This window comes from Hemiscyllium ocellatum, chromosome 16 (assembly GCF_020745735.1).
Source record: "Hemiscyllium ocellatum isolate sHemOce1 chromosome 16, sHemOce1.pat.X.cur, whole genome shotgun sequence".
Lineage (NCBI taxonomy): Eukaryota > Metazoa > Chordata > Chondrichthyes > Orectolobiformes > Hemiscylliidae > Hemiscyllium > Hemiscyllium ocellatum.
Genome location: NC_083416.1, coordinates 53,661,185 through 53,733,273, shown reverse-complemented (window position 1 = coordinate 53,733,273; position 72,089 = coordinate 53,661,185). Strand labels below are relative to the sequence as shown.

At 43.2% G+C, this 72,089-nt stretch overlaps 1 protein-coding gene across 2 annotated transcripts; it reads left to right on the top strand.

Annotated features, from left to right (window-relative positions):
• The first annotated feature begins 34,774 nt into the window (after nucleotides 1–34,774).
• LOC132823217 (uncharacterized) lies at nucleotides 34,775–49,772 on the top strand. Of its 2 annotated transcripts, XM_060836831.1 has the most exons (4): nucleotides 34,775–34,908; nucleotides 37,643–37,682; nucleotides 45,966–46,059; nucleotides 48,713–49,772. In XM_060836831.1, the coding sequence occupies exons 3-4, from the start codon at nucleotides 46,032–46,034 to the stop codon at nucleotides 49,393–49,395; spliced, it is 711 nt and encodes a 236-aa protein (XP_060692814.1). In that variant the 5' UTR covers nucleotides 34,775–34,908; nucleotides 37,643–37,682; nucleotides 45,966–46,031; the 3' UTR covers nucleotides 49,396–49,772. The 2 variants fall into 2 exon arrangements, with proteins under 2 accessions (XP_060692814.1, XP_060692815.1); XM_060836832.1 differs by lacking the exon at nucleotides 37,643–37,682.
• The last annotated feature ends 22,317 nt before the right edge of the window (nucleotides 49,773–72,089 follow it).

The following is a 72,089-nucleotide window of genomic DNA, read 5'->3' as shown; positions in this document are numbered from 1 at the left end:
AGTCAGAGTGCACCATCCTTTTGAGAGGTCCTGGCTGCCTTTAGCACCATGCATGCTTGATTTCCTGTGCCCAAATAGGCTCAGAGCCAAAGGCAGCCTGGGTAGTGTTGACTGCAATCCTGACTCATGATAGTGAGCTGGCAGTGTGACATGAATAAGCTTGTGCAATGCTCAGCACTCATTTCCAGCAAGGGATGACTGGCTTTCTCCAGGAGAAAAGATTTTAATTATGCCTTCAGTGGATTAACAGGTGAGACCTTTTAGAAAGGCAAAGAGTCAATAACTGACCTTTGAGCTCTCTTGTGGTACAGCAGTAATAGAACATAGAACATAGAAAAATACAGCACAGTACAGGCCCTTTGGCCCTCAATGTTGCGTCGATCCAAGCCCACCTAACCTACACTAGCCCACTATCCTCCATATGTCTATCCAATGCCCGTTTAAATGCATATAAAGAGGGAGAGTCCACCACTGCTACTGGCAGGGCATTCCATGAACTCACGACTCGCTGAGTAAAGAATCTACCCCTAACATCTGTCCTATACTGTCATATCTGTCCTATGCTCACTCTCTCGGCGGACCAAGTAACGGCTGTCTGGTGGTGTTTTTGAAGTCGTGGGGTAAGTCCAGTTCGTGTTTTTTTTCAAACAGCTAAAAGTTTTAAAGTTTTTTTAAGCGCCTAGCGGACCCGGAAGCTGGTGCCCCGCTAGGTTACCTGGGTAGGGTTTTTTTCTTATATAAGCGCGCAGGGGAGGAACCCGAGGCACTACAGGGGTAGAGCCTCCCACCCGCCCTCCTCCTCTAACCTAATAATAAGACCCGTTGTGGCAAGCAGGTAAGTGCTGCATTTTGCTTGTTTATTTCTTTAGATTTAGTTTTAAAGCTTACTTTTTAGAGGGATGGCAGTGCAGGCAGTGCAATGTTCCTCGTGCAACATGTATGAGGTGAGGGAAGCCATTAGCGTCCCTGCTGATTACACTTGCAAGAAGTGCATCCATCTCCAGCTCCTCCAAGACCGTGTTAGGGAACTGGAGCTGGAGTTGGATGAACTACGGATCATTCGGGAGGCAGAGGTGGTCATAGATCAGAGCTTTAGGGAAGTAGTTACACCGAAAGTTATAGACAGATGGGTGACAGTGAGGGGAGTGGGAGGAACCAGCCAGTGCAGGGACCCCCTGCGGTCATTCCCCTCAAGAACAAGTATACCGTTTTGGATACTTGTGGGGGGGATGGCTTATCAGAGGTAAGCAATGAGGTTCAGGCCTCTGGCACGGAGCCTGGCCCCGTTGCTCAGAAGGGAAGGGTGGAGAAAGTTAGAGCGATAGTTCTTGGGGACTCAATAGTGAGGGGTACAGATAGGCGGTTTTGTGGGGGCGACAGAGACTCACGATTGGTATGTTGCCTCCCAGGTGCAAGGGTACGTGATGTCTCTGATCGTGTTTTCCGGGTCCTTAAGGGGGAGGGGGAGCAGCCCCAGATCGTGGTCCACGTTGGCACCAACGACATAGGTAGGAAGAGGGGTGAGGATGTCAGGCAGGCTTTCAGGGAGCTAGGTTGGAAGCTCAGAGCTAGAACAAACAGAGTTGTTGTCTCTGGTTTGTTACCCGTGCCACGTGATAGAGAGTCGAGGAATAGGGAGAGAGAGCAGTTAAATGCGTGGCTACAGGCATGGTGCAGGAGGGAGGGATTCTGGTTTCTGGACAACTGGGGTTCTTTCTGGGGAAGGTGGGACCTCTATAAACAGGATGGTCTACACCTGAACCTGAGGGGCACCAGTATCCTTGGGGGGAGGTTTGCTAGTGCTCTTTGGGAGGGTTTAAACTAACTCTGCAGGGGCATGGGAACCTGGACTGTAGCTTCAGGGTACAGGACCTTGAGTGTAGGGAGGTTAGGGACAAGGCATCGATTTCGAAGGAGGGTGCCTGTAAACAGAAAGGTGGCTTGAAGTGTGTATACTTCAATGCCAGAAGTATAAGAAATAAGGTAGGTGAACTTGCAGCGTGGGTTTGTACCTGGGACTTCGATGTTGTGGCCATTACAGAGACGTGGGTAGAACAGGGGCAGGAATGGCTGTTGCAGGTTCCAGGGTTTAAATGTTTTAGTAGGGTCAGACATAGGGGTAAAAGAGGGGGAGGTGTGGCATTGCTTGTCAAGGATAGCATTACAGCGGTGGAAAGGACGATGGAGGAAGATTTGCCATATGAGGTAGTTTGGGCTGAGGTTAGAAATAGGAAAGGTGAGGTCACCCTGTTAGGTGTTTTCTACAGGCCTCCCAATAGTCCGAGAGAAGTAGAGGATAGTATTGCGAGGATGATTCAGGAGAAGAGTGAAAGTAGCAGGGTGGTTGTTATGGGGGACTTTAACTTCCCAGATATTGACTGGGAAAGCTATAGCTCGAGTTCGTTAGATGGGTTGGTGTTTGTCCAATGTGTGCAGGAGGGTTTCCTGACACAATATGTAGACAGGCCAACAAGAGGTGAGGCTATACTGGATTTGGTTCTAGGTAATGAACCAGGCCAGGTGTTAGACTTGGAGGTAGGTGAGCACTTCGGGGACAGTGACCACAACTCGGTGACTTTTACTTTAGTGATGGAGAGGGTTAAGTGTGCACTGCAGGGCAAGAGCTATAGCTGGGGGCAGGGAAATTATGATGCGGTGAGGCATGACTTAGGATGCGTGGATTGGAAAAACAGGCTTCAGGAGAAGAACACTAACGATGTGTGGAGATTGTTCAAGGAACACCTATTGAGTGTCCTTGATAAGTATGTACCAGTCAGGCAGGGAGTAAAGGGTCTTGTGAGGGAGCCGTGGTTTAATAGGGAATTGGAATCCCTTGTGAAAGGGAAGAGGGCGGCCTATGTAAGGATGAGGCGTGAAGGTTCAGTTGGGGCGATTGAGAGTTTTAAGGTTGCCAGGAAGGATCTGAAGAGAGAGCTAAGAGCAGCGAGAAGGGGACATGAAAAGTCCTTAGTTGGTAGGATTAGGGAAAACCCAAAGGCTTTCTATAGGTATGTCAGGAATAAAAGGATGACTAGGGTAGGTATCGGTCCAGTCAAGGATAGTAGTGGGAAGTTGTGCGTGGAGGCGGAGGAGATTGGAGAGACACTAAATCAATACTTTTCGTCAGTATTCACTCAGGAACGGGACTCTGTTGCTGTTGTGAATATTGAGTCACAAGTGATTAGAATGGATGGCCTTGAAGTATGTAGGGAGGAGGTTTTGGGAATACTGGAAAGGATGAAAGTAGACAAGTGTCCTGGGACTGATGGCATTTACCCTAGGATCCTCTGGGAAGCTAGGGAGGAGATAGCAGAGCCATTGGCCTTGATTTTTATGTTGTCATTGTCAACGGGAATAGTACCAGAAGATTGGAGGATAGCAAATGTGGTCCCCTTGTTCAAGAAGGGGAGTAGGGACAGCCTGAGTAACTATAGGCCAGTGAGTCTCACTTCTGTTGTGGGCAAAGTCTTAGAGACAATTGTAAGGGATAAGATTTATGAACATCTGGATAGGAATAATGTGATCAAGGATAGTCAGCATGGTTTTGTGAAGGGCAGGTCGTGCCTCACAAACCTTATTGAGTTCTTTGAGAAGGTGACTAAGGAGATGGATGAGGGTAAAGCAGTAGATGTGGTGTATATGGATTTTAGCAAGGCGTTCGATAAGGTACCCCATGGTAGGCTAATGCAAAAACTACGGAGGTATGGCATTGAGGGTGCATTAGAGGTTTGGATTAGGAATTGGCTGGCTGGAAGGAGACAGAGGGTAGTAGTCGATGCACTAGGTTCATCTTGGAGTGCAGTTACTAGCGGTGTACCACAGGGATCTGTTTTGGGACCGTTGCTGTTTGTCATCTTTATAAATGATCTAGAGGAGGGGCTTGAAAGCTGGGTGAGCAAGTTTGCGGATGACACAAAGGTCGGTGGAGTTGTGGACAGTGAAGAAGGATGTGGCAGGTTACAGCGGGATATAGATAGGTTGCAGAGCTGGGCAGAAAGGTGGCAGATGGAATTCAATGTAGCTAAGTGTGAAGTCATTCACTTTAGTAGGAGTAACAAGAAGATGGATTACTGGGCTAATGGTAGGCTACTTGGTAGTGTGGATGAGCAGAGGGATCTTGGTGTCTATGTACACAGATCTCTGGAAGTTGCCACCCAGGTAAATAGTGCTGTGAAGAAGGCATATGGTGTACTGGGCTTTATTGGTAGAGGAATTGAGTTCCGGAGTCCTGAGGTCATGTTGCAGTTGTATAAGACTCTGGTGCGGCCTCACCTGGAGTATTGTGTGCAGTTTTGGTCGCCATACTATAGGAAGGGTGTGGAGGCATTGGAACGAGTGCAGAAGAGGTTTACCAGGATGTTGCCTGGCATGGTAGGAAGATCGTATGAGGAAAGGCTGAGGCACTTGGGCCTGTTCTCATTGGAGAAAAGAAGGTTTAGGGGAGATTTGATAGAGGTGTATAAGATGATTAGGGGTTTAGATAGGGTAGACACTGAGAACCTTTTACCGCTAATGGAGTCAGCTGTTACTAGGGGACACAGCTTTAAATTAAGGGGTGGTAGGTATAGAACAGATGTTTGGGGTAGATTCTTTATGCAGCGGGTTGTGAGTTCATGGAATGCCCTGCCAGTAGCAGTGGTGAACTCTCCCTCTTTATGGTCATTTAAGCGGGCATTGGATAGGCATATGGAAGTTATTGGGCTAGTGTAGGTTAGGTAGGATTTGGTCAGCGCAACATCGAGGGCCGAAGGGCCTGTACTGCGCTGTATTTTTCTATGTTCTATGTTCTATACCTACCACCCCTTAAGTTAAAGCTATGCCCCCTCATAATAGCTGACTCCATACGTGGAAAAAGGTTCTCATGGTCAACCCTATCTAAACCCCTAATCATCTTTTACACCTCTATCAAGTCATCCCTAAACCTTCTTTTCTCCAATGAAAACAGCCCCAAGTGCCTCAGCCTTTCCTCATACGATCTTCCTACCATACCAGGCAACATCCTGGTAAACCTCCTCTGCACCCGTTCCAGTGCCTCCACATCCTTCCTATAGTATGGTGACCAAAACTGCACACGATACTCCAGATGCGGCCGCATCAGAGTCTTATACAACTGCAACATGACCTCAGGACTCCGGAACTCAATTCCTCTACCAATAAAAGCCAGTACGCCATATGCCTTCTTCACAGCACTATTTACCTGGGTGGCAACTTTCAGAGATCCATGTACATGGACACCAAGATCCCTCTGCTCATCCACACTACCAAGTATCTGATCATTAACCCAGTACCCCATCTTCTTGTTGCTCTTAGCAAAGTGAATCACTTCACACTTAGCAACATTGAACTCCATTTGCCTCCTTTCTGCCCAGCTCTGCAGCTTATCTATATCCCGCTGTAACCTGCTACATCCTTCCTCACTGTCAAAAACTCCACCGACTTTTGTATCATCCGCAAACTTGCTCACCCAACCTTCTAGCCCCTCCTCCAGGTCATTTATAAAAATGACAAACAGGAATGGTCCCAAAACAGATCCTTGTGGAACACCACTGGTAACTGCACTCCAAGATGAACCTTTATCATCAACTACTACCTTCTGTCTTCTTCCAGCCAGCCAATTCCTAATCCAAACCTCCAACTCACCCTCAATGCCAAACCGCTGTATTTTTTGCAGTAGCCTACCATGGGGAACCTTATCAAACGCCTGACTAAAATCCATATACATCACGTCTACCGCTTTACCCTCGTCCACCTCCTTAGTCACCTTCTCAAAGAATTCAATAAGGTTTATGAGGCACGACCTGCCCTTCACAAAACCATAGCTGACTATCCTTGATCACATTATTCCTATCCAGATGTTCATAAATCCTATCCCTTACAATTCTCTCTAAGACTTTGCCCATGACAGAAGTGAGACTCACCGGCCTATAGTTACTAGGGTTATCCCTACTCCCTTCTTGAACAAGGGAACCACATTTGCTATCCTCCAGTCTTCTGGCACTATTCCTGTAGACAACGAGGACATAAAAATCAAGGCCAATGGCTCTGTAATCTCCTCCCTTGCTTCCCAGAGAATCCTAGGATAAATGCCATCAGGCCCAGGGGACTTATCTATTTTCACCCTTTCCAGAATTTCCAACACCTCTTCCCTACATACCTCAAAGCCATCCATCCTAATTACTTGTGACTCAATATTCATGTCCTGTTCCTGAGTAATACTGACGAAAAGTATTCATTCAGTGTCTCCCCAATTTCTTCAGCCTCCACATGCAACTTCCCACTACTATCCTTGACTGGACCTATTCCTACCCTAGTCATTCTTTTATTCCTCACATACCTATAGAAAGCCTTTGGGTTTTCCCTAATCCTACCAACTAAGGACTTTTCATGTCCCCTCCTTGCTGCTCTTAGCTCTCTCTTTAGATCCTTCCTGGCTACCTTATAACTCAATTGCCCCAATTGAACCTTCACGCCTCATCTTTACATAGGCCACCCTCTTCCCTTTAACAAGAGATTTCAATTCCTTATTAAACCACGGCTCCCTCACATGACCCTTTCCTCCCTGCCTGACAGGTACATACTTATCAAGGACACTCAATAGTTACTCCTTGAACAAGCTCCACATATCGATTGCACCCTTCCCTTGAAGCCTACTTTTCCAATCCACGCATTCTAAGTAATGCCTCACCGCATCATAATTTCCCTGCCCCCAGCTATAACTCTTGCCCTGCAGTGCACACTTATCCCTCTCCATCACTAGAGTAAAAGTCACCGAATTGTGGTCACTGTCCCCAAAGTGCTCACCTACCTCCAATTCTAACACCTGGCCTGGTTCGTTACCCAGAACCAAATCCAGTATGGCCTCACCTCTTGTTGGTCTGTCTACATATTGTGTCAGGAAACCCTCCTGTCACATTGGACAAACACCGTCCCATCTAACGTACTCAAACTATAGCTTTCCCAGTCAATATCTGGAAAGTTAAAGTCCTCCGTAACATCCACCCTATTACTTTCACTCTTCTCCTGAATCATCCTCACAATCCTTACTTCTACATCTCTAGGACTATTAGGAGGCCTGTAGAAAACTCCTAACGGGGTGACCTCACCTTTCCTATTTCTAAACTCAGCCCAAACTACCTCAAATGGCGAGTCTTCATCCATCGTCCTTTCTACTGCTGTAATACTATCTTTGACAAGCAATGCCACACCTCCCCTTCTTTTACCCCCACCTCTGACCCTACTAAAACATTTAAACCCTGGAACCTGCAACAGCCAATCCTGTTCCTGTTCTACCCATGTCTCTGTAATAGCCACAACATCGAAATCCCAGGTGCGAACCCACGCTGCAAGTTCACCTACCTTATTTCGTATACTTCTCGCATTGAAGTATACACACTTCAAGCCACCTTCCTGTTTACAGGCACCCTCCTTCGAGATTGATGCCATGTTCCTAACCTCCCTACACTCAAGGTCCTGCACCTTAAAGCTACAGTCTAGGTTCCCATGCCCCTGCAGAGTTAGTTTAAACCCCCCCAAAGAGCACTAGCAAACCTCCCCCCAAGGATACTGGTGCCCCTCAGGTTCAGGTGTAGACCATCCTGCTTATAGAGGTCCCACCTTCCCTAGAAAGAACCCCAGTTATCCAGAAACAGGAATCCCTCCCTCCTGCACCATCCCTGTAGCCATGCATTTAACTGCTCTCTCTCCCTATTCCTCGACTCTCTATCACGTGGCATGGGTAACAAACCAGAGACAACAACTCTGTTTGTTCTAACTCTGAGCTTCCAACCTAGCCCCCTGAAAGCCTGCCTAACATCCTCATCCCTCTTCCTACCTATGTCGTTGGTGCCAATGTGGACCACGACTTCGGGCTGCTCCCTCTCCCCCTTAAGGACCCAGAAAACACGATCAGAGATATCACGTACCCTTGCACCTGGGAGGCAACATACCAAACGTGAGTCTCTCTCGCCCCCACAAAACCACCTATCTGTGCCCCGAACTATCGAGTCCCCAATAACTATTGCTCTGCTCTTCTCCACCCTTCCCTTCTGAGCAACGGGGACAGGCTCTATGCCAGAGGCCTGAACCCCATTGCTTACCTCTGGTAAGTCGCTCCCCCCACAAGTATCCAAAACGGTATACTTGTTCTTGAGGGGATTGGCCGCAAGGGGTCCCTGCACTGGCTGCTTCCTCCCAGTCCCCCTCACTGTCACCCATCTGTCTGCAATCTTTGCAGTTACTACTTCTGTAAAGCTCCGATCTATGACCCCCTCTGCCTCCTGAATGATCCTAAGTTCCTCCAACTCCAGCTCCAGTTCCCTAACATGGTCTTGGAGGAGCTGGAGATGGGTGCACTTCCTGCAAGTGTAATCAGCAGGAACGACCATGGCATCCCTCACCTCAAACATATTGCAAGAGGAACACTGCACTGTCTTCACTGCCATCCCTCTAAAAGTCACCTTTTTAAAAAAAACTAGGTCTAAACAATAGAACAAGCAAAATGCAGCACTTACCTGGTTACCACAACGGGTCTTATTATTAAGTTAGAGGAGGAGGGCGGGTGGGAGGCACTACCCCTGTAGTGCCTCAGGTTCCTCTCCTGCGCGCCTTTATAGGAAAAAACTTACCCAGGTAAGCTTGCGCTACACCAGCTTCCGGGTCTGCTCCGCACTTTTTTTAAAAAAAAACTTTCAAATTTAAACCGTTAAACAAACGTCACTGAGCCTACAAGCAGCCACTGCCAAACAGCCCTTACCTGCTCCGCTGAGCCTAATGTCCCTATCCCTGGAATGGGAGACCCAATTTCAAGTCCCACCTGCTCAAGAGGTATGTAACAACTTCCCCAAACAGGATGACTAGGAAAATAGGTTAGTAAAAAAAGAAATTCAATGGTTGACCTTACTATTTTGGTTGAAAGCAAGAAATCTTTCATTTTGTCTGCATCGACCTGTGCCCAGATATTTAGACGGATTCAGCTGGACATGATTCAGGTCATGTCCAACTCTGTGGTAATGCTCTGCTAGGCAGATATAAGCAATTGCATTAAAAGACCAGTATTGGAATGATAGTTCAAGAGATGCATTTATGTGATAGTAGTTTGCAGTGTTTGTAAATTAATGTAAATTGACAGTTTGTAGTGAATATTGTTCATTTACCCGAATAAACAAATTTGTCTGAATTTATAGCCTGCGCCATAGAGTTCATAATTAATCAGATTGCAATAAATGATACATTTCAGTAAACCAGAGTAGAATGGATCTCATTATTGTTTATCCAGACACCAGACAAGTAAAGGAATACTCCTGTTTCTAAAGGAAGTAAAATGTTTGAAAGAAATGGCCGTGTGACATTAAAACAGAGTAGAATTGTCATAACATTCAAGATAGAACAGTCATTCCTCATTAAATAAAACAGATTAGCTATGAATACTTCAGCAAGGAATACTGTATGACTTCAACTCTCAAAGTCTATTTGATCATGCAATGCTAAAATTAGCTCCATTGTGTTTATAAGCCATCATATTATTTTCCAAAGTGCTTCACAAAGCCATTTAAGAGTGTAAGCATTGGTGCTACATTGAGAAATGGATGAAGTAGTTTACATTTCTTGTCACTCCATTACTCTGCAAGTACTTTTCCAAAAACAGAAACCATCCTGTGGTGTGCTGTGAACTACATTGTGGTATTTCACTGTAATTACTGAGAATCTGGTTCACAAAGGATACCTCACACCCCATTTCAGCAACAGGGACCTTGAGGTGCTAGTGGACAGAATGGTCTAAAGAAGACCGCCAAGGGAGGTCACACCACCAGATCTGACCTGCTTGGACAGGATTTGTGACCCAGGTCAGTGCAATGTTCAGGATGATATTGTGCAGAGAGCAGGACCTTCTCCACTCCCCAACGACAAGTGTCATTTTCTCTCTGCTATCTCACATTCAGACCACCACTCACTCAAACACACAAGGCTTACAGACTGCAACTCTCATTTTTTCATGCAGAAGTCAAACTGAGAGGATTGTGTCTGCATCTGGGCAGGACAAAATCAGCAGGCCTTGGTCCTCTAAGCACAAATGTCCCCGAGAAAACCAGCAAAGACCTTCAGGCCAACTACAGAGCAAGCTTCCTCTGGTCCAGCTGCAGAGGTTGCAACTGCTTTGATAGAGTTACAGGGAGAGAAAGAGAAAAGCTATCCAGGAGATACACGTGATGCCTCAATGTATATAACATTGCATCTTTGTATTTATAAATGTTCACTTGCGCTCTTAAAATACCTGGTCTAGTGTCTTTGTTGCTTTCAAACCTGGTGAATTTGTGCATATGAAAAATGAGCAGCCTTGTCAGACATCCTAGAATGAAAAACACTGTATGGCCAAACATTGCTCACCTCTTACAAGCAACCAACTGCTTAACTGCGATTACCATTAGACATCAGGGATCCTGGATGTTGTTGACAGCAGACAAGGCTTAAATGTGGTCATAACATGGAGTGACACAGTGGCTCAGTGGTTAGCACTGCTGTGTCACAGTGCCAGGGATCTGAGTTTGATTCCACTCTTGGACAACTAAGTGTGGACTTTGCACATCCTCTCCATGTCTGCGTGTGTACCCTCTGGGTGCTATGGCTTCCCCCACAGTCCAAAGATGTGCGGGTTAGGTGGATTGGCCATGCTAAATTCTCTTTAGTGTCCAGGGATGTGCAGGCTAGATGGATTAACCATGGGAAATGCAGGGTTATAGGGATGGGTTGGGTCTGGGTGGGATGCTCTCCGAAGGATCGGTGTGGTCTCAATGGAACATGTGGCCTGCTTCCACATTGTAGGGATTCTGTGAAGACGGTGGAACCTGGCCCTGCATGCTTGCACTCACCTTGGGAGTATAGAACCAATGATGATTCCAGGTATCTTTGAAGCCAATGGTTCATATTATCTTACTTTTCAAGGGGGCACACTGCCACTTAAGGTTGGGAGGTGTGCAATGGGAAGTTTGCCTCTCCACTCTCCCTCATAGCACATGGGTCTGCCAAGAAAAGCTGCACAAAACACTGGTTTCATACAGGTCCAATGCTGTGTACAAGATGCTCAAGAATTTCATAGTAACTTCATAGTCTGTGCAAACTCTGAGAGGTTACAGGCTCACACATGATGGAAGGATCAAAAAGGAGTTGCCTCAGGATTGTTCAAACGTGCAACCTGCCACAAGAGACTTCACCGCACATCACTTGGATAGTTTACACTTTCAGAAGCTTTAAAATTTAAACTTAGGGCAATGTGATTGTCAGTGCCATGTCTGACAGACTGGAAGAGACTACTGCTTCCTCACAAACAGTGGAGGAGAAGATCTGTAAACTGGAGATATTTGAAAGCAGGATCGCCCAAAGATACAATGCACACATTCATATGGCTCAGAAAACATGAATTTCTAATCATAAGTATTTAAGGAGTGCAAAAATAACCAGATCTACATGTACTTCAGACTGAGTAACGGTAGTTTGTTATATAACGAACACAAAGCTGTACAATGCAAACATGTCCAAACCCAACTCATTCAGGCTGGAAGCAGTGTTCAATTAGGTTCTATTCTGCCTCCTGTGCTAGATAGTGCACAGATCTATCAAGGTCTCTTGGATGTCTGGCCTTGTAAATGGCCTGATCCTCATCCTTGGGCTTTGGCCTCAGCAGTTTGCTGCTGATGCTCCCCATTTCCTCTGCAGCAAAGGCATCTATCCTCTGTCAGCTCCAGTTGTGAAAGGTACTGCATGTCACAATGATTCAGCACATACTTTCTGGGCTGTATTGTATGGCCCTGCTTGAGCAGTCCAGGTATCTTAAAGAGGCCAGTGGTCTCTTCCACTTGGAGCAGTGTCAGCCTGAGACTGTCATCAGCTATGTTTGAGCGGGTGGCCATTGTCTCCCTGCAACTATCCCAGAATGGCCAAGTGTGCTTCAAGGGAGGTAGAAATCTCTGAATATTTCAGCTTTTATGCATCAAAATGGCTCTCAGAATATCTGGCCTTTATATTTAGACACCTCCAAATCCTGGCAGCAATGCTCATAATCAAGCTGATGAACTCTGCACTTTCAAGGAACATGTTTGCAGTTTTATAGCAGCCTGCACCAGGTGGAAGTCAGGAGTGTAGGACAATCTATTGCCTTTGCAGCTGGGTTTTCCTTATCGCATAATCTGGAGAAAATGGCATTAGTGAGGCATTAACATAGTCAAAGATAAAGAAATGGTTGAGAGTTGCATAAAGATTCAGGGCTGGTGTAACCTAAATGTCCACCAGGAGGGGATTGTCACTCATTCCTCTGAGCACTGGTCTTGCTCCAACAAATGACACAGTTGGATGGTGATTAGCTGGGACATCTTTTGACTCTACCTGCACTGGGTTTCTGAAAGCTCTGGAAAATGGCAATGAAGTCAGTAGACGAGTTGAGTCCTCATCATTCTCCTCCAGCTCTTTGTGGACCCTTCACTTGCTGTTTGTCCCTCTGAGGGTTGTGCAGTAGCTGCTGGAGTTGTTGGGCTTGCTGACAATACTGTAATTGCTCTCTCTTTCAATGCTATCATCAGAGAAGAGCCAAAGCCACAACAAATCTTCCAACTGCAGGGTTAATCCCAGATGGGAGAACGGATATTCTGTGGGGAATGTGAGAAATATAACAGCATTTCAATGACGGCCTCGTATCGATCATTATGAAGTGTGATGTTATGCCCCGACATTATGTAGCATGGAGGTTTCTCATGAAGTTTAATGTTTTGTCCTGATACGGAAATCTAAGCTATGTGAATATATCTGGATGCAAGTTGCAGAACCAAAGGGCTAATGCTACATTGAGAGAGTGAAATTCCAGCTCTTATTCACCATGATTGCATATTTTTCTGCAAAAATAAATCCTTGAATATCATAGACTATGTTCTTCTATACCTAATCTGCAGGGTGCAAATATGGCAGTTCTGAAGTGCTTTCTTGTATTAGATATAAAATGTGATGCTGAAATGATAACGCAAGGGAGTGATAGCAGGTTCTTTCTGAGGTGCATGATAATCACCTCCATTTTCCATGTTTCCTTTTGAGCTTCTGTCTCTCCATCACAAATAATCTCCAGTATTCCCTTGTTCCCACTCATCCCCTTCATACAAATGCAATAAATGTAAATAATTTACCCCCTGAATCTATGTCCTGTTGACTATGCACTCTTCTTATGTAAGGTCAGAGTTACTGTGACTTGCATTGCTTGCCATTCCCTCCCAGGCACTATAAAATCCCACCCCTCTATCTTGAGTTGTAATCATTCCCTCAGCAGCCCAGTCTAGTGAACCACATCCTCAGACTAAGGCTTCCCTACTTTCTCCAGGACTGGTCCCTTGAGATGCACCCTGTTCATGAGTGTCCAAACTCCAGTACTGACCTTGGCCTACATTTCTGCAGTGACATTTGAGGACAACCTGGATGAACAAGCTCAATCCTTGGACTGAAATTTCCAAAAAACCCTGACTGACGTACCTGTAATCCTCAGACTGGTTACACTTGACCTGCAGGACTGACCTTGGCCCAATCTCTGGATTGGAAGGATCCTGGCAGCACCAAGTGCTTGACTGACCGTGACCAATTCTCTTGATTAGAAAAGGGCCAACTCCTTGACTGATTGTGACATTAGCTCCTGACCGAGCTTGGTCCCAGCTTCATCTCATCAAGGACTGGCCCATTTGATTTTCGGAGATGATGATTTGCTTGAAGTCTATGCAGTGTGTTTGCCTTGTAAGCTGCAGGAACAAGCTGCAGGTGTGACATTGACATAGCACAGTGCCATACAGCAACATTTCCAACCTCTTGACAGTTCAGTGCTTTAAACAGTCATAAGCTGCCTGCCTCTCTGCCTGTGCTGAAAAGAATGCAAGTGACAGATGATGGCAACCTCTGAGTAACTGCTGAGAAAGTAAGCTGAGAGCCATAAGATGCATCATGTGTAGATGAGTGAGATATGTGTGTGTCCCTGTGTGCAAAGAGACCTGACAGGCAGATGGAGTTTAATTCAGATAAATGCGAGCTGCTGCATTTTGGGAAAGCAAATCTTAGCAGGACTTATACACTTAATGGTAAGGTCCTAGGGAGTGTTGCTGATCAAAGAGACCTTGGAATACAAGTTCATAGCTCCTTGAAAGTGGAGTCGCAGGTAGATAGGATAGTGAAGAAGGCGTTTGGTATGCTTTCCTTTATTGGTCAGAGTATTGAGTACAGGTGTTGGGAGGTCATGTTGCAGCTGTACAGGACATTGGTTAGACCACTGTTGGGATATTGCGTGCAATTCTGGTCTCCTTTCTATCGGAAAGATGTTGTGAAACTTGAAAGGGTTCAGAAAAGATTTACAAGGATGTTGCCAGAGTTGGATGATTTGAGCTACAGGAAGAGGCTGAACAGGCTGGGGCTGTTTTCCCTGGAGCGTCGGAGGCTGAGGGGTGACCTTATAGAGGTTTACAAAATTATGAGGGGCATGGATAGGATAAGTAGACAAAGTCTTTTCCCTGGGGTCGGGGAGTCCAGAACTAGAGGGCATAGGTTTAGGGTGAGAGGGGAAAGATATAAAAGAGACCTAAGGGGCAACGTTTTCACACAGAGGGTGGTAAGTGTATGGAATGAGCTGCCAGAGGATGTGGTGGAGGCTGGTACAATTGGAACATTTAAGAGGCATTTGGATGGGTATATGAATAGGAAGGGTTTGGAGGGATATGGGCCAGGTGCTGGCAGGTGGGACTAGATTGGATTGGGATATCTGCTCGGCATGGACGGGTTGGACCGAAGCGTCTGTTTCCATGCTGTACATCTCGATGACTCTATGACTCAAATGTGCAAATCTTAATTATCCCTGTGTTCCACAGTAAAGACCTGAAGAACTGAAGTGGTGTGTAAGTTGGTCCAAAGCTGCCATCATGATGTGGTGACACTGGTAGTTTGGCGATGTCCATTTGCATGGATGAAGAGGGGAAAAGGACAGGGTCTATGGAGCATGTGGGCAAATAATGCTGATGGAGTTTGTGAAGGCCTGGAAAAGGGTGAGATACCTGCCAGGTAATCACTTTGATTTTCACGTCAAGTATTGCTGCCATCTGGTTTCTTTTGGAAAGAGGAGAGAATTGGGACCTGCATATATACAAGGTATGATTAGTTAATAATTAGATACTGATGCATGGAAATAAGGCAGTCACCACTCATTAGTGAGATTCAGAACTCGCCATTTAAATCCCAAGTGGAAAATTATAAATTTTTTTCTCAACATAAAGAATCAAATTTTTCTAGTTTTGTCTTATTTTCCCAACTTTCTTTCTACTGTGCACTTTGCTCAAGGGAACAGAAAATTCTGCTCACAGAAATAATGTGGCTTGAAATCACATAGGAATTGAGGGAAGGAGAGGAGAGAGAGAGAGTGAATTTTGATCAGATTGAAAAATCATTTCAATAAAAGCGGAGAGAGTTGTTAATGTAATAGGACTACATTGAAAAGTTATACACGGAGATTGAAACAAAAGCATGTAAGTAAAACAAAACTATTCTATGAAAAAAAGTGTTCGAACAAGTGCAGGTTCTGAATCTGATTCACACAATACTGACCGCAGCTTTCCTATAAATAAACAAAATGAATTTACACTATTAATGACTTCTTAATCTGATCTTTACTACTGCTATTGTCCTTCAAAATATCTCACGAATCTGTTTAATGAAAGAATGTGTGCTTATTTATCATTAAGGAAAAATATCACTGCAAAGTATAGAGACATCACACGTATACAGTACTGGACTTGGGTAAGGGTTAAAAGATAAAAGCAATCAGTGTGTGAGAAACATGCTCTGCATTTTAATAACATAGCATGTTTTTGTTTTCCCAAATTAATTCTGTGGCCAAGGCACACAGAATTTAAAATGTATAGAAATATTTGCCATCAATTTCAAATAATAATAAAACAGAAACTTACGAAGCATGATGCATGGCTAAATAAATGTTGTTTGAGTGTTTGTAAGGAGAATTGAGGGAGGGATGAGAATGACTATTTTAGAACTTATGAATAACATTACTCAGACTTAGGGAATCAAATACCTTTAGAGTTTGGAATTCAGACTCCAGTATTAAAAACGAGCTGAGCAAACCAGTCATTTTATAAGCCTTTTGAGCATACCTTGTGGAGGCATATGTTTCTCATTCCATCTTTCTTTGCAGTACTACTATTCAAGAGTTCCTATGGCTTTGTACCTTTTCCTATTTTATTTTCAAGATTATGTTTCTTTCTTCCTTTTTCTCATTTTCTATGTTTCTCTATTTTTGCGTCTGCATAGCTCTCTGGGCACAATTTCTGTAGAATTGCTATTGTAAGGTTAGTGAATTTTTTTTTTAAAAAATGACTTTAATGTAGCTAGAGCAAATGGTACTGATATTCAGTTAGGAATGTTTCCACTGAAAATGCACACATTAAGGTTAATACCATTAAACACTCATTTGATCAATAATGATATTATATATCATAAGTTATATTTAAAATATTTTATGCGTTTTGATGAGGATATGGGAACTATTTGTGTGTAAAAATGTTTTCTGAATTTACAATTAAATTGCCTCATTTTAAGTTTACAATTGGGCATCCTTTGTTTGTACAGATGTCATGCTTCACCTCTTTAAAGCTGCCATGCTTGACCCCACTGTCATTGCAAACTATTGTCCCATACTCAACCTCTTTCTCTCTTCAAAGTCCTTGAGTATATTGTCACCTCTCAAACTGTGCCCATCAGTTGTGGGATTCCATGTTTGAAACCTTTCAATCAGTTAATGACCCTATCCCATCACCAAAATAGGTTATATTAAAGTCACAAATGACATCCTCAATTTTCTTGACCTACCTACGAGATTTGATATGGTTGACTAGACCATCCTCTTCTTGTACTTCCAAATGTCACACAGCTTCATGGGATTGTTCTCCCTTGATTCCACTCATATCCACCTAATTGTAAGATGAGTAGCACTTGTGTTGTGTTCTCCAACATATTTCCCTCTGATGTCTCCTGAGGGATCTGTCCATGTCACCCTTGTTTTTCCATTTACGTGCTGCTCTTTGGTAGCATTATTTGAAAGCATAACATTAATTTTTAGATGGACATTAGAATGTTTTGCTTTACTACTTCTCTTGACTCCTTCACAACTGTTAAATTATAAGATTGCTTATCCCACATCCATTATTGGATGAACAGAAATTTTGCTCCATTAAATATTAGGAATCCCAAAACCATTGTCCCCATTCCAAACTCTGTTTCCTCACAACTCACTCCTTTCCACTTCCTGACAATTATCTGAGACTAAATCAGGCTGTTTGCAACCTGGTCATATTTGAAGTGGAGATGACCATATATCTGACCATATATCAACCCTATCACAGTGACAGTCTCTTTCCATCTCTGTGCCATCACCTAACTTTGCCCTGACCTTCCTTCATTTTCTGTTGAAACCCTAATCCGTTGCCCTAATTACCATCAGATTTAATTATTCCAGTGTACTCCTGCATGATCTGCCATATTATGCTCTCAATAAGTTTGAGGTCATCCAAAGCTCTGCTGTTTCTTAATTCACACTGAGTTCCATTTATTAGGAACAAGTTAATAAATTCTGCCCTAGCCCCAGCAAGGCCCATATCCCATGAATAAATAAAAAATAATGTAGCAAATGCTGAACCAATTTAGAAAATAAATGTGCGTGTTCTAACTGCAAGTAAGTGCAGCTGACACTAATTAGGGAAAATTATGACAAATATATAAGAACCAGTTGAGGGTTTTGTGACACACTGGTACTGGCCTACCTCTGGGCCAGAAGGTCCTGGTTTAAGTCCCACCTGCCACTGAAGTGTGTTATGACATCTCTGGACAGGATGAACTTCCTTAGATATTTGCATAAGAATCAGTATCTACTTGAATGGGACTAATCTATGGAAGAGGAAAGTAATTGTACTTATCCTGTACTAGATATTGTGAATAACCAAGATGGCTGACAAACCAGTTCCTGCTTTTCTCTTTGCCTGATGAATGTTTACCACATTGACATGATTCTCAATCATTCCCCTCTGATTGATAACCTAGATTACTTTAGATCACTTACAGCATGGAAACAGGCCCTTCAGCCCAACAAGTCCACACCGACCCGTCGAAGCGCAACCCACCCATTCCCCTACATTTATTCCTTCACCTAACACTACGGGCAATTTAGCATGGCCAATTCACCTAACCTGCGCATCTTTGTGACTGTGGGAGGGAACTGGAGCACCTGGAGGAAACCCACACAGACATGGGGAGAATGTGCAAACTCCACACAGTTAGTCGCCTGAGGTGGGAATTGAACCTGGGTCTCTGGCGCTGTGAGGCAGCAGTGCTAACCACTGTGTCACCGTGCAAACCTATATTGGCTCTTAGTCAAGAAACAGTTTGCTTTAAACATTTTATCATTGTTTCTAAATGCTTCCAGGGCCTTACACATCTCCAGCTCTCTAAGTGTTTAGATACCTGCATTCTTCTCATTTTGCCCTCTAATCATTCTACAATTGGTGACCAAAGTTTAGTTGGCTTGACTCAAGGCTCTAGCAGTCCTTCACTGCATTGCTTCTACTTTTTACTTCATTTTCCTCTATTATTATTATTATGATGATGATGATGAATGTGATGTCTGATATTGTAGGGTTTTTTAAAAAGAAATACGATAAAAGGGCATTTCCTTTTTAAAATTCTGTATGTTGGAAATTAAAGTAAAAATATCTTCAAGATGGAGACCACAGTAGGTCCTGTATGTTAAAGTGGAACATTTCAAAGCCAATTTAACTACATTTCCATTACAAGTCACAAAAAGGAGATTTAGAATACACCTAGCAACACAATGGGCACTGGGCTGTTGCAGAATGAGACACTATCTTTCCCTTCCAAAACTCCACTGCACTGAGGACGCTGGGAACCTGTGTGAGAAAACACATACGTTGCCATGATAGGAGCCAGCAGAACTGCTAGATTTAACTTCAAGTGTAACCTTCTACACTTCAGCAACAAGGAACTCAGATATAGGCCCTAACAGCAAGGCTGAAAATGTGTTGCTGGTTAAAGCACAGCAGGTCAGGCAGCATCCAAGGAACAGGAAATTCAACATTTCGGTCCAGAGCCCTTCATCAGGAATGAGGAGAGGGTGCCAGGCAGGCTAAGATAAAAGGTAGGTAGGAGGGACTTGGGGGAGGGGCGATGGAGATGTGATAGGTGGAAGGAGGTCAAGGTGAGTGCGATAGACTGGAGTGGGGTGTGGGCGGAGAGGTCAGGAAGAAGATTGCAGGTTAGGAATGCGTTACCAGGATTACCAGGCCCAGTGGGTCTAGACCCAGGTAGTAGCCCAGGTTAGTGCTATATCCTTTGGAAGTAATGCTTAGCAGTATAGGACGATGGTCAATGATCTTCAGTGCAATTTTTGATTACTGATTCCTCTTCAGCTTTGAACAGCCAGTTAATTTCTTTCACAATAATTAAACAGAGAACTCACTAAAGGGAAATTCATTGTTTGAAAGTCTCACTCAACCTGTTTAACCCTCTTCCACACCTGGGGAGTTTTGGGATGGGATTGTATAGAGTGTTTTACGTCATGACAACTTTGTCAAACTAGTGAGGAGTTATTTTGAAAATTATATGAATGTATTTAGAGCTATAAATAGAAATTCCATGGTGACAATCAAAGCTGAAAATTTCATCTGCGCTAAAAATAGAATAATAATAACATGTTACTTGTTTGAACAGTTTAAAATAGAATCGCGTTGTGACATATGGGCAGAACATTCCCCTCTCTGAGGTGGCAAGAATGATGCAAGAAATATGACTTAATTGGGCGAGAGTCCAAAAATCAAATTCTCAGTATCAGGAAAAATTTTAATTAAATTCTCACGCTTTGGATGGTGAGTTCAGATCTTGCTGTCTGGTGGCAAGAAACATATTTCCATGTATTTGCATTTCATCACTACCTCAACCTCAGCTTAGTAACATAACACTTCCAAATATCCACTTCACAGCCAAAACATTTGAAGGTGGAAAAAACATGGCAGCATGTTGGCTTAGTGGTTAGCGTTGCTGTGTCACAGTACCAGGCACCCAAGTTTGAATCCAGCTTTGGGTGACTGTCTGTATGGAGTTTGCATGTTCTCCCCATGTTTGTGCAGGTTGCTGTCAGGTGCTCTATTTTGTCCCATAGTGGACTGGCGGATTGGCCATGCTAAATTGCCCCGTAGTGTTCAGGGATATACAAACTAGGTAGGTTAGCCATGGTAAATGCAGGGTTATAGGGATAAGGTAGGAGGGTCCTCTGGTTGGGATGCTCTTTGAAGGGCTGGTGCAGACTTGGTGGGCTGAATAGCCTCTTTCTGCAGCGGAGGGGTTCTATAAAAACTGAAAGGCTACGTGGTGACTTGTTTCATTAGTCAAGATGTCCTGTACAGCCGCAACATGACCTCCCAACTCCTGTACTCAGTACTCTCACCAATAAAGGAAAGCATACCAAATGCATTCCTCACTATCCTATCTACCTGCGACTCCACTTTCAATGAGCTATGAACCTGCACTCTACAGTCACTTTGTTCAGCAACACTTCCTAGGACCTTATCATTAAGTGTATAAGTCCTGCTAAGATTTGCTTTCCCAAAATGCAGGTTGTGTAAGTTTGATGGTTACCTATGAGAAATGCAGTTATAGGAATAGGGGAGGAGGATGGGTCTGGGTGTGATGCTCATCAGTGGGTCAGTGTGGACTTGGTGGGCCAAATGGCCTGTTTCCACACTGTAGGGATCTTGTGGAGAGCAGGTGAGTCAGGATCTGAGTGGGATGCTCTTTGGAGGGGTGGAGCAGACTCGATGGGCCGAATGATCTGCACTTTAGGGATTCTTTGATACTCTGAAGCTATACAATCCAGTGCATGGTGGACGGTGGAAATGATTCAACCATAGTCTGCAATGGCTGTCTGCATAACTTACTTCCTGAAAGCAAACAAAAGTGACTTGAGTATCTTCAGAAGCTGGTTTTTTATTTATAATAGCACCCTTCACTCATCCACAGGCTTCAAAATATCGCTTCTTTAGATGAGGCCCAGTCTTTCCCATCAAACAATCCTTGAGCTCCCCAAGCTTTCTGATGGGAATGTCCAGGTCAACGCATGGATAGTATTATCAAGTTGAAGGTGTGTACTGTACCTTTAAGAGAGAGTGAATGCTGTTCTGTGCTGACAGCTTATAAGAGCAGTCACATAATGTACTGGAAAATTGGCCACAACCACTTGATGAAGGACCAGCGCTCCAAACGCTAGTGCTTCCAAATAATTATGGCGGACTATAAACTGGTGTTGTGTGATTTTTAACTTTGAAAAATTGAAAATATGTAACATTTGGCTGTGAAATGGATACCTGAGTTGGTTGCTCTTTTGACGATAATTTCAATTTAACCAATGAGTTAAAATTATGCTTGAGGATACTAAAACCCAATCGAGTTTGAATTTATTATTCTGACAACATCAAACCAATGAGATGATCGAATGTTGGGGATATAAAAAGGCAGGTGTTTTGAAATCCAGACAGAGCAACTGCCATCATCAATACAGATCCAAGAAATTAGGAACACTCTCTATCAAAGGTACCTTTTCATATGAAACATCTTCACAGTAAAAAGAAAGAAGATGACCCAGGGAGATCTTCAGCTGGAAGAAAAAAGACACAAAAGATGACAGCCACTGTATGGTTTTGAAATTAAGTTAATGCAATTTTAATAAGTATTTTATTGGAACAGTACATTGCTATAGAGTTGGAAGCAGATAATAAGCAATTAAGGGAAAGGGAAGCTTAGATTTGTGAATAGATGATGTTTAATGTACACTTTTAGAATTAAAGAATAAGTTGACATTATTTTCCTTAAATAATGAAATTTGGGAGTTCTCTGTCACTCATGTTTTAATGGATTATGAGGAAAGGTGAGTTTTTCTGGGTGTTTGGTTTAATTAACAGAAGGGTTCACAGCCATGTTGTATCAATAGTCAAACATCACATATTGCTAGACCCGGTGTTCGAGATGATGTCCACAAGATGATGAGAAGTTAAATATTGTCTGAGCACAAGGCTGACAGGACTGACCTTCCAATCAGCAGAAGGATATTCCTCCAAAATTGTGATATCAGGGATTAGAATAAGAGAGGATCAGTAGGACATTGAACCCCAGCTGAAGATAGGTGGCCACACTTAATTGATTGAGCCAAATGCTAGGTCTAGCCAAAGAAAAAAATTCACAGAGGAAGGCAATTGCTTGAGGCCAGGAGGCTAGTGGATGAATTGAAGACGAACAGCTCACTCAGCAACATTCTGGAATCTGAAATATCAGTGCTTGACAGCTCACTGAGTTGGAGTTAGTGATGTGGAATCCTGGAGTGACCTGTGTATTGTGAATCCAGGAGGTACATCCAATGTGGGAGGCCTACTTTCACCCCGGGAAACAACACTGGGAGGAGCTTTCAGGAGACAGAAACTGAAGTAACAAGTGCCACCCAACATATGAACCCAGGGACCACAATTAATCTAAGCACCAATGTCAGTACAGATAAGAAGCTGCAAAGGCCTTCTCGAGTGAATGCTGATATCAGCCCAACCCTAACACTTTCCAGATTGGTGGCACAAGAACAGAATGTTGCCATTAAAAGGGACTCAAACATTTTAGCTACCAAGCATAATTGAACCTCCTACCCATGCCTTGCATTTAGTCACTGTGCATTCCACATCATTGTTAGCTGATGACCGTCAATGTTACAGCTGCCCTTAATGTTTTTACTTATAGCTTATTTCAGGGAGTAACGGGGGCCCTCAGTCTGATCTCCCAATTCACTCATCATAACTACATCCAGGATGCTCTTCGTTTTATTGACGACAGTTGGAGTGGGAGGAGCGGGACTGCTGGGTAAGTGAGGTTTTATATTTGGGTGGAGAGTGTGGTGCTGGAAAAGTACAGCAGCTCATAGGGACTCAAACATTTTAGCCATTCCTGATGAACGGCTTGTGCCCAAACCATCGATTCTCCTGCTCCTTGGATGCTGCCTGACCAGCTGTGCTTTTCCAGCATCAAACTCACGACTTTGATTTCCAGCATCTTCAGTTCTCACTTTCTCCTTTACATTTGGGTGGTTACTTTACCTAAAACACTACTTGGGTAATGTCTCCCACCTGTCCTCCTCCTCTTATCAAAAAAAAAGGTTCTGTGCACCAGATTGGTAAGGTGACTAGTTTTTTAATTTGTTTTTCATTTGCCTCTTTGGGAATTTGGAATAGTGGGAATGGAGGTTAGGGCAGTTGAATGTTCCTGCTGCAGAATGTGGGAAGTAAGAGTCACCAGTAGTGTCCCTGCTGACTGCATCTGTCAGCAACTCCAACTCCAGCTCCTTGAAAACTGGAGAGCTGGAACTGGAGCTGGATGAACTTCGGATCATTCGGGAGGCGGAGGAGGTTATTGAGAAGAGTTACAGGGAGGCAGTCACACCTCAGGTACAAGAAGAAAGTAGATGGGTTTCCGTCAGGGGGCAGAAAGGGAACTGGCTGGCAGTGCAGGGATCCCCTGTGGTCGTTTCCCTCAACAACAAGTATACTGTTTTAGATACTGTTGGAGGGGAGTGACTTACCAGGGGTAAGCAATGGAGCACAAGTCTCTGACACAGAGTCTGTCCCTGTTGCTCAAAAGGGAAGGGGGAAGAGGAGCAGACCATTAGTCACTGGGGACTCCATAGTTAGGAGGACAGTTGGAAAGTTCTGTTGTAATGAGAGAGACATATGCTTGGTGTGTTGCCTCCCACGTGCCAGCGTTCATGATGTCTCTGATTATATTTTCAGGATCCTTGAGAGGGAAAGGGAGCAGCCCCAAGTCATGGTCCACATAAGCACCAACAACATAGACAGGAAGAGAGATGTGAATTTAAGGCTGAAATTCAGGGAGCTAGGGTGGAAGCTTAGAGCTGGAACAAAGAGAGTTGTCTGCTTTTGCAACATGCTAGCGAGGCGAGGAATAGGGAGAGAGAGGAGTTGAACACATGGCTACAGAGATGGTGTAGGAAGGAGGGTTTTGGATTCCTGGATAATTGGACTCTTTCTGGAGTAGGTGGGACCTCCATAAACAGGATGGTCTTCACCTGAACCAGAGGGGTACCAATATCCTCAGGGGAAGTTTGCTAATGTTCTTTGGGTGCACTTGAGCAAATTCAGCAGGGGGATGGGAACTGAAATTGTAGTTTGAGTATATGGGAAGTTGAGAGTGAAGTCAAACTAAGATTTCAAGAACGCAAGAAGGCACCGGCAAGCAAGAAGTTGATTTGAAGTGTGTCTACTTCAACGCCAGGAGCATCCAGCATAAGGTGGGTGAACTTGCAGCATGGGTTGGTACCTGCGATTTCTATGTTGTGGTCATTTCAGAGACATGGGTAGAACATGGAGAGGGATGGTTATTGCAGGTTCCGGGATTTAGATGTTTCACTAAGAATAGGGAAAATGGAAAAGAGGGGCTGGTGTGGCACTGTTAGTCAAGGACAGTATTACGGCCGCAGAAAGGTCATTTGAGGACTCGTCTACTGAGGTAGTGTGGGCTGAGATTAGAAACAGGAAGTGAGAGGTACCCTGTTGGGAATTTTCTATAGGCCTCCGAAATGTTCCAAAGATGTAGAGGATAGGATAGCAAAGATGATCTTCAATAAGAGCGAGAGTGAAAGGGTAGCTGTTATGGGGGGCTTTAACTTTCTAAATATTGACTGGGAATACTATAGTTCAAGTACGCCCAAAGTACTTTAGATAAGCCCGTTTTTGTCCATCGTGTGCAAGAGAATTTCCTGACACAGTATGTCGACAGGTCAACAAGGGGCGAGGTCACATTAGATTTGGTACTGGGTAATGAACCCGGCCAGGTAGGGAGGTAGGTGAGCACATTGGTGATAGTGACCATACTTCGCTTATGTTTACTTTAGTGATAGAAAGGGATAGGTATATACTGCAGGGCAAAAGTTATAGCTGGGGAAAAGGCAATTAAAACGCGATTAGGCAAGATTTAGGATGCATAGGATGGGGAAGAAAACTGCAGGGGATGGGCACAGTCGAAATGTGGACCTTATTCAAAAACCAGCCACTGCGGGTCCTTGGTAATTATGTACCGCTCAGACAGGGAGGAAGTTGTCGAGCGGGTGAGCTATGGTTTACTAAGGACGTTGACTCTCTTGAGGGAGAAGAAGGCTTACATTAAGATGAGATGTGAAGGCTCAGTTAAGACGCTTGAGAATTACAGGTTAGCCAGGAAAGACCTAATGAGAGAGCTAAGAAAAGCCACGAGGGGACATGAGAAGTCATTGGCAGATAGGATCAAGGAAAACCCTAAGCATCTGTGCCAGGTATCCTGGGAACCACCTTAACTTGTGTGTTTTGGAGTACTCACAGGTGCCTGCTTCTTTCCAGGACCCCTTGGCTGCTGGGAGAAAAGAGAGACTCCCTTCCAAACCTGGTTCATGACACCTTTAAAAAATGCACACAGAGACAAAGAACACAGACAGAATGCTGCTCACACACCTCCCAGGGCCATTGTGGAACAGATCATAGGCCTCCTGAGGATAAGGTTTCTATGCCTGAACCACTCTGACTGGGCTTTGCAGAATAGCCTGAACATGATACCCCACATCATTGTGCCCTTAACAATTTGAGTTGACATAAAATGGATGTCCTATATGAGAGAGACATGAGGTTGGCGGGGGTGAGGGAGGGGGATGTTGGAGGTAGTGAGAACATTCATCAAAGTAGTTCAAGACGGCAGTTAACCATCACCTTCACAAGAGCAATTAGGGATGACCAGCAAATGCTAACCCAGCTATCAATGCTATTTTCCATATTTAAAAAGGATAGGCTGAGGATCAAGAGATTAACTAGTGGGCCATCCACAGGAGGAAGACAGAGCAATGTTTCAGAGAGAATAAGAGGCCAGAGACAATTTTATTGCCAGCTGTTACCATGGTGACTGAGCTAGATTCAGACTTTGTCTGATTATTTGAGCATTGAATTGCTCATCTAGTAAACTGAACTTATCTAACTTGTTGGTTTGTTGTCGACATTTTATGTCTTTCAGATTGAATGCTAATCCAAATTAATGTGAAAATTACTTTTTCGATTGGTGCAATGTTAGAATTGCTAACATACACTGCTCTACATCACGACATCAGGGAAAAAGCAGCACTGAGACTGTGCACTTACACCGCATGGCACTATGTTTTAAATAGATCTGAAAGCATCCATGGGAATATGACATATGAGTCATCTGTAGTCCAGTAGCTCATGAAAGCTGCCATAATTGACATGAGTCTTGAGAAAGCTCTTCTTAACCCCTAATCTCTTTCTCTTCAGTGTTTCAGAGTGCACAGAGAGATTGTAATGATGCCTTGCTGTGACTCAACATTCTCTATGACAGTGTTTAACCTATTTTGAGGCAGCACTTTGTGCAAACCACTGCACGATGAGGGACAGTGAACTTGTGAGCTGCTCGTTGAACTCCACCTTGAATGACATTTGACTTCCTTGAAAATTGCATTCATAGGAAGAACATTTCCTCACTGAGTTGCGTGGAATCTTCACTCATTCTATACTCTGTGAGGTGAGTGTTATGTAGGCTGAACGCTGGCACAATCAGGACCTCAGAGGTAATAATCTCAGGAATGCTACAAGTGCCACATGCTAGTCAGTGTAGAAATGAAAGATTAGGCAGGATAAATGCGTGCCTTGAGAGATGGTACAGGAGGGAAGGGTTCAGATTGTTGGGACATTGGGACCAGTTGTGGGGGGAGGTGGCTCGATTGCAAATTGGAAGGTCTACACCTGGGCCGACTGAAACCAATTTCCTAGGGGTTGCTTTTGCTAACACTGTTAGGGAGGGTTTAAGTGAATGTGGCAGGGTGATGGGAACCAAATGAAGAGGTTAGTGGACAGTAAGGAGGAGTAACTAGAGCCTGTAAGGAACTAGATAATGAAGTCAGCATGACTATGGGGAAGAGTAGGCAGGGAGCAGATGATGAACGCAAAGGGAGATATGGTCTGAGGTCCACTTGTTTTAATGCAGGAAGTTTAGTAGGTAAAGCAGATGAACTTAGAGCTTGGATTAGTACCTGGGAGAATGATGTTATTGTTACTACTAAGACTTGGTTGAGGTAAGGGCAAGATTAGCAATTAAATATCACAGGATATAGATTCTACAGGTGGGATAGGGAGGGAAGTAAAAGGGATGGAGGAGTTGCATTACTGGATATCACAGCTGTGCTGAAGGAGGCCACCATGGAGAACTCAAGCAGTGGGGCAATATGGGCAGAGTTCAGAAGTAGGAAGGGTGCGTTAACAACATTGGAGCTGTACTAGAGGCCTACCAACAGTGAGTGTGAGATAGAGGTACAAAAATATAGACAGGTTATGGAAAGATGTAGGAGCAACGTGGTGGAGGGGATAGGAGATTTTAATTTTCCCAACATTGACTGCGATTCATGTTGTATTAGAGGTCCAGATGGAGCAGAATTTGTCAGGAGCATCCAGGAGGGTTTTATAGAACAGTATGCAAATGGCCCAACTTGGGAAGGGGCCATACTAGACCTGGTGTTAGGGAATGAGCCCAGCCAGTGGTTGAAGCTTCAGTAGGGGATTACTTTGAGACCAGTAATCACAGTTCCGTAAGTTTTAAAATACTCATGGACAAAGATGAGAGTGGACCTAAAAGAAGAGTGCTAAACTGGGGAAAGGCCAATTATAGCAAAATTCGGCAGAAACTGGGGAATGTGAATTGGGAGCAGCTGTTAGAAGGTAAATCCACATTTGATGTGTGGGAGGCATTTAAAGGAAGGTTGATTAGAGTGCAGGACAGATATGTCCCTGTGAAAATGAGGGATAGAAGTGGCAAGATTAAGTAACCATGGATGACAGGTGAAATTGTGAGATTAGCTCAGAGGAAAAAGGAAGCATACATAAGGTCTCGGCGAAAACAGAGAAAGCTTTGGAAGAATATGGGGAAAATAGGACTAATCTGAAATGAGGAATTAAGAGGGCTAAAAGGGGTCATGAAATATCTTTAGCTAACAGGGTTAAGGAAAATCCCAAAGTCTTTTATTTGTAAATAAGGAGCAAGATGCTAACTAGAGAAAAGGTTAGACCACTCAAGGACAAAGGAGGAAAGTTGTGTGTGGAGTCAGAGAAAATAGGTGAGATTCTCAATGAGTACTTTGCATCAGTATTCACCAACTAGAGGGACATGACAGATGCTGAGGTTAGGGATAGATGTTTGATTACTCTAGGTCAAGGAGAGAGGATGCGTTGAGTGTTCTAGAAGGCATTAAGGTGAACAAGTCCACAGGTCCAGGTGGGATCTATTCCAGGTTACTGAGGGAAGGGCGAGAGGAAATAGCTGGGGCGTTAACAGATATCTTTGCAGCATCTTTGAACATGGGTGAGGTCCCAGAGGACTGGAGAATTGCTAGTGTTGTTCCCTTGTTTAAGAAGGGTAGCAGGGATAATCCAGGTAATTATAGACCAGTGAGCCTGACATCAGTGTTAGGGAAGCTGCTGGAGAAAGACACTGAGGGATTGGATCTATTTACAGTTGGAAGAAAATGGACTCAACAATGATAGGCAACATGGCTTTGTGCAGGGAAGGTTATGTCCAGGGTGTACTAGCTAGATGGATAGAGAACTGGCTCAGCAGCAGGAAGCAGGGAATAGTAGAAAGGAGCTTCTCAAAGTGGAGAAATGTGACCAGTGGTGTTCCACAGGGATCCGTGTTGGGAACACTGTTGTTTGTGAAATGCATAAATGATCTGAAGGAAGGTATAGATGATCTGATTAGCAAGCTTGCAGATGACACTAAGATTGGTGGAGTAGCAAATATTAAAGGGGACTGTCAGAGAATGCAGTAGCATATAGATATATTGGAGAGTTGGGCAGAGAAATGGCAGATGGAGTTCAATCCAGGCAAATGTGAGGTGATGCATTTTGGAAGATCCAGTTCAAGAACAAATTATATGGTAAATGGAAAAGTCCTGGGAAAGATTGGTATACTGAGAGATCTGGGTGTTCAGGTCCATTGTATCAAGAAGATGGCAACACAGCTCGATAGAGTGGTCAAGAAGGCTTATGGCATGCTTTCCTTCATCGGACAGGGTATTGAGTACAAGAGTTGGCAGGTTAAGTTACAGTTGCATAGAACTTTGGTTCAGCTGCATTTGGAATACTGCGCACAGTTCTGATCACCACACTACCAAAAGGATGTGGATGTTTTGGAGAGGGTGCAAAGGAGGTTCACCAAGATATTGCCTGGTATGGTGAGTGCTAGCTATGAAGAGAGGTTGAGTAGATTAGGATTATTTTCATTAGAAAGATGGAGGTTGAGGGTGGAGCTGATTGAGGTCTACAAAATCATGAGAGGTATAGACAAGGTGAATAGCAAGAAGCTTTTTCCCAGAGTTTGGAACTCAATTACCAGGGGTTATGAGTTTCAAAGTGAGAGGAGAAAGGTTTAGGGGAGATATGCGTGAAAAGTTCTTTACGCAGAGGGAGGCGGGAGCCTGGAACACGTTGCCAGCAGAGGTGGTAGAGGCGGGAACGATAACGTCAACTAAGATGTATCTAGACAGATACATGAATGGGCATGGAGCAGTGGGATACAGATCCTTAGAAAATAGGTGACAGGTTTAGATAGATGATCTGGATTGGCGCAGGCATTGAGAGCTGAGTACTGTGATTTTCTTTGTTCTTTGTTCTTTCCTGGACATTGCCTCTTTAAAATATTCATTCATGAGATGAGGGCAAAGCATTTGTTGCCCAGCGCACAGAAGGAAATTTAATAATCTTAACTCTTGACGCCCCCAGAGGACAGTGAGTCTTGGAGTTACGTGTAAGCCAGACCAGGTAAGGCTGGTAGTTTCTTTCCCTGAAGGACTTAGTGAACCGGATGAATTCATGGTCATCATTAGATATTTAATTCCATATTTTAAAAAAAAAGCAAATTCCAGCATCCGCTGTGATAGGATTTGAACCCAGGTCCACTGGAATGTTATCTGGGTTTCTGGATTAACAGACCAGCAATAAATCTACTTGGCTATCACCTCCACCATATTAATGTGCAATACCTTGGCAGAAGTCTTCAAAGTTAAGATTCAGGGCTCCCTGATATCTGAGACTACCTGCAGTCAAAGAAGTAGTCACCTTACCCTCTGCTGTTGTTCCGTTGATGCTGAGCACCTCATGGTCAGAGCAATGGAATGAAGACCAAATGCATATCTGGCAGATGCTGAGCATTCTGCTGGTCTCCAGGACTTCTGCCATTCCTTCTAAAATGGCTGACAAGCACTTGGATGCCAGAGAGACAATAGCAGTGAGAAAATTGCAGGTTTCATCCAGATTTCATTCCAGTCAACCAAATCCCTCTGCTATTCAAGGTGCAGAGATCTCACAGTCGTGTCACCTGTGATCTGCAGAGAAAAACTGTAAAAAATCTTGTCATAGGGGATGCTTTAACACTTTGAGCCAACATTAGAATCTTGATGGACTCTGAAACATGTAATGAGGGATATATGTGTCGGAAGTGTCAAAAGCTTTTGTGTCAATCTGGTGGCTTTCTTGAGGGCCTGGAGTGCAGATGACTCATATGTCATTTCCTCATAGATGTTTGCAGAGCCAAACAATATTAGTTCTATAAATGATGTTCCTTTGCCTGTCTCTGCAGATTCAGCTTGTCACTGATATCCACAAGCAGGGATATGTCTGGCAGGTGCATAGTCTCTAATAACCATTTTATGTGCAGAGACTTGGCATGTTTCTTTCTCCACCAGCTACAGGATTTATCATTGATGTGCTCACCAGATTATCCAAGGCCATAGCAGAAGTGAAGCCATGAGACTTGCTAACTGCAATTTTAAGTTCAAGTGAGAACACCTTGGCTGTAATTTTGTTATCGTAACTTAGCAAGAAAGATAAATGCACCTAGTGATGAACAAGAACCACAGTGTTTATAAATTACTGCAGCGTTCATTCCATGTGGTTTAAAAAAAATTTATCGCGTAACACCCCGGAACAAATTGACCTGGAAATTCATGGAATCCTATTTTGTTGGTTAGGTGCAATACCTGAGCATTACTCCAGGCCTCAGCCATATCTAAAATTTTGGGAATGAGGTCAGGATAGGCAGTAAATTTCTTCAGAGTACATTACTGTCAGCTGCCCCATCATGAGGCCACTCAGGCATGCAAACCCAAAAAACTGAAGGGAACTCTTTAAAAACTTCTCATCTCTCACCAGTGCCATTTCAACTAAAGATTCCAAATTAGTTGATTTGGTATCTCTTACTACTCATGAGGAACTCTAACTAATGGGAGAAATTGCAGGAAGTTCCTCATGTCTTCCGGGAGTTACTAAATACTGGAATGGTGCCTGGCAACTGGAGAAAGGCAGATTTTGAAAAAATATAAAGTAGAAAAGTTACCCAGAAAGTTACAGACAACTGAGTTTGACCAGTAGATTTAAAGTTATAGAAATCTTCATTGAAAGCTATGGAGCATCTGTATAGAAATAAACTGATAAAGGATGACTAAAATGGCTCAATGCAGAGGAGAGCTTGACAACTGAGTGCACAGCTTTTCTTTGAGTGACAAAAGGGAAGGGTCAAGTCAAGGATGTGGAGTACTTGGATTTCAGAAAGACCTTTGCTCCAGAAATGCTGATACTGACAACAAAGCAAATGGAATTGTTGAAATTTAGTTTATGATTGTTTTGTAATTAGTTGACAGATTGAACATAAAGCCTTCACCTGCCAGGGAGGATGTTACAGCAAGATCCTAAAAGAAATTTATTTCTGGGATGGAGGAATCACACATATTGTGGTTAAATTAGCAATTAATGTTACAAGTGATAAGCCGCAAAGTTCAAAAAGCATCTGTACATATTTCAGAATTGAACAGATAGATAGTAAATGACTTTCAAATGTAAACATGGACAAATAAAAAATGCTCACGTAGGGTCAGAAATGCAGGAAGAAACTATTTCTTTATGAGAATCACAGATTGACAAAAGTGCTACTGTATTAAAGGAGGCCATTGTTTTGGAAAGACCACTGTCTGAGGTCTTTCTGCCAAAGTTAAATAGAGGTGTATTCACTTATCGGACCCTCTCCAGTGCCTCAAATATAATCTTGCACAAATAAGAAATGCCTTTGATTGGTTTGTTGGATAGAGTCAAACTCCAATGTTTGTTTGTTTTTCCATGTGCTACTGTACAGAATGGAACTGCTTCAGTGACTGTGTCTGTATAGATATTTCTATGAATAAAGTATATTTTTGAAATAAAAGAAAGGTTGTACAAATGAGCATCATTACTTGGAGCCATTCTTCTACCTTTTCTCCATAACCCTCTTCATTGTCTCAATTTAAATAAACATCTAATGCCTCTTAAATTTGCCTCCATCAGATTTCCAGACAGGGCATTCCAGAGCTGAGCCACTCATTGTATGGAAACGGTATTTTTGTCACCTCATGCTTGCTGCTTTTGCAAATCACTTCCAACCTGTGCCCTCTCCTTCTCGAGCATTTTATGAGTGGGAACAGTTTCTCCCTATCTAGTCTATCCAGCCCCTTCAGGACTTTGAACACTTCTATCAGATCTCCTCTTGGCCTTCCTCCCTCCAAAGGGAGCAGTCCCAACTCTCCAATCTATCCTCATAATTGACAGTTTTCATCCCTGGATCCGTATCACTTCCACAAGGTTTCAAGTACGTTCACATTCTCCCACAGTGGGGTGCCCAGAAATGTACACAACATTTCAACTAACAAGCATTTTACATAAGTTCAGTGTTACCTCTTTGCTCTTGCGCTCTATGACTCTATTAATGAAGCTCAGGACATTGTATCCTTTATTAACTCTTCTCTCCACCTGTCCTATCAATGAGAGAATTTAATTTATGCAAGAAATGAAAGATATTTGTAATTTATTAAATTTCAAAATATAGTTTATTCATTTATATATATATATATATATGCATACATATATTTACACATATTTGAGGCACTGGGAGGGTCCAATAACTGAACGGACCACCTAAAACAGTGGTCCTTCCCCACTGCACCTTGGCTGCAGCTGCCCCAAACATTATTGCATCCATCAGCACTTAGTCCTGGACTTTGGAAGATATTTGTCAACCTTACTTAAGAATATCTTGAAGCTGTTTTAATAATACTCAATGGTGATGTGTAAATTAATCAGATGCGGGAGTGCATTAAAAGGCCGATATAGTGAGGTTATCCTATCACTTTGTGTGAGCACGTGTAGAATAATGAGTCATGTTCAGGTCACTTTTGTACAAAACTAATGTTGCAGGTCTTCAGGAAGAGAACTAAGGTAACAAAAGAGATTAGATATGGAGGGGTGGATATGCAATTTGGATTTGTCTTCATTGGAAAAGAGAAAATAGAGTGGTGACATAATTGGTCTTAGGATTTTAAAGAATTAGAAAATGCAAATCATAACAAGCTAGAACAATGGAACCAAAGGCGATGGCCTGTGCTTGATGGGCAATGGTTTCAAAAATAATCCCTGAAAACATTTTAGTGAGTGTATATAAATCTAAAAACAGGCTCCCCAAGGAGTCAGTGAAGTGATTGCATTGACCTGTTCATGTACAAATCTTACAGATTTCTTTCAGAAAATATTATTTTGGGATATTGTAAGTGATTTATTTGGGACAGCACATGAAGTACATGTGGGATACCTAGGAGAAATATATCACATGCAATCTAAGGTCCCAGAGGTATCTAACACTGGCAGGTTTTCCTTGCCTCATGGCTGAGTGTGCAGTACACTCATTAATAGAGCTAAATTGCCATGATTAGTCATTAACTAATGATTGTTTTATCACCAGAGAAGCCAAATGCACACTGGTCTTTTTTTTAATTGTGAATTTCCTATGTTCCCATGTGCATTTAGGATCTTTGGCCAGTTTGGTGAATGCAGGGTAGGCTGCACAGAATCAGAAAGATGCCAACTTGGTTTCTTCAGACAGCCTTAAACATTGTGTTGCTAAGGATGGCTTCGACAATGTGGAGGTGCTGGTGTTGGACTGAGGTGGATGAAGTCAGAAGTCACACGACACCAGGTTATAGTCCAACAGACTTCACCTGACGAAGAAGCAGCACTCTGAAAACTTCAAATAAACCTGTTGGACTATAACCTGGTGTCATGTGATTTCTGACACCTGGCTTCAAAACAGTTCAACCAGGGAGAGAAAAATTCAGTCAGACCTCCTGTTCCTGATGATATTCATGTCTGATGGAAAATCTTTAACAGAGTGGATGTCTAATGAGGATAGGATCAAGCTTGGCTGTGATGCCGTCCATAGGAAAATAGCTTGCTGCAAACTCAGTTTCTAAAGTTATTCATTAAGAATAGGATTTGCAGAGATCCCAGGTTGTTTGCATTTGGAATACGCTCAAGTACCCATATCCCAGTGTGATTCATGGCGTTTAGGAGAGGAAGAAAGAAAACAGGAGTAAATTGTTGACAGCTATATTAAAGGGAGGAATGATGTTTAACTAGAATGGCAGTGAAAATACTAAATGGAATGCCTAAGTAAACCACAAAGAAGGTAAGACTTTATTTAACCTTCCTTTGAATAAACGTCATCAAATGCCTCACAAACTGCATAACAACAGTCAGTACAGAAGTGAAATCATTAGCACTTGCTTTTATCTCGCAGTACAGCCCTGGAGCAATTCCTGCATCATCCTCTTTGCAAACTGCAAGCTGCTTTCTTTGAATGCTAGATAGGCTGGATACACAAGACGTTTGTTCTGTTCAGGTGAGATGCGATGCTTTGAGATATTTATTATTTCTAAACTGTTCTTATGCACGTTTAAGAAATAAGACAATAAATGTTATTTTGTGTAAAAAATGATTGCTGTCAATATTTGCGGTCTAGAACTTGGTTATGTCATCCAGAACTCTTGTTTCTATTTGCTATATCCAATGACTCCCAGAGAGGCATGTGTAGACAGGGTCAGGCTCAGTTGAATTGAGTCTAATGTCCAAATATCTTTCCAAGTTTCCCTACCTAGCACTACACATGAAGATTGGAGACTTGGTCAAGATATCAGAGCCCTGCTGCCTTGGGATGCGATCTTTAGTTTCAAATTACATAACCACTTGAAGCCAGCTGGTTAATGTTTTGTGCATAATTTTATTATAAGTGTAATAACAAATTTCTCTTTTGTTAACTTCAGAGAAGGGATGAAAATGCAGCTTGTACTCTTGTGAACCTATTTTGCTGAAATTTGCCATTAAAACCAATTCATTTTGTTTGTTTAGAACTTTGAAATGCTGTTAATTCATGATTTGGAGATGCCAGTGTTGGACTGGGGTGTACAAAAATTAAAAATCACACAACATCAGGTTATAGTCCAACAGGTTTAATTGGAAGCACACTCGCTTTCGGAGCGTCACTCCGAAAGCTAGTGTGCTTCCAATTAAACCTGTTGGACTATAACCTGGTGTTGTGTGATTTTTAACTCCGTTAATTCATGTTTATAAGAGTGCAAATGTAGTGCTGGTGTTATTTTGTGGGGGCAGACAGCAAGGAAAAGTATTGTAATCCTGAATGCCTTCCCCATCTCAGTTACCCTGTTATAGCAAAGTTGAAAAATGTGTTGCTGGAAAAGTGCTGCAGGTCAGGGCAGCATCAAAGGAGCAGGAGAAATTTCAGAACGCTGATGGGGGGGTTCAGGTTCTAAAAATCTCTCTCTTAAAATAGATTTAGTTACTTGGCCTCCACAGCCTCTTTGGTAGAGAATTCCACAGGAGGATATATTTCCCTCCCCTCCCCTATCAGCGTTCCGGAAAGACCACTCCCTCCATGACTCCCTCGTCAGGTCCACACCCCCTAGCAACCCAACCTCCACTCACGGCACCTTCCCCTGCAACCGCAAGAAATGCAAAACTTGCGCCCACACCTCCCCCCTCACCTCCCTCCAAGGCCCCAAGGGATCCTTCGATTTACGTCATAAATTCACCTGCACCTCCACACACATCATTTACTGCATCCGCTGCACCCGATGTGGCCTCCTCTACATTGGGGAGACAGGCCACCTACTTACAGAATGTTTCAGAGAATACCTCTGGGACACCCACATAAACCAACCCAACCGCCCCGTGGCTGACCACTTTAACTCCCCCTCCCACTCCGCCAAGGACATGTAGGTCCTTGGCCTCCTCCATCGCCAGACCATGGCAACATGACACCTGGAGGAAGAGCGCCTCATCTTCCGCCTAGGAACCCTCCAACAACAAGGGATGAATGCAGATTTCTCCAGCTTTCTCATTTTCCCTCCCCCCACCTTATCTCAGTCCCAACCCTCGAACTCAGCACCGCCTTCTTGACCTGCAATCTTCTTCCCGACCTCTCCGCCCCCAACCCCTCTCCGACCTATCACCCTCACCTTAACCTCCTTCCACCTATCGCATTCCCAACGCCCCTCCCCCAAGTCCCTCCTCCCTATCTTTTATTTTAGCCTGCTTGGCACACCCTCCTCATTCCTGAAGAAGGGCTTATGCCCGAAACGTCGATTTTCCTGCTCCTTTGAAGCTGTCTGACCTGCAACGCTTTTCCAGCAACACATTTTTCAGCTCTGATCTCCAGCATCTGCAGTCCTCACTTTCTCCCTGTTATAGCAAAGTACCAAACAGAGCTAATCACACAAGAGAGACCAAAAAAAATCAGACAGCACATACTATCAGTGGACAAAACTGGACCGTTTGAGAGAAAATAAAAATTCTGCACTCTGAGAAAAAGGATTTCAGTGTAAAACTACCTCCTTTTATTACACGGGCGGCACAGTGGTTAGCACTGTTGCCTCACAGTGCCAGGGACTTGGATTTGATTCCAGCCTCAGGCGACTGTCTGTATGGAGTTTGCACATTCTCCCCGTGTCTGCAGGGATTTCCTCTGGGTGGTCCAGTTTCCTCCCACAGTCCAAAGATGTGCAGGTTAGGTGAATTAGCCATGTTAAATTGCCAATAGTGTTCAGGGATATGTAGGTTAGGTGCATTAGTCAGGGGTAAATGTCGAGTAATAGGGAAGGGGAATGGATCTGGGTGGGTTACTCTTCAGAGGGTTGATGTGGACTTGTTGGGCTGAAAGGCCTGTTTCCACCTGTAGGGATTCTATGAATATAAATTTTATAATCGTATCCTTTGGAGTTTGGAAGTTTCAGAGGTGACTTATTTGAAACATACAAGATCTTGAGGGGAATTGGCCAGGTGGATGTTGAAAGGATATTTACTCTTGTCAGAGAATATAGAACAAGGGCTCATTTTTTTGAAAAATAAGTGGGGCACTAGTTTAAACCAGAGATGAGGAAACATTTTTCCCTCAGAGAGCTGTGCGTCTTTGGACTTTCTTTCCTCAAAAGTAGAAAAATTCTTGATTATCAAGGGAATGGAAGATCACTGAGGGGATGCAGGAGCAGGTTTGAGTCCTACTGTTGTTTCCTGTTCACATGTTCATTTCTAAGACCACATGCATTTTCTTTTGATTCCAGCTGCATTCCTATTACCACCAGTAGAAGAACTAAAATCACGGTAAGAAAAACTGAATTCGTTTCTGTGGTGGTTTGTATGATTAGTTTACCTATATAGTGTAAATATTATTTTTCAGGAATAGGGTCTTATGCTGCAAAACTGCAAGTGTGAGCTGATATGGACCATCATCAGCAACAGGACTGCATGTAACCACAATCTGTAGTCTTGTAACATGGTACAACTAAATCATAAGACCACAAGACACAAGAGCAGAAATTAGGCCATTCAGCCCATTGAGTCTGCTCTACTATTCAATCATGGCTGATAAGTTTCTCAATCGTTTTCTCCCACTTTCTCCCCATAATCCTTGATCCACTTGATACTCAAGAATCTACCTATCTCAGCCTTAAGTATTCTCAATGACCTGGCCTCCACAGCCTTCTATGGCAATGAATTCCACAGATTCACCACTCTCTGGCTGAAGAAGTTTCTCCTTATCTCAGTTCTTACTCCTTCATTGCCATGGAGAGACATAGCTCTCCCTGGTTCAATTGCATGTGTAGAAGGACATCTCAGAGGCATCAGTGTCATGTTTCCAAGAAGTTATAGGCCTACCTGCAACAATCTATAGAGAGAGGTAAGTGTTACACAATCAACAGATCAGACTCTTGAAACTTCATCACATTTAGTCAGGAATGGTGATGGACAGACAAAACATAATTGCAAAGACTCACATTCCCAACCACCACTATGTTGGAGCCTTCACATGTGTATGCGAAAATGCAATTAACTGAAGGGCTTGCAAATTTCCTCAACTAAAACTAATAATTCCACTTAGTGTCCTCCTGCAGTCTTTAACGTGATAATTTCCAGATAACTTAGACAACCATATTAAGAAATGGCTGAGTGCAGTGGACACAAATGAAGAATATGGTCCTGTCAATTATCACAATGATATAATATATTGATCTTTGAACTCCTTTGACTGACATAGTGCTTGGTACTTTCATGGATGGAAATAGTTTTTAAAAAGGTTTCAAAACACAGACGTAAACCAGAGCTCACTTTGTGTACACAGGCTGGTCAAATTTCATAAAACCGATGTGGATTAGACCAAGGGCAATCAACTCCCAGGTCATTTCCTCTGCCCTGAAGCTCTTCAACCATGTCGTGAAACAAACTTGCTACCACAGCCACATTTGCCTCATTTCCCCTTCCCCCACCTCACTCTAGCTCCAAACTTCCAGCTGAGCACTGTCCCCATGACTTGTCCTACCTGCCTGTCTCCTTTTCCACCTATCCACTCCACCCTCTCCTCCCTGACCTATCACCTTCATCCCCTCCCCCACTCACCTACTGTACTCTATGCTACTTTCTCCCCACCCCCACCCTCCTCTAGTTTATCTCTCCACGCTTCAGGCTCTCTGAAGGGCTGATGAAGGGCTTTTGCCCGAAACGTCGATTTCGCTGCTCCTTGGATGCTGCCTGGACTGCTGTGCTCTTCCAGCACCACTAATCCAGAACAAGGGCAATTTGAGCTGAAATTTGCTCCAGTGATTCAGAAATCAGTCAGAAATCCCATAGGAAGCATGAGAAGGTCATCATCTCCTATTTGATTTGCACCATTATGAGAACATCATGTGTTGGAGATGAAACATCTACTACAATGACCAAGCCGGAAACAATAATCTCCATGGGCATGGAATATACAAATAACTTCTGTTTGAAATAAATTTTTGGCCGACCAAGAGAGAGATGAAATTAAAAATGTGAAATAAACACAGATTGTGAAGACTCGTTCTCTTTCAAGAAGAAAAGTATCTAGTTTGACAGAACTGAGTGAAAAATAAGCATTAGAGAATTGACAACTTTAAAATTAAGTGCAACATTTATTACAACTGATTCAATTCAGGAGACCATCTACTTAGCATTGGTCTCAGGTTAAAGCCACATGCCATGAGGACACTCAAGAGACTCTAAACTACATATATTACAGTGCATGTGTCCTGAAGGCTTTTTTATTACTTAATAATTATTAATTTTCCTTGGGGTTATCAGGGAATAAATGTGGTGTTTCTTTGTAATGGAAAATGGTCTTTGTTTCCAGTAAAAATAATTAACAACATTTTAATTAGAGAGAGCTATAGCCTTGTGCTAATAAGAATTTAATCTTTTATTGTGACTAAGACATAAAACTGAAACAAGGAGACCTAGTTCATCCCTCCTCATAGCACTATTTTTTTGGCTCTAATGCCAAAGACTTGCATACCCAGATCAAGCTGTTCACTTGCATTAGCAATTCTTAAAGGTTTTGGCTCATTGATCACTAAATAATTGTCCTATCTGCCTCCTCCAATCATCAGTAAGTGATTGAAGATGCATTCAACTGTTCCAATCAGCTTCTCACAAGATTTATTTTGGATACTGCCAGAACTACCCAGTTTCTGTTCTTATTCTAAACTTGATCAAGATATGGACTGAAATTCTGTAAGAGATGACAGTGATTACTTTTGTCATCAAGGTTTTGTACTATTGAGTATGGTATTAAGGAAGCCGAACAATTCTAAAGTAAATTGGGATCAAATTGAAAATTCCTTAGACGTTGTTAGCCAATCATCAAAGCCAACAGGAGTTCTTTTGAGTGGTAACAAAAATGCGAATATCTTCTGCTCTTTCATCAGTGATTTTGCCCCATCATTGGCAAGTGTCATTCCTGACCTCCAACACTGTTTTTCTAGTCATTCAACAATTCTCAGCAAAAATGATAGTTGAAATGACAAGTGAGAATGACAGTTGGGTAAAATGCTTAGCTCAGTAGAAGCACATACATAAATAATTCAGAAGGTTGCAGGTTGATACTGCTTTCAGAGTGTTAGAGGCATGGGTACAGGAATAGGCCTCAAAGTTCTCATGCAATTCATTTAATTGAATTCTAGTTACCCAACTTTGTTGTCTATTCTTTGATAATGCTACTGTTTTGTTATGATGACATGCCCCTTTAAGGGGCATCTTCCAACCGGTAAAGAATTCCCTGGTAAAGAATTATTAACCTGTATTCATGTTCTTTCCTGAAGAAGGGCTTATGCCCGAAACGTCGAATTTCCTGTTCCTTGGATGCTGCCTGACCTGCTGCGCTTTTCCAGCAACACATTTTCAGCTCTTCATGTTTTGTAGTCAGTCTGCAAGTAGCCAAAGTAGAGGTTATTAGACAATGTTTAGCCTCCCAGTGAAAATTGCTTCTATATAGTATTAACTTCAAATGAAAAACACACATTTTCATTTCAGTAAAATTGTAGATCATTGCTACATTGGGTTTTTAAAAAAAAACGACTGGAACATAGTGACCACTGTGGCACTGGTCAGTGATTTATATTGTTGAAGCTAAATGCTGCAGGCTGGGCTGTGATAAAGAATATATTCTATAATAGCTCCTAAAAGTGCAAGGAAGCCTGGGAAAAAGTTTTTTTCTTTTTGTTGGCTTTCCCTTTTGAAAGCCTGCAGGCATTTCCCATCTAAATCATTGTCTAATGAGTGGAGTTTAAGTAAACAGAGAGAAAAGATTCACTCAAGAAAAGGAGAATATTGTGGACGAGAAGAATGGGCTACAAGATGTTACACGAGAAAGAATCAAGGTTAGTTACAAAGAGGTGTTATCAAATCTAGAAGGAGTGAAAGTAGACAAATCCCCTGGGCCAGATGTGATTTATCCGAGGATTCTGTGGGACGCTAGGGAGGAGATAGCCTTTGGCTTTGATATTTGCGTCGTCATTGTCTACAGGTTTAGTACCAGAGGACTCAAGGATTGCAAATGTTGTGCCCTTGTGCAAGAAGGGCAGGAGAGATGACCCAGGCAATTATAGCCCAGTGAGCCTTACTTCTGTTGTAGGAAAGGTTTTGGAAAGGATTATAAGAAATAAGATTTATAATCATCTAGCAAGCAACAATTTGATTTCAAACAGTCAACATGGTTACATCAAGGGCAGGTCGTGTCTCACAAACCTTATTGAGTTTTTTGAGAAGGTGACCAAGCATGTGGATGAGGGTAGGGCAGTTGCCATGGTATGCATGAACTTCAGTAAAGCCTTTGATAAGGTTCCATGTGGTAGGCTGTTGGAGAAAATGCAGAGGCATGGAATTGAGGGTGATTTAGCAGTTTAGATTAGAAATGGCTTTCTGAAAAAATGCAGTGAGTAGTGGTTGATGGAAAATATTCAACCTGGAATCCGGTTACTAGTGGTGTGCCGCAAGGATTTGTTTTAGGACCACTGTTGTTTGTCATTTTTATAAATGACATGGACGTAAGCATAGGTGGATGAATTAGTAAATTTGCAGACAAGACTGAAGTCAGTAGAGGAGTGGACAGTTTGGAAGAATTTTACAGGTTGCAGGGGGACTTGGCTAAACTGCAGAATTGGGCTGAGAGGTGGCAAATGGAGTTCAATGCAGCTAAATGTGAGGTGATTCACGTTGGGAAGATTAACAGGAAGGCAGAGTACTGGATCAATGGTAAGATTCTTGGTAGTGTGGATGTGCAGAGGGATCTTGGTGTCCATGTACATAGATCCCTGAAAGTTGCCACCAGGTTCATGGTGCTGTTAAGAAGGCATATGATGTGTTAGGTTTCATTGGTAGAGGGACTGAGTTCCGGAGCTGCAATATCATGCTGCAACTATACAAACGTCGGTGCAGCCACACTTGGAATATTGTGTACAGTTCTGGTCGACCCATTACAGGAAGGATGTGGAAGCATTGGAAAAGGTGCAGAAGAGATTTACCAGGATGTTGCCTGGTCTGGAGGAAAGGTCTTATGAGGAACGGCTGAGAGACATGGGTCTGTTCTCATTGGAAAGAAGAAGGCTAAGAGGAGATTTGATAGAGACATATAAAATGATCAGAGGATTAGATAGGATAGACAATTAAAGTCTTTTTCCTGAGATGATGATGTTGAGGGGTGATAGATTTAAGACAGATGTCAGAGGCAGGTTCTTTACTCAGAGAGTGGTAAGGGCGTGGAATGCCCTACTTGCCAATGAAGTTAATTCAGCCACATTAGGGAGATTTAAACAATCCTTGGATAAGCAATGGATGATTTTGGGATAGTGTAGGGGAACGAGATGAGTATAATTCACAGGTTGGCGCAACATTGAGGGCCAAAGGGCCTGTTCTGCGCTGTATTGTTCTATGTTCTATGTTCTAAAAAGATCAGAAAACCTGACAAAGCCTTTGTTACAGTCAAGCAGTAATCTAAAGGTGTCATATATTAAAGATGCAACTCAAAGCGTAATTAGCTTAATTAACTTTAAGAGAGCTAGAAGCAACTTGGATAGCTGACAAAGCTCAAAACTGGATTAAAAGTCCTTCAAAAAATTAAAAAGCTGACTATAAAATTTCCAAAACTCAATTGGAAGGCAACAAATCTCTTCTCTGTGTTTACTTTGCTCTGACAATGCTTTGAATTATATTTTCTATCTCAACATTTCTGAAGCAGGCAAATAAGCCTTTAAAATTAAAGTTTCTACAGCTAGTGAAGGCTGCCACAGAATGAACAAGTCAGGTTTGACTGACAACCATCTTTAAACTCCAAATAAAACATGTCAACACTTGCGGATCAGTTATAATGGAATCACAACTTCTGCTGGAATTCATGTACTTTAGGGAACAGACAATACAGACCATTGACTCATACATAAGTAGAAACAAAGACAAAGGATGTGATTACAACCTTACAGAAGTAGACCATGTCAATAGGATAATCAAACTCATTTGATTTTTAAGTTTGATTTGATTTGATTTGATTTATTGTTGTCAAGAATAGCGCTGAAAATGTGTTGCTGGAAAAGTGCAGCAGGTCAGGCAGCATCCAAGGAACAGGAAATTCGACATTTCGGGCATAAGCCCTTCTTCAGGAATGCCCGAAACGTCGAATTTCATGTTCCTTGGATGCTGCCTGACCTGCTGCGCTTTTCCAGCAACACATTTTCAGCTCTGATCTCCAGCACTTGCAGACCTCACTTTCTCCTGTTGTCAAGAATACCTTAGTACAGTGAAAAGTTTTGTTTTGCATGTTAACAGGTAGATCATAATATACAAGGACATACAGGTCATAGAGTGTTTGGGCAGAGCAAGGCATACAAGGTTACAGCTGCACATGAGGTACACAAAATCAAGATTAACATTAGAGCTGAAATTGAAGAGGTCCATTCTGGAGTCTAATACCAACTGGGAAGAAACTGTTCTTGAACCTGTTGGTAAGTGTATTTAAGCTTCTGTATCTGACAGAAGAGGTTGGAAGAGAGCATTACTGGGGTGGGAGGGATCTTTGATGAAGTTGGCTGCCTTTCCACAGTAACAAGAAATGTGGATGGAGTTATGGATGGGAGGTTGGCTTCTGTGATGGTCTGGGCTGTGCACACAACCTTCTGTAGTTTCTTAGGTTCTGTGCAGAGTAGTTGCTGTACCAAGTTGTAGTGCACCCAGATAGAATGCTTCCTATGGTGGATCTGTAAGGTTGGTAAAGATCGTGATGGACATGCCGAATCTCCTAAGCCTCCTGAGGAAGAAGAAGCATTATTGTGCCTTCTTGACCATCTCACCTACATGGGAGACCAGAATTATTATCACACCTGGGGTGACATGGTGGCTGAGTGGTTACTACTGCTGCGTCGCAATGCCAGGGACCTGGGTTCAATTCTGCTCTCAGGCAACTGTCCATGTGGAGGTTACGCATTATCCCCATGTCTGAGCAGGTTTCCTTCCGCAATCCAAAAATGTGCAGGTTAGGTGGATTGGCCATGCTAAATTGCCCTTAGTGTCTAGGGATGTGTAGGTTAGATGGGGTTAACTATAGGAAATGTAGGGAAGTGGAGTGAGGCTGGGTAGGCTGCTCTTTGGAGGGTTGGTGTGGACCTGATGGGTCAAATAGCCTGCTTCCACAAAATAGGGATTCTACAATTGAACTTGATGCTTTCGCTCCTCTTCGCCTCAGATCTATTGATGTAGATAGGGGTATGTTCTCCTTCGTTCTTCCTAAAGTCAGTGATCAGTTCTTTAGTTTTGCTGACATTGAGGGAGAGATTATTATCTTTGCAAAACAACACCAAGCACTCTGTCTCCTCATGACAGCTCATAATCCAGTAGAAGCATTCCAAATTGATATTGTAGGCCAACTCTGAGGTTATATCATGAACGCCTGACTACAAAGCAGATGCAAGTACAAAGTTATACTAATGGGAGCAGTCTAAAGCCTATGTATAATTTGTCCATCATTGGCATCAGAGCCAATGCAGGCTAGCCTAGTAAGCAATGACAATGATACAATGACATACATCCTGCTATAAAATGTTAATTTTCAAAACTGTATGCAAGACATGTGCTACCAAATGACATTGGAAGTACCCAGGCAGAAAGCAAAGGCTAGCCACAGAGGCCATATAGGTACACATTCTAACCAAACAGCTTCAAAATAGGTTCCACAAAATGTCTGGGAGAAAATAAGGACTGCAGATGCTGGAGATCAGAGTTAAGAGTGTGGTGCTGGAAAAGCACTGCAGGTTAGGCAGCATCCGAGGAGCAGGAGAATCAACTTTCCAGGCATAAGCCCTCCATACCTGGTGAAGGGTTTACGCCCAAAACGTCGATTCTCCTGCTTCTCGGATGCTGCCTGGCCTATTGTGCTTTTCCAGCACCACACTCTTGACTCCACAAATGTCTGGCCAGTCTGCACCATCAAATGAGGAAGGTGATCAGTGCAAGGTTACACAAGTGGGCACACATTCATCATGGCAAATTTCAAAGCATCTATTAACATAGAAGTACCAGCAGAAGCTTTTGCCACACTCCACAGTTGCAGGGTCAGCATAATCTGTATGAAACCTAGATACCAGTGCAGATACAAACATCTCTGCACTTCACATACTAAAATGTGCTGAATTGCAGATGTGGTAACTGATTATTCATTTAACAACTATTTCATTAACTGCAAGCAAAGGCTCAGAGATTCCATTCCTGAGATCTAATAGACTCCAATTTAACTATAAAAACTTCCCTGGCTACTAGATACTTTATATTGTGGCCACCTTAGGCCCATTGTTTTAAAATTTTTAACCTACAAAGCCCTGACCTTGGCCACCATCCGTGGTATTGTCAAGACCATAATGAGGAGCACAGTCCACAACGAGCGATGTTGAAAACCCTGTAGTTACACTGGTGATGTTCACCCAACTCTGATATGCTGATCATGAACCAATTGGCTACACAGCGCAAACTGAGCCAAATATGTATATCAGTTCCAAATTTATGCATTTCATCATATTGTGGAATTAATGCAGCATTATCTTTTGACAGATAAATGTGAACAATCCTCATTAATGCGACCATGAGCACATCATATATTATCTGAAAAATGGGAAGATGAAAGACGTACGTGACCAGTGTGCAGGTAATGAATTGCCCAAGCTCATAGAGTCATAGAGTCATAGAGATGTACAGCATGGAAACAGACCCTTCGGTCCAACCTGTCCATGCCGAGCAGATATCCCAACCCAATCTAGTCCCACCTGCCAGCACCCAGCCCATATCCCTCCAAACCCTTCCTATTCATATACCTATCTAAATGCCTCTTAAATGTTGCAATTGTACTAGTCTCCACCACTTCCTCTGGCAGCTCATTCCATACACTTACCACCCTCTGCGTGAAAAAGTTGCCGCTTAGGTCTCTTTTATATCTTTCCCCTCTCACCCTAAACCTATGCCCTCAAGTTCTGGACTCCCCGACCCCAGGGAAAAGACTTTGCCTATTTATCCTATCCATGCCCTTCATAATTTTCTAAACCTCTATAAGGTCAACCCTCAGCCTCCGACACTTCAGGGAAAACAGCCCCAGCCTGTTCAGCCTCTCCCGATAGCTTAAATCCTTCAGCCCTGGCAACATCCTTGTAAATCTTTTCTGAACCCTTTCAAGCTTCACAACATCTTTCTGATAGGAAGGAGACCAGAATTGCATGCAATATTCCAACAGTGGCCTAACTGCAAATGTCCTGTACAGCCGCAACATGACCTCCCAACTCCTGTACTCAATACTCTGACCAATAAAGGAAAACATACCAAACACCTTCTTCACTATCCTATCTACATGCGATTCCACTTCCAAGGAGCTATGAACCTGCACTCCAAGGTCTCTTTGTTCAGCAACACTCCCTAGGACCTTACCATTAAGTATATAAGTCCTGCGAAGATTTGCTTTCTCAAAATGCAGCACCTTGCATTTACCTGAAATAAACTCCACCTGCCACTTCTCAGCCCATTGGCCCATCTGGTCCAGATCCTGTTGTAATCTGAGGTAACCCTCTTTGCTGTCCACTACACCTCCAATTTTGGTGTCATCTGCAAACTTACTAACGGTACCTCTTATGCTTGCATCCAAATCATTTATGTAAATGACAAAAAGTAGAGGACCCAGCACCGATCCTTATGGCACTCCACTGGTCACAGGCCTCCAGTCTGAAAAACAACACTCCACCATCACCCTCCGTCTTCTACCCTTGAGCCAGTTCTGTATCCAAATGGCTAGTTCTCCCTATATGCCATGAGATCTAACCTTGCTAATCAGTCTCCCAAGGGGAACCTTGTTGAACGCCTTACTGAAGTCCATATAGATCACATCTACTGTTCTGCTCTCATCAATCCTCTTTGTTACTTCTTCAAAAAACTCAATCAAGTTTGTGAGACATGATTTCCCACGCACAAAGCCATTAACTATCCCTAATCAGTCCTTGACTTTCCAAATACGTGTACATCCTGTCCCTCAGAATTCCCTCCAACAACTTGCCCACCACCGAGGTCAGGCTCACCGGTCTATAGTTCCCTGGCTTGTCTTTATCACCTTTCTTAAACAGTGGCACTACGTTTGCCAACCTCCAGTCTTCTGGCACCTCACCTGTGACTATCGATATGTCAATCATTAATACCTGGACAGAGCATGATACATTATGTCATGACTTGTAAGCAGTTGGAGTCTATAGGAAGAGGAATGTACTATCTACCTGTCAAAAATCTAATCATTACAGTATTGTGAATTACAATTCAGCCAATATCTTTTTGGGAGCGAGCGTTTCAAGGCTTTCAGTGAAAAGGAACCTTGAGATTTTAATTCTACAATGCAAATCAGAATCATAATAGAAGTCCGACAGTGTGTAAGCTGGCAAGTCAGCCATCAAGTCACACCAACTCTTTGAAGAGCATCCCATCCAGATCCACTCCTCTATCCCTGCATTTCTCATGGAAAGTCCACCCAACATACACATCCCCGGACTACTGGAGGAAACCAGAACACCCAACAGAAACCCACGCTGACATAGGGTGAATGTGTAAACCCCACACAGGTACAGGGTGGAATCGAACAAGGTCCCTGGCACTGTGGCAGCATTGCTATCCATTGAACCACCGTGCTCCACAATTTGTCTGGAATATTCCTAGTCATGGCTACCCAAAACATATTGCCGTAAAATGCAGTTATCTAGTGCCTCGTACCCAACTTAATTCTGTTCTACCTATCACTCCCGAATCAATGTAGCATTACCTTGCTTAAACAAAGGAAAACAATGCCATAATTTTAAACAGGGCAACAGTGTCCATTCGCTTTTTAATGCAGCAGCATCACGGTTCTGTAGGCTTTGACATTGACTCCAATAAAATTTTAATTGAACTCTCTAGTTGTAGCTGTGTGAAATGATAGAACAACATGAGAAGACAGGAATGAATGAAAATAAACAGTAAACCCATTCAGCTCATGGTGCTGGAACCATTTCCATTGCATGGCTACTATGTGAGCAATCCATATCACAAGTTTTCAAATGCAGTAGATTTGGAGATTATGTGAAAAATAGTTTATCAAACACTCATCTTATTGCATTGCTCACTCAAATGAACCTTAAACAAGCTTTAGTTCATTGCACCTGAATGTGAATTCAAAGCTTATTTTTCTGGTCAAATATTTTTTGGTTGAGTTATTCATAGTCTAATGGAAATTATTTACAGAAAATATAAGAAAAATGATGAATGTTATAACATTTCTCATTCCAATTCTTTAATAGGGATTGATCCCGAGAAAATGGTATCTGAAATGAAGCTGAAAATGAAGGATAAGAAACCATCCTGTATTGAAGTGACTTCACTGAATGGAGTGAATTTAACGACTGAGAGTGAAGTAGAATCTCATATCAAACAAGATAAATCCAGTTCAACAGTTATGCCAGATTCTGTAGCTGAACTCACAACTATTGCTCCAACTTCTATGGACAGTGTAACAGATCAAGAGAATAATAATGTGTCTTTGTGCACTGCACCTGAGATTAAAATCGATATTGATAGGCCTCAAGCTGAAGTTCCATCCTCCTTAGACAACTGCAGTAATGTCTTCTTTAACTGTGCCAATGACTATCCAACAAGCTGCAACAAGAGAAGTGGTGACTCTGAGAATGTCTCAAGGACATTTTCTCCAAATGATAGCATCATTGAAACAATTGCAGGAAAAACAACGGGTGATAAAAACTGCAACCAGTCCAATATATCAGGGCAAAACCCAGAAATGACACAGGAACTGACTGAAAACAAGGAGTCCCAGTGCTCTAGAAATTGTAGAAGTTGCTGTACATCATTTGTCTGTGGCCTCGTCTCTGTTGGTTTGGTGTTCCTTTCACCGTTAATAGTCACTGGGTATTTTTTGTATGAACTTTGCAGCTGTGTATTTAAATGTAAGGACCCCTGTCCTACTTAACACTCACAAGAATTTGTTTCTCAATGTGCTGGTTTGTTAGACACTACTATGTTCTTATTTTGTCCTCTTAATGTCTTTACATCAATGATAATTGCAACAAAGGCAAGACATAATTGATGGATTTCCAAAAAGTAGCATAAAATAAGATAAATATTAGACAAAATGCTTTCCTTTATATTTTAAAATGTTTGTTGTAATTAACAGATAGCCTATGAACCAGCATCTTACCATTGATAATGTGAAAAACCCTCCATGAGGGAAGACTAATGAAGTTTGATGAAATACAGTTACCAATGGGCAACAATTCATTTTGTGATCACAAATATCTTTTATATCTCACTACTGACCATGACATAATCTAACTTCTAATACTTATAGAGTGGTTTCAACTGAATAAGTAACTATGATCATTTAATTCATAATTAAACTGTGAACTTTGCTTTGTTTGTCATTTTAATTCTCCACCTTGCTCCCACTCTGACCTTTCTGTCCTTAATCTTCTGAAGCTCAACACAACCTTGAGGAACAACACTTTTTTTTTACCCAGCACTGTACAGTCTTCTCGATTCAACACTGAATTCGACCACTCTCTGCCTCCAACTTCTTCCTTTTTTTTGCTGATTCTATCTTGCTGTGTTTTTTTTCCTTATCTCTTAACTTTTCATTTGAACAGTTGCTATACAGTCATTCACAACTCATCTGGACACATTGGGTGGGATCTTATAGGGCCTTGAACAATATGTTGAAACATCAGAGAATCAAAAACAGTGAAGACTTTCTTGATGTCCTGACATTATGATGGTATTCTCACTGGTAGCAACAATCCAATTAAATGGGACTATAGCGTATTGTCAAAGGAATTAACTTTACTTCTCACCTCAGTAATATGCAGCTTCCTATCCTAACACCTTCCATGAGGAAATGACGCTGTAACTTCTTTACATAGAAGTCTGAGCAGGTAATAGGGACTCCAGTTTGCTGCTTGCTCCTAAGGATACCTAGCTCCAGCAACTCAGGATACACTGCATAGGCAGCTTTTCAACTTGCGGAACGCTTCAGGGAACACCTCTGGGACGCCCGGACCAACCAACCCAACCACCCCGTGGCTCAACACTTTAACTCTCCCTCCCACTCCACCGAAGACATGCAGGTCCTTGGACTCCTCCATCGCCAGACCATAACAACACGACGGTTAGAGGAAGAGCGTCTCATCTTCCGCCTAGGAACCTTCCAACCACAAGGGATGAACTCAGGTTTCTCCAGTTTCCTCATTTCCCCTCCCCCCACCTTGTCTCAGTCGATTCCCTTGAACTCAGCACCGCCCTCCTAACCTGCAGTCATCTTCCTGACCTCTCCGCCCCCACTCCACTCCGGCCTATCACCCTCACCTTGACCTCCTTCCACCTATCACATCTCCACCGCCCCTCCCCCAAGTCCCTCTTCCCTACCTTTTATCTTAGCCTGCCTGGCATCCTCTCCTCATTCCTGATGAAGGGCTCTGGCCCGAAACGTCGAATTTCCTGTTCCTTGGATGCTGTCTGACCTGCTGTGCTTTAACCAGCAACACATTTTCAGCTTTTCAACATACCCTACATCCACGGATATAGGTATTCAATATTTGCCAGTCTATCCACATCATCATGGCATTTCTCTGATCCACTTACAGTACACTTCTGCAATTTAATGTTGTGCCTCAGGGTGCCTCTGTGGCCTTGTCTCTGTTGGTTTGGTGTTCATTTACTCTCTTAGAGCTCTCTCTTCTTGCATGTTCACAACAACCTTTTCTTGCCATTTTTCACTTTGCGTCCTCTCGTCTTGCCTTGTCATTTAGCACAGACACAAAGTCTGGCAGCTTACCATGATTGCCAGCAGCCCACATCAAATAAAGGGAGACAGCTTTCAATTATGGGGTTCCAACACAGCATGAATAGCCTCCGAAACTGGCCCAAGTGTTTGGACACTCTCAGTCAGTTATATGGAGTGATCAGGATCCTAACGTTGTCAAGCAGCCCAGTACGCTTTCTGCCCTCTTGTGGACATTTTCTGAATGACTGAAAGGCATGAAAGTGGGTGCAAATTGTTGCATTTGAAGGCAAAGTGGTTAGTTGTCCTGAGTAAGTGAATAGGCAGTACAGAGGCCATCAGGATTAAGGGTGTTGGAGGTTTAGGTGGGTGAGAACAAATAAGGGAAAATGTTGTGGGCAACAGTGAAAATCACAGAGTCATAGAGTTATACAGCATGAGAACAGACCCTTTGGTCTAACTCATCCATTATGTCAGATCATCCCAATCTGACCTCGTCCCATTTGCCAGCATTTAGTCCATATCTCTCTAAACACTTCCTATTCATGTACCCATCCAGATGCCTTTTAAACATTGTAATTTTACCAGCCTCCACCACTTCCTCTGGCAGATCATTCCATACATGCACCATGAAAACATTACCCCTCAGATCCCTTTTAAATCTTTCCTTTAAACCCATATCCTCTAGTTTTGGACTCCCCCATTATAGGAAAAAGACCCCGCTGTCCATGCCCCTCATGATTTTTAAAACTTCTCTAAAGTCACCCCACAGCCTCCAATATGCCAGGGAATATAGCCCCACCCTCTCCCTATAGGTCAAATCCTTCAGTCATGGCAACATCATTGTACATCTTTTCTGCACGCTCTCAAGTTAAACAATTTCTTTCCTATAGAAGGGCAACCAAAACTGTATGCAATATTCCAAAAGTGATGGAGTTTGAGCCATGGTGGAATGTGGGTGCAGTGCTGAGATAGAGTAAGTTTGAGGGAGCAGAGACAACATGCTACCTATTCTTTGAAGCAGACAAGATCATTGACCTTCTTCCTACACAACTGGACATTCCTTCAAATGGCTGAGACTGCATTGACCTGTGTAAGAACCTTGGACTAAGCTGGCAGGGTCTGGTGACCTGACCCTTCTGCAGGTCCAGAGAGAACAACTCAGCTGTCCACTCCATCACCCTGTCTACTAGGCCTTCTAAATCCCTGTCCCCAGTGCAAGGCACCAAATTTCCGTTATCTGCCATGTCTGGGCAAATGTCACAAAATGTGCAGGGTAGCTCTGGGCTGACAGTGTTTGTCCAGGTGCACATTGGCCTTTTAAGGATGGCACCTTCAGTAGGGATGCCTGTTCATTCTGGAACTTGCCAGCAGTTCTTTCTGCATAGTGATTGATGGAATTGAGCTAGCATTGGACATTATCATCAACACAGGATAAGAGTTGGTAATTAGTGAGACAGGTTTGGGATGACTGCATGAGAAAACTCACTAGGCCTCATGGAGAGAAATCCTCCATGAAACTCAACAAAACTGACACAGTTGAAAAAGTATCAACATATCACCATTCTCTTTAGCTCGAGCACCATGCAATCTTGTGTAATTTAATCTCTCTTGCTCTCCTTATTACAGACCTTCTATTTTGTTCGTCCTGCTTCTCCCTCCTTTAACTGGCTCAATCTCTTGTAGTTGTCTTCCTGTATCACATGCACCACTTCTGGATGAGTTTCATTCAGGACAATATTAAGACTCCAAAAGTGAAGCATTCTGAGGGTCCTTAGAGAGCTTCCTCTAACTACCTTTGACAGCACACCTCAGACTTGAGCTCTCCATAGATTCACTTTAGGAAGCAAGTATCAAGTGTCTGGGCTACGTGAGCAGCCCAATTCAGTCATGACTGTCTCAGTATGGTGTGGATGCTTGACTTATGAGCTTGGGTGAATGAATGAAGAAACAAGTAGAAACGAATGTCTTTATTTCCCATTCTCCACCTAATTTTACTCTAAATTACTTATTTATTGCTCTCTCATTCCACTACTTATTCTTAATCCTTAAGTCTCATTAGCCCCTTTGTTCATCAAGGTCTCAGATTGTCTTTGCTGAGACCTCACCCTGCTTATCAGACTCAGGCAGAGTAGGTTAAGGGAAGTTTCTGATACTAGTTCAGTGGCTTGGAAATTGACACACAGTGTGTCAGATTGGAAAAAAATCACTTTGAATGTCACTTAGTGTAGAGATTTTGACAAATTCATTCATGGGTTGTGGTTTTTGCTGGCATGGCTGGCATTATATTGCAGATGTTTGGAGCCAGGTTCTCAGCCATTCCAGATGGCAACTAATAGTCATCCACATGAATCTAGCCACATGTAGGCCAGACCAGGTAGATTGGTAGATTTCCTTCCCTCAAAGGAATTACGACAATTTATGACAGCTTCACAGTCACCATTACTAAGTCATGATTTGGAGATGCCAGTGTTGGACTGGGGTATACCACCTGATGAAGGAATGATGGTTCGAAAGCTAGTGTGCTTCCAATTAAATCTGTTGGACTAAACCTGGTGTTGTGTGATTTTTAACCATTACTAAGAGTACATTTCAATTCCAGATTTTATTGAAGACTGCATTTGCTGACACCACTCTATACTGCCTAAATATGTATGCATGCATTTCAACTGGTTTGGGCTTGCAGATATGAGCATAGTGGGCTCAGGTAAACAGGATTTCTGGGTGAAGGGGAGAAGGGGTGGCGATTGAGGGGGAAAGGCCTGGGAGCAGAGAGAGCGGTTCCTCCCATCGTTCTCCTCTCCTCCCACCCCTCTGGCCCCACCACCAAATGTGATGGCCTTACCTCCTCCCTGCCGAGCTCATTTCAATATCGTGTTCCTTCTTTCTGTGTGCACAATGTGGCATTTGCATATGAGGTCATGGCAAATTGACAGGATGACGTAGCAGCTCTGGAATTTTGTTGTGTGCACATTTCCAGATGAATGTACATGTGCATGTGCAGGTCAACCTTTATTGAATTCAAGTTCCAGCTGTCTGCCAGGGTGGGATTTGTACCCATGTTCTCTGAGAGTTCATCTGGGCCTCTGATTTAATAATCTAGTAACGTTACCATTACATCACCATCACCCACATGCGAAAGGAATTTAAAATATTTAAATACAGTTCTTAGCAGAATAGGCATGAAAATCAAAACAATTTAGATCTACTGGTATTCAACGGGCAATCCTGTTCAGTGTTGTGGGGAATAGTTACTCAAAAAACCTATGGCTTTCAGTCATTCACTGAAACACAAAGATTGAACTGACATTTATATAGTGCCTTTCATGACCTCAGGGTGTCTCAAAGCACTTTGCAGCCAGTTAAGTACTTTTGAAATGTAATGCTGGGAAACATGGGAACCAATTTGCATACATTAAGACCCAGAAACAGTAATGAGATGTTAAACAAATAATCTGTTTTACTGGTATTCCCTTGGTTATAAATGTTGGCTCGATTACTGAGTAGATTCTACTGTTCTTTCTTGAAAAGTGCCATAGGAACTTTACAATCCACCTGTGTTGGCAGTCTGCAACTCAGTTTAAAAGGAAACAAGGAACTTGTGTTTTAAGCATCTTTCATGACATTGGGATACCCTGTAATTTTTCACTGATAGCAAACTGTGTCTGAAGTGTAATTACTGTAACAATGTAGGAAAATTTGCTCAAAGCAAGATCCCACAAAATGCAACAAGATGATTTGTTTTATTTAGTGAAGTTGTCATCGGCTCAAATCATTGGGAGAAATGCAACAATACCTCACTTTATGATCATTTAAAATCTCATTCAAATAAAAGGGCAGCACAGGGATGTTGGTCTAGATTGTGCGCTCAAGTTGCAGAGTGGAACTTGAATCCATATTTTTCCAATTCAGAGGTGAGAGTGGTCATACAGTGTTAATGGAGAGAGTTTGACAAATGAAGAGAAATAATAAGTTTAAAGGAAAAAGGTACAGTTTAAATGAACATCGGCCCTTTAATGGACAAATTATCCGTCGTGTCAAGTTGCTGGGCAGATCCAGTGAAGTTCTGTAGAATCAGTTGACCTAACTATATTCTTTCAGAGTCCTGAGACAGCGGAGCCTTCACTCTGGATTGGAAGACTGCATATACCTCCATTTTTTAAGATGGACAGCAATTAAAAACCAGGGAATTATAGACTAGCTAGCCTAATATTTGTGTTACTGGAAAAGCGCAGCAGGTCAGGCAGCATCCAAGGAACAGGAGATTCAACATTTCGGGCATAAGCCAGCTCTGATCTCCAGCATCTGCAAACCTCACTTTCTCCTCTAATATTTGTGTTAGTATTTAGTCAAGAATGGCGCAATTGAACACCTTGAAAATGTTCTGTTTATTAGGGTGAGCCAGCATGGATTCAGGACAGATAGGTCATAGCTGACAAACCTTACTAAATTTTTGAAGAGATGTCTAAGGTAGTGGTCAGGGGAATGCCTGTGAATGTTGTTTATAGGGCTTTCCAGAGGCCTTTGATAATGTCCCACATAAAAGACTGCCAACTCAGGTTGAAGCACACGGAATTGTAGGCAAATTAATGACGTGGAGGGACATTTGTTGAGTGGCAGGTGATAGTAGGGATAATGGGCAGATACTCAAATTGACAGGATGTGACCAATAGTGCCCCACAGGGATGTGTGTTGAGACCTCAGTTATTGACATTATTTATTGTCCCATATCCAAATTTTCTGAGAACACAAAGTTACGCAGCATTATTGACAGTGTAGATGACAGCATAAAATTACAAAGGGATTTTGATAAACTAAGTCAATGAGTAAAACTATGCAGATGGAGTTCAATGTGTCTGTGTATGAGGTTATCCATTTTTAACTATGAGAGGATAGATCAAGGTACTTTCTGGATGGTAGCGCAGTGGTTAGCACTGCTGCCTCACAGCACACGGGACCCAGATTCAATTCCAGCCCTGGGCAACAGTCTGTGATGAGTTTGCACATTCTCCCCGTGTCTGTGTGGGCTTTCTCTGGGTGTTCCGGTTTCCTCCCTCAATCCAAAGATGTGCAGGTCAGGTGAATTGGCCATTCTAAATTGCCCTTAGTTTAAGGTGCATTAGTTAAAGGGAAATGGGTCTGGGTGGGTTACTCTTCGGAGGGTCGGTGTGGACTTGTTGGTCCAAAGGGCCAGTTTCCACACTATAGGTAGTCTAATCTAACCTAATCTAAATGCAGTGGATTTCCAAAGAGACTTGGGGGTTCTAATGCATAGACTTTTAAAATGTCACAAACAGGTGCAGAATATAATCAAGGAAGATCATGAAATGCTGCCCTTTAGGAGTTCAAGGATGCAGAAGTTATCCTGCAATTATACAAAAACCTGGTTGACTCCATTTGGGGATGATGAGCAAATGTGGTTATCACATCTTAGGGAAGCCTTGGAGGGAGTAAGTTTACAAGAATGATACCTGGACTTCAGGGATCAAATTATGAGGACGGATTGCACAAATTGGGCCTGCTTTCTCTAGAATTGAGAAGGCTGAAGGATGATCTGATGGAAGTCTTCAAGATATTAACAGAAAAAGACAGAGTAGGTGAAGGTACATTCCTAGGGATTCTAAAACCAGTGGCATCATCTGAGAATTAGGATCAGACCATTCAGAAGAGATGTTTGGAAGCACTTCCACACACAAAGATGTTTGGAACTGTCTTCCACAATTGGCAGTGGATGCAGGATTAGTTGTTCATTTTAAATCTGAGAAATATCAAATTTTGTTAAGTAAGGGTATTAAGTGACATGGGCCAAAGGCAGATATATGAAGTTATGCCACAGATCAGCCATGATCTCTTGAGTAGTGGAATGAGCTCGAGGGGCTGAGTGGCGTTTCTCTTTTCCTATGTTATGAACAACATTATCACACATGCACAGAATTGCCCGTAACTTCATTATTACACATCTCCTCCAAAACCAAAATTGCTTTTCACAATTGCTATGAATTAAGTTGAGATGGAAAATTCCCAAGGGGAGGACCCATCATTATGGTTGACTAAAATAATTAAAGATATTTTCAAACTTAAAGAATTAACACTTTATTGGACAAAGATGTATGGCAAATCATAAGATTGAACACAAAGTTTAAAAAATGACTAGAAGATTAATAAGAAGGGAAAATTACAGAATGGGCGAAAGGCTGCTACAATCATAAAAACAGTTAAGAGTTTCTATAGGTATTTTAAAAGGAAAGGAGTAGACAAAGTGATTGTTAATCCCAAAGGAAGTCGGTTCGCAAGAATTAATGGAAAATTAGGAGATGGCAGATGAATTGAACAAGTATTTTGTCTTGATGTTCATTGTAGAAGATACCTGTAACATCACAGGAATAGCTGTAATTTAGGAAATCCTCTAGATTTGGGGAAGGTTCCATTTAATTGAAAAATAGTAATTACAAATCCATGATTCAGAAAGGAACGGAGATAGAAAAGAGAAACCTACTGATAAGTTGGCTCAACATCTGCACGGGGAACATGCTAGCTGGTATTCTTAAAGCCATTAAAGTAGAACACTTAGATAAGTTCAAGGTAATAGGCAGCATCAACTTGGTTTTGTAAAAGGGAAATCATGTTTAATCAATTTATTGGAGCTATTGAGAAAGGAACATTTGCTGTAGATAAAGCAAGAGCAATTGATGTACTGTTTATATATTTCCAGGAAGCATTTGATAAGATACCAAACCAAAGGTTACTGCAGAAAGTAGAAGCTCATGGTGCAGGGCTGGCGTAGCATTTGTTATGGATGAAAGGTTGACTAGCTAACAAGAAACAGAGAGTATGTGTAAATGGGTAATTTCTGGTTAGCAAGATGTAATAAATTATGTACCGTAGGAGTCAGTGCTGGGGTCAGTTGTATAAATTATTACAATTTATATGAATTACTAAGATACAGGGACTAAAGATACAGTTGCTAAATTTGTTCAATATACAAACTAAGTTGTAAAGAGAATAAAAAGGAGCCTGCCTAGAAATACAGGCAGGTTGGGTGAACAGGAAAAGATGTGGAAAATAGAGCATAATGCGGGAAGATGTGAGCCTGTTCATTTTGGTGAGAATTGAAAAAGTAGCTTATTATCTAAATAGTGAGAGATTGCACAACTCTGGATGGAAAGGGACTTGTATATTCTTATGCATAAATCTGACAGTATACAGGTACAGTAAGTAACCAGGAGAAACAATAGACATTAATGAGATCTCATCTAGAGTGCTTGTGAGCAGTATTGTTGCCCTTATTTAAGGAAGAATGCAAATGTATTGAAAGTAGTTTAGAGAAGTTTTCTAGATGGGTTAGGTGGGCTGTCCAATCAGGAATAGTTGGACAGACTATGCTTGCACCCATTAGAGTCTAGAGGAGTAAGACTTGACTGAAAACATTTAAGCCCCTGAGGTAGTTTGGCTGGGTACAAGTGGAAAGAATATGTTTCCTATTGTGAATGAATCTAGACCTAGGCATTACTGTTTCAAAGTAAGGGGTTGCTCATTTAAGACAGAAATAGGAAGGAATGTTTTCTGTTAGATAGTTGTGAGTCTTTGGAACTCCCTTCCTCAAAGATGATGGAAATATAGTCATTAAATACTTTTAAGGCAGAGGTAGATAGATTCTTGGAAAACAAGAGATAAAAGGTTATCAAGGATGGGAGTCAATGTGGAACAGAGTTTACAATTAAATCACCAAAATTCTGAACTGCCAAGCAGGCTCAAAGGGCCATGGCCATCTAACTCATATGTTTATGTCATTGTCATTTCCCGTTGAAAAGGAGATTAGAATTGCAAAATGCAGAGAAGGGCTTTACTGTTCAAGAAGTTCTGACCCTTGTTGCTTGCATTTACACAATGTGTTTTAATTCAATCTGAAATTGATATTTAAAGTGCATTTCAGTATACAGTCTGTTCCTTTTAAGCCCTTGGCTGACTTTAATTAAAACTCTGAAACTTACACTTTTTTGACTAAGTGTCAATTCCAATGGGTTTTACGTAGGGTTTCTCTCCATGAGGCCAAGTGAATGTTCCCATGTTGTGGTTCCAAACTCACCCCATTAACAACTAATCAAAGCCCTGTGGCAACAATCTTGCCCAATACAAGACAGATTCTACAACTCACTGTACCTGGAAGAACTCACCACTACAGGATATCCCAGAATGGACTGGCATTCCTGGCAACAATATCATGGATCATAGAACATAGAACATAGAACATTACAGTGCAGTACAGGCCCTTCGGCCCTCGATGTTTCACCAACCAGTCATACCAATCTGAAGCCCATCTCACCTACACTATTCCATGTACGTCCATATGTTTGTCCAATGATGACTTAAATGCACTTAAAGTTGGTGAATCAACTACCGTTGCAGGCAAAGCATTCCATACCCTTACTACTCTCTGAGTAAAGAAACTACCTCTGACATCTGTCCTATATCTATCACCCCTCAATTTAAAGCTATGCCCCCTCGTGCTCGCTGTCACCATACTTGGAAAAAAGGCTCTCACTAGCCACCCTATCTAACTCTATGATTATCTTATATGTCTCTATTAAGTCTCCTCTCAACCTTCTTCTACCCAACGAAACAGCCTCAAGTCCCTCAGCCTTTCCTCATAAGACCTCCCCTCCATACCAGGCAACATCTTAGTAAATCTCCTCTGCACCTTTTCCAAAGCTTCCACATCGTTTTCATAATGCGGTGACCAGAACTGTACACAATCCTCCAAGTGCGGCCGCACCAGAGGTTTTTACAGCTGTAGTATAACCTCATGCTTCCAGAATTCGATCCCTCTATTAATAAAAGCTAAAACACTGTGTGCCTTCTTAACAATCCTGTCAACCTGGGTGGCAACTTTCAAGGATCTGTGTATCTGGACACCGAGATCTCTCTGCTCACCTACACCACCAAGAATATTACCATTAGCCCAGTACTTTGCATTCCGGTTACTCCGACCAAAGTTAACCACCTCACACATGTCCGCATTAAACTCCATTTGTCACCTCTAGCCCAGCTCTGCAGCTTATCTATGTGTCTCTGTAACCTACAACATCCTTCATCACTATCCACAACTCCACCGACCTTAATGTCATCTACGAATTTACTAACCAACCCTTCTACGCCCTCATCTAGGTCATTTATAAAAATGACGAACAGCAGTCGACCTAACACCGACCCTTGCGGTACACCACTAGTAACTGGACTCCAGGATGAACATTTCCCATCAACCACCACCCTCTGTCTTCTTCCAGCAAGCCAATTACTGATCCAAACTGCTATGTCTCCCACAATCCCATTCTTCCGCATTTTGTACAATAGCCTACTGTGGGGAACCTTATCGAACGCCTTGCTGAAATCTATATATACCACATCAACCGGTTTACTCTCATCTACCTGTTTGGTCACCTTCTCAAAGAACTCAATAAGGTTTGTGAGGCATGACCTACCCTTCACAAAACTGTGCTGACTATCCCAAATCAAATTATTCTTTTCTAGATGATTATAAATCTTATCTCTTATAACCTCTTCCAACACTTTACCAACAACTGAAGTAAGGCTCACTGGTCTATAATTACCAGGGCTGTCTCTACTCCCATTCTTGAACAGGGGAGCCACATTTGCTATCCTCCAGTCTTTTGGCACTATTCCTATAGACAATGACGATTTAAAGATCAATGTCAAAGGCTCGGAAATCTCCTCCCTGGCTTCCCAGAGGATCCTAGGATAAATCCCATCCGGCCCAGGGGACTTACCTATTTTCAGACTCTGCAGGATTTCTAATACCTCTTCCTTGTGAACCTCAATCCCACCTAGTCTAGTAGGCTGTATCTCAGTATTCTCCTCGACAACTTTGTCACTTTCTAGAGTGAATATTGTCGAAAAATGTTCATTTAGTGCTTCCACTATCTCCTCTGACTTCACACACAACTTCCTACTGCTATTCTTGATTGGCCCTAATCTTACTCTCGTCATTCTTCTATTCCTTAAATACCTATAGAAAGCCTTAGGGTTTACCCTGATCCTATCTACCAACAACTTCTCATGTCACCTCTTGGCTCCTCTGAGCTCTCTCTTTAGGTCTTTCCTGGCTACCTTGTAATCCTCAAGCACCCTAACTGAGCCTTCACATCTCATCCTAACATAAGCCTTCTTCTTCCTCTTGACCAGAGATTCCATTTCCTTCGTAAATCACAGTTTCCTTCCCCATCCTATGCTTCCTAAATTTTGCCTAATCGCATCGTAATTGCCTTTCCCCCAGCTGTAACTCTTATTCAGTGGTATATACCTATCCCTTTCTATCACTAAAGTAAACATAACAGAATTGTGATTACTATCACCAAAGTGCTCACCTACATCCAAGTCTAACACCTGGCTGGGCTTGTTACCCAGTACCAAATCTAATGTGGCTTCACCCCTTGTTGGCCTGTCTACAAACTGTGTCAGGAAGCCCTCCTGCACACACTGGACAAAAACTGACCCATCTATAGTACTCGTAATATAGTCTTCCCAGTCAATTTTTGGAAAGTTGAAGTCACCCATGACAACTACCCTGTCTCCCTCACTCCTATCTAGAATCATCTTTGCTATCCTTTCCTCTACATCTCTGGAACTATTCGGAGGTCTATAGAAAACTCCCAACATGGTGACCTCTCCTTTCCTGTTTCTAACCTCAGCCCATACTACCTCAGTTGACGAGTCCCCGAGCATCCTTTCTGCAACTGCAATACTGTCTTTGACCAACAATGCCACACTTCCCCCTCTTTTACCATCTTCTCTGTTTTTACTGACACATCTAAATCTTGGAACCTGCAATAACCATTCTTATCCCTGCTCTATCCATGTCTCCAAAATGTCCACAATATCAAAGTCCCAGGTACCAACCCATGCTGCAAGTTCATCTACCTAATTCCAGATGCTCCTGGTGTTGAAGTAGACACACTTCAAACCAACTTCTTGCTTGCTGGTGCCATCTTGCATCCCTGAAACTTGATTTCGGGCCTCCCTACTCTCAACCTTTTCTATACCCGAACTACAATTTTGGGTCCCATCCCCCGGCTGGATTAGTTTAAACCCACCCCAATAGCCTTAGCGAATTTCCCCCCACTCAGGATATTGGCACCCCTCTGGTTCAGATGAAGACCATCCTGCTTATAGAGATCCCACCTAACCCAGAAAGAGCCCCAATTATCCAAGAATCCAAAACTCTCCCTCCTGCACCATCCCTGTAGCCATGTGTTCAACTCCTCTCTCTCCCTATTCCTTGCCTCACTAGCACGTGGCACAGGCAACAAACCAGAGACAACAACTCTGTTCATTCTAACTCTAAGCATCCATCCTAGCTCCCTGAATTTCTACCTTAAATCCCCATCTCTCTTCCTACCTATGTTGTTTGTGCATATGTGGATCACAACTCGGGGCTGCTCTCCCTTCCCCTTAAGGATCCCAAAAACACGATCAGAGACATCACGAACCCTGGCACCTGGGAGGCAACACACCAACCGCTAGTCTCTCTCGTCCCCACAGAACCTCCTATCTGTCCCCCTAACTATGGAGTCCCCAATGACTACTGCTCTACTGCTCTTCCCCCTTCCCTTCTGAGCAGCAGGGACAGACTATGTGCCAGAGCCCTGTGCTCTACTGCTCTCCCCTGGTAAGTCGCCCCCCCAACAATATCCAAAACGGTATACTTATTGTTGATAGGATTGGCCACAGGGGATCCCTGCACTGTATGCCGGTTCCCTTTCTGTCCCCTGATTGTAACCCATCTGCCTTCTTCTTGTACCTGAGGAGTGACTACCTGTCTGTAACTCCTCTCAATAACTTCTTCTGCCTCCTGAATGATCCGAAGTTCATCCAGCTCCAGCTCCAGTTCCTTAACGCAGTTATTGAGGAACTGGAGTTGGATGCACTTCCCGCAGATGTAGTCAGCAGGGACACTAGTGGTGACCCTTACCTCCCATATTCTGCAGGAGGAACATTCAACTGCCCTCACCGCCATTCCCATGATTCTAAATTCCCAAAGAGACTGTTGAAAAAATAAGCAATAAAAAATAAACTCGTTACCTTACCAATCTGGCACACAGAACTTTTTTTTGGTTAGAGGAGGAGGATGGGTGGGAGACACTACCCGAGTAGTGTTTCGGGTAACGCAACGACACAAATATATGACTTCCCAGAAGTCCTTCGATCCTCCCTCGCATCTCTTGGCAAATGAAGGCCCGACTCGTGAGGTAAGTCCCTTTTAATGCGGAAAACTCACCCTTCCCGGCCGCCCTCACTTCACCACTCCTTGTTTCCTCACCACTCTGGCAAAATGGATCATAGAACAGTACAGCACAGGAACGCATCTTTTGGCGCACAATGTTGTGCCAAACATGACACCAAATTAAACTAATCCTTTCTGCCTTCCTTGATCACATCCCTCCACTCCTTGCCATCTTTAAAAGGCCATTGTGTACTCAGAAAAACACTGTCGGTTTGGAGCTGCTCTCCATAGTTTGTGACAGTTTTTTTGGAAAGACAGAGAAGGTGAAATTGGCTCAGCAATTTGTGTACTGGGGACTTGGATGTCCTGGTGGTTGGGTTGGTTCATTGGAGAGCAATCCCCTTTCCTCAGGACCAACAGAGAAGGTCCTACACTTGACGCTGTCAGCCTGATCCAAGGTTCTCACCCAGGTCAATGAAGTCACAGCCGTCTGAAAGAATGCCAACATATAGGAAAAAGATCAATGTCCTTCTCCACTCCACCAGGGTAAGTGCCAACATCTTCTCTTTGTTACTTCACACTCACCCTATCCTGGCTTCTGCATTCACCTCCCACCAAGCATCTTCCCTCACTCCATCTCTCTCACCTCAGGCCTCCACATCATTAAACCTGCATGCCCTCAATGCAGCCAACTCTATCAATTGGCTGAACTAATTGACATTCTCTGATCTACACCAGCACTAATAACTGTGCCACCAAATTTCATCTCACTCAGTCCCTCCTTTTGTCTCATTGAGGAGAAAACAGTCCATAGTAGGCCAGAAAGAGCCAATATGGGTGATTGACTGCACAACACTCAGCTCCTCATCCTTTGTGTGGAGTGGATTGACCCTAATTGCCACAATCAATTGGATGTCTGTGTAAAAGCGCCTGGACTGATATCGAAGACAGCACTTGATGTACTGTACCACGAGCCCATGACTGATGGCTGTCTCCTTTTACTTGACTGAGGATTTGACAACCACAACAAGCTTTCGGGCTTTGTGTCTACACTAAATGGCAAGGTATAAATGTAGTAATGTGAGCCTTGTATCTCTGGCTGAGAGGGCAAACTGCAAAAAGGTAAGGCAGCGTGATGAAAGGCAGGGATGCTGCGAATATCCACAAGAGCACTAACAGAATATGTGAATATCTCCGCGATACAGACTTTTTAAATTTCAAAAATATACTTTATTCATAAGATATCTTTATATGTGTAGGTAGTCTCTAAAGTGGTTCTGTACAGTAGCATATGAAGAAACAAATATCAGAATTTAACACCATTCAATAAATGGTGAAGTTGAATAAACAAATCAAAAGCATTTCTTACTGACTCAAGACTATATTCATATATATTTGAGGCATTAGGAGGGTCTCATAACTGAATAGACCCTCACTCCAGCAGAAAGACTTCAAACAGTGGTCTTTCCCCACTGCACCATAGCTGCTGCTGCACCAAGCATCAGTGCAGCCCTCAGCAGGTCATCCTGGACCTTGGATTGTGCCAGTCTGCAAGACTCGTTGAGGTCAACTCCTTGCTCTGGAAGACTAGCAATTTTTGGGCAGACCAAGAGTGAATTTCACCGAGATGATGGTTCTCCTCTTTCAGTTTGTGAGCTTAAAGTGTCTTTGCAGTAATATCATAATGATAGCTACTGATGTGCCTGAGGTATAGCTTTAAAGTGCAGATCCCTGCAAGTAAATTGGAAAACTGTCATGAGAACAGAGAAAGGCTGGCAAATGTCTGATGCCAAGGTCCATGGACAAGGAGCATGGGCAGTCACAGACTAAAGAGTATCTGCTGATATCAGATATCAAATGGAGGTCCCTAGGACCAAATGGCAAGCTGCACTTACCAAGTATTCACTCAGATTTACATGTCAAGAGTTCATGGTATGTGATAGGATAGGAAAATGCATGTTAATGAGGTGAGAAACACGGTTAATGAAGCTGACTGTGAGCAATAATCCCATTTATTAGACATCTTTCCACTAAAAATCTCTTCTCAATGTCTGGAACTCTGTAATAAAATGCAGCTCATTGCTCTCAATGTCGACGTAGGGCTTACTCAAATTCTTGTACATTTCTCCCAGCATTCTCACTATAGTCCACATCATTCAGGCCCCACAAGGTTCCATCTAAAGTGTCTGTTTTTTGTGGTTGTTATTTTATGTGCTTTGACAAGTTACAAAAGAGTGTTGAATTGAATTGAGTTGAATTTATTATCATGTGTACCGAGGCACAGTGAAAAGCTTTGTCTTGCGAGCAATACAGGCAGATCACAGAATTAAGTTGCATAGATAAGTAAATAATAGGTAAACAGCAGCAAAAACAAAAACACAGGTACAGGTGAATGTTAAGAGTTTGTGAATCCATTCAGTCTTCTAACAGCAGTGGGCTAGAAACTGTTACAAAACCAGCTGGTGCATGTGTTCAGGCTTCTGTGCCTTCTCCCCCATGGTAAAGGTTGTGGAAAAGCATTGCCAGGGTGGGATGGATCTTTGAGAATGCTGGCGGTCTTTCCTTGACAGTGGGCCTGGCAGATGGATTCTATAGATGGGAGGTTGCCTTTTGTGATTGTCCAGGCCGAGTTCACCACTCTCTGTAACTGTCTCCAATCTTGATTGGTACAATTGCCATACCAGGTAGTGATACATTTAGACAGAATGCTCTCGATGATGCAACTATAAAAGTTGGCAAAGGGATTCACCATCATGCCAAATGTTCTCAGCTGCCTGAGGAAGAAGAGACCTTGTTAGGCCTTTGTGACCAGTGCATCCACATGAAGAGTCCAAGAAAGCTTGTTGTGGATGACCATTCCCAGGACCTTGACACTCTCCACTCGTTCCACCTCTGTGCTGTTAATGCATAGGGGCATGAGTAACATCCCATCGAACATGCCGTGTGCTATTAATTGATGATAATCCATCATGGTATTTGCTTTCACAATCATATTATCAATGGATTTAGTTAAGACTGACTCAAGTTACCGTGATTGATATGGCTGATTACAACCAATCCATATATACAACCAAGAACTCTTATAGTGCAGTATCCTTACCTCTGAGCCAGGAGGTTTGAACTTAAGTCCCAGTTGCTCCAGAGATGTATAATAACATCTCTGAACAGGTTGATTAAAATATCTACAAGTGAAACAAAACTTTGTATAGGATGTCTTTACAGCTGCACTGAAGGAGGGAGAGCACCACCTAGTGGATTTCTAGTTCATGGTTTAGAAGGCAACAACTCATGGAGATAGAAAATTGATGAGCTAACAAGAAACAGGCAGAGCGAAAAAAAATCTTTGTGTTTGGCAAGATGTAAAGAGCAGGGATCTGTGTTGTGGCCTCAACATTTTACAATTTACCTAAATTACCTTTTTATTCACTTGTGGGATGTGGGGGTCGTTGGCTGGTCCAGCATTTTTGCCCATTCTTAATTGCCCATGAGAAGGTGGTGGTGAGCTGCATTCCTGAATCACTGCAGTCCACCCACTGCAGATTGACCAACAGTGCCATGAGAGAGAGAATTCCAAGATTTTGACTCAGCGATTGTGAAGGAATGGTGATATATTTCCAAGTCAGGATGGTGAGTGGCTTGGAGGAGAACTTGAAGATGGTGTTGTAGCTGCTGTCCTTGTCCTTCTAGATGGAAGTGGTCATGTGTTTGGAAGGTGCTGGATCTGAGGATCTTTGATGAATCTTTGATAAAGGGAGCAAAGTAAAGGTAAGGTTGCTACATTTGCTGATGAAACCAAGCTAGATAGGATAAGTAAGTTGTAAAGAGGATATAAGGAGCCTACACAGGTATATAGAAAGGTTAATGTCTGAATTTTCCCAGCTGCTGAACAACATGACAATGGCAAGCCATTTGGAAAACCTATCAAAATCAATGGATTAGATTTTTGTTATAGTGAAAAAGTCCAATTTTCCACCAAGGCTGAATGTCGAGGTAGGAATCTCACTATTGAGCGGCAAGGGCCTGTTTGCTTATCTTAACATTTCGTTATTATCTATTCTAGCAGTTTGGTATTCTCCCATATGGTAGAGAGAAACTAGACAGTGACAATTCCCCATATGAAAATCAGAGCAGGTTACTGGTGGCTACAGCTCTCCACTTGTTATTTCTTGGACAGAAGTCCCCGGCATCTCAGGCCACACGCTCCATGTGCAGGGACAGCCTACAACCCCATGTCCAGGGAGGCCAGCAACAGATACAAACCAGCATCACCGCATCTTCCTAACATACGTCCGAACCGTTGAGAAAACAGTTATCCACATAAATATCGCACCTTGGACCACACCAACACCTTTTATTGTAATGCAACTGCCAGACTACTTCATACACAGGGGCAGACACAATCTCATGGATCAGAGCAGGGCTCTTCGCTTGCTTTCTTGATGCTCATTCACTTCACATCAATTTGGATTTAACAGTATCTCTGCCTTGCCCTGCTTTAACATAATCTGCTTTACCACCTCATTCAGAGCTTACAAGCTCACAGTACCTTGCCCTTGCCCTTGCTTTTAGCACAATCACCAAGCCAGGCAGCTTGTTGTGGTTGTCAGCAGTGATCAGTCAAAAGGAAATAAAAAAAAAATACAAGAAATCTAAAACAAAAGCAGATTTCTGCTAGAGAAACTCAGCAGGTCTGGCATCATCTTTGGAGAGAGAAATCGAGTTTGCCCAAAGAAATGTCATATTGGACTTGAAATGTTAAGTCTGCTTTTTCTCCACAGATGCTGTCAGACCTGCTGAGTATCTCCACCGCTGTTTTTGTTTAAGGGGTTGGATATGTTACTGTATACCTCTGTGCTACATCAGTACCACACCAATATCACATCTGTGCGACTTTTCATCCTCAGCAGAATCACAACTTTGCAATGAAAGTGGAAAATAGCTATCACCACACCGACAGCGGGCAGAGTAAATTTTTTTTTGAAACAAAAACAGAAGGTTTTGGAAAAACTCAGCTCGTCTGGCAGCATCTGTGAAGAGGGTCGTTGGACAGGCTGCTCAGAATGATGGATTTATGAAAATGGACAATAAATGAGGCATGCTGGGAAATTGAGACAAGCCTTGACCAAACTGACTGTGCTATAAACATGCTGCAGAATCCAGACAGGCTGCAGCTACAAACACTATGTAATTGACCTAGCAGCTGCAGGCAATAAAATATATAACCTGAATGCTATCCCAGGATGATCAGAAACTTTGAATTGTTTGCCAGACACAGCGGCGCCTCACACCCTTATTTGGAAAGGACCACCTGACCAATGTGCACCTAACAGCTCCAGGAATGGATGCCTAAGGACCACTCTGCCATCAACATGTCAACGCCTGGTTGGGTTCAATTGATCGAGACTTGATTGATCCATTGGAAGACATTGAAGACCCTCCTAAAAGAGTGCGAACAACTACTGTATAGGAATCACTGCAACACCACCCTCAGGTGCAGTGACACAAGGCCAACCACTGCGAAGAAAGATACCCCTGGGACCACCAGGAGAAGCTGACCAGATGATCATCGCCACGTGGATTAAGACCAAGATCTCGTGTGGTGGTACATGATCATCCAGAGTTAAGTTAAAGCTCAAGATAGTTGATTAGATTTATAGTGTAAAATGTTAGTTTATAGTGTATTTAGTTGTTATAGTTTAGGGTGTAGGTTTGCTCACTGAGCTGTAGGTTTGATATCCAGACGTTTCATTACCTGGCTAGGTAACATCCTCAGTGGCGACCTTCAAGTGAAGTGAAGCTGTTGTCTCCTGCTTTCTATTTATATGTTTGTCCTGGATAGGGTTCCTGGGGTTTGTGGTGATGTCATTTCCTGTTTGTTTCCTGATGGGTTGATAGATGGCATCTAGATATATGTGTTTGTTTATGGCGTTGTGGTTGGAGTGCCAGGCCTCTAGGAATCCTCTGGTATGTCTTTGCTTATCCTGTCCCAGGATAGATGTGTTGTCCCAGCAGAAATGGTGGTTTCTTTCATCCGTGTGTAGGGCTACGAGTGAGAGAGGGTCGTGTCTTTTTGTGGCAAGCTGGTGTTCGTGTATCCTGGTGGCTAACTTTCTTCCTGTTTGTCCTATGTAGTGTTTGTGGCTGTCCTTGCATGGAATTTTGTCAATGATGTTGGTTTTGTCCATGGGTTGTACTGGGTCTTTTAAGTTTGTTAGTTTTTGTTTGAGTGTGTTGGTGGGTTTGTGTGCTACTAGGGTTCCAAGGGGTCTCAGTAGTCTGGCTGTCATTTCTGAAACTTCTTTGATGTATGGTAAGGTGGTTAGGATTTCCGGCTGTGTTTGGTCTGCTTGTCGTGGTTTGTTCTTGAGGAATCTGCGGACTGTATTTTTTGAGTATCTGTTCTTCTTGAACATGTTGTACAGGTAGTTCTCCTCTGTTTTCTGAAGTTCGTCTGTGCTGCAGTGTGTGGTGGCTCATTGGAATAGTGTTCTGATACAGCTTCATTTGTGTGTGTTGGGATGGTTGCTGGTGTAGTTAAGTATTTGGTCGGTGTTTGTCGGTTTTCTGTGTACACAGGTTTGTAGTTCTCCGTTGTCCTTTCTTTCGACTGTGACGTCCAGGAATGTGAGATTGTTGTCGGTTTCTACCTCCTTGGTGAACTTTATGCCTGTGAGGATGTTGTTGATGATGTTAAATGTCTCTTCTATCTAGTTTCGTTTTGTGATGACAAAGGTGTCATTTACGTAGCGGACCCAGATTTTTGGTTTGATGGTTGGTAGTAAAAAATGAGGCCTGCAGATGCTGGAGATCACAGCTGAAAATGTGTTGCTGGTCAAAGCACAGCAGGCCAGGCAGCGTCTCAGGAATAGGGAATTCGACGTTTCGAGCATAAGCCCTTCATCAGGAATGAGAGAGAGTAGCCAAGCAGGCTAAGATAAAAGGTAGGGAGGAGGGACTTGGGGGAGGGGCGATGGAGGTGGGATAGGTGGAAGGAGGTCATGGTGAGGGTGATAGGCTGGAGTGGTGTGGGGGCGGAGAGGTCAGGAAGGAGATTGCAGGTTAGGAGGGCGGTGCTGAGTTGAGGGAACCGACTGAGACAAGGTGGGGGGAGGGGAAATGAGGAAACTGGAGAAATCTGAATTCATACCTTGTGGTTGGAGGGTTCCCAGGCGGAAGATGAGGCGCTCCTCCTCCAGCCGTCGTGTTGTTATGTTCTGCCGGTGGAGGAGTCCAAGGACCTGCATGTCCTCGGTGGAGTGGGAGGGAGAGTTAAAGTGTTGAGCCACGGGGTGGTTGGGTTGGTTGGTCCGGGCGGCCCAGAGGTGTTCTCTGAAGCGTTCCGCAAGTAAGCGGCCTGTCTCCCCAATATAGAGGAGGCCACATCGGGTGCAGCGGATGCAATAGATGATGTGTGTGGAGGTACAGGTGAACTTGTGGCGGATATGGAAGGATCCCTTGGGGCCTTGGAGGGAAGTGAGTGTGGAGGTGTGGGCGCAAGTTTTACATTTCCTGCGGTTGCAGGGGAAAGTGCCGGGGGTGGAGGTTGGGTTGGTGGGGGGTGTGGATCTGACGAGGGAGTCACGAAGGGAGTGGTCCTTGCGGAACGCGGATAGGGGAGGGGAGGGAAATATATCCTTGGTGGTGGGGTCCGTTTGGAGGTGGCGGAAATGACGGCGGATGATACGTTGTATGCGGAGGTTGGTGGGGTGGTAGGTGAGAACCAGTGGGGTTCTGTCTTGGTGGCGGTTGGAGGAGCGGGGCTCAAGGGCGGAGGAGCGGGAAGTGGAGGAGATGCGGTGGAGGGCATCGTCGATCACGTCTGGGGGGAATCTGCGGTCCTTGAAGAAGGAGGCCATCTGGGCTGTGCGGTGTTGGAACTGGTCCTCCTGGGAGCAGATGCGGCGGAGACGAAGGAATTGGGAATATGGGATGGAGTTTTTGCAGGGGGCAGGGTGGGAGGAGGTGTAGTCCAGGTAGCTGTGGGAGTCAGTCGGTTTATAGTAGATGTCTGTGTTGAGTCGGTCGCCCGAGATAGAGATGGAAAGGTCTAGGAAGGGGAGGGAGGAGTCTGAGACAGTCCAGGTGAATTTAAGGTCGGGATGGAAGGTGTTAGTAAAGTTGATGAACTGTTCAACCTCCTCGTGGGAGCACGCGGCAGCGCCGATACAGTCATCGATGTAGCGGAGGAAAAGGTGGGGGGTGGTGCCAGTGTAGTTGCGGAAGATGGACTGTTCCACATATCCTACGAAGAGGCAGGCATAGCTGGGGCCCATGCGGGTGCCCATGGCAACTCCTTTAGTTTGGAGGAAGTGGAAGGATTGAAAAGAGAAGTTATTCAGGGTGAGGACCAGTTCAGTCAGTCGAAGGAGGGTGTCAGTGGAAGGGTACTGGTTGGTGCGGCGGGAAAGGAAGAAGCGGAGGGCTTTGAGTCCTTCGTGATGGGGGATGGAGGTGTACAGGGACTGGATGTCCATAGTGAAAATAAGGCGCTGGGGACCGGGGAAGCGAAAATCCTGGAAGAGGTGGAGGGCGTGGGTGGTGTCCCGAACGTAGGTGGGGAGTTCTTGGACTAAAGGGGACAGGACCGTATTGAGGTATTGGGAGATGAGTTCGGTGGGGCAGGAGCAGGCTGAGACAATGGGTCGGCCGGGGC

Excerpts from the sequence above, each read along its gene's own strand:
- LOC132823217 (XM_060836832.1), top strand. The coding sequence starts at position 46,032 with ATGAAAGACGTACGTGACCAGTGTGCAG. Across the intron at positions 46,060-48,712 it reads CGTACGTGACCAGTGTGCAG|GGATTGATCCCGAGAAAATG; the intron begins GTAATGAATTGC and ends ATTCTTTAATAG.